The sequence below is a fragment of the Nerophis ophidion genome, linkage group LG05 (genome assembly GCF_033978795.1).
Source record: "Nerophis ophidion isolate RoL-2023_Sa linkage group LG05, RoL_Noph_v1.0, whole genome shotgun sequence".
NCBI classification, from domain to species: domain Eukaryota; kingdom Metazoa; phylum Chordata; class Actinopteri; order Syngnathiformes; family Syngnathidae; genus Nerophis; species Nerophis ophidion.
Genome location: NC_084615.1, coordinates 35,132,439 through 35,204,527, shown reverse-complemented (window position 1 = coordinate 35,204,527; position 72,089 = coordinate 35,132,439). Strand labels below are relative to the sequence as shown.

The 72,089-nt window shown below is 40.0% G+C and overlaps 2 protein-coding genes and 1 long non-coding RNA gene across 6 annotated transcripts in view; 2 read left to right on the top strand and 1 right to left on the bottom strand.

Moving 5' to 3' along the window:
- Nucleotides 1–6,925, bottom strand: part of myb (v-myb avian myeloblastosis viral oncogene homolog) — a 7,822-nt gene extending 897 nt beyond the window's left edge. Inside the window, exons 1-16 of one of the 2 annotated variants that reach the window (XM_061900689.1) lie at nt 6,769–6,925; nt 4,791–4,908; nt 4,647–4,718; nt 4,478–4,570; nt 3,348–3,568; nt 3,040–3,268; nt 2,903–2,965; nt 2,703–2,807; nt 2,062–2,301; nt 1,770–1,898; nt 1,493–1,611; nt 1,303–1,414; nt 1,122–1,220; nt 890–988; nt 332–415; nt 1–249 (exon numbers count right to left, since the gene is read on the bottom strand). The exon at nt 1–249 is cut by the window's left edge and continues 897 nt beyond it. In XM_061900689.1, the coding sequence (XP_061756673.1) occupies nt 154–249; nt 332–415; nt 890–988; nt 1,122–1,220; nt 1,303–1,414; nt 1,493–1,611; nt 1,770–1,898; nt 2,062–2,301; nt 2,703–2,807; nt 2,903–2,965; nt 3,040–3,268; nt 3,348–3,568; nt 4,478–4,570; nt 4,647–4,718; nt 4,791–4,908; nt 6,769–6,896 (2,007 nt within the window). In that variant the 5' untranslated portion in view covers nt 6,897–6,925 and the 3' untranslated portion in view covers nt 1–153. The remainder of the gene's footprint in view (nt 250–331; nt 416–889; nt 989–1,121; nt 1,221–1,302; nt 1,415–1,492; nt 1,612–1,769; nt 1,899–2,061; nt 2,302–2,702; nt 2,808–2,902; nt 2,966–3,039; nt 3,269–3,347; nt 3,569–4,477; nt 4,571–4,646; nt 4,719–4,790; nt 4,909–6,768) is intronic. The other variant, XM_061900690.1, reaches the window with a different exon arrangement.
- Nucleotides 1,722–6,725, top strand: LOC133552991 (uncharacterized). Its single transcript, XR_009806811.1, has 3 exons — nt 1,722–1,940; nt 2,015–6,462; nt 6,571–6,725. It is a non-coding gene; the product is annotated as an uncharacterized LOC133552991 (long non-coding RNA).
- A 19,008-nt stretch (nt 6,926–25,933) lies between the features above and the next one.
- On the top strand, nt 25,934–61,524 carry hbs1l (HBS1-like translational GTPase). 3 transcript variants are annotated; one of them, XM_061900686.1, is made up of 18 exons: nt 25,939–26,122; nt 29,927–29,992; nt 30,096–30,224; nt 30,300–30,551; nt 47,986–48,094; nt 51,891–52,150; nt 52,810–52,975; nt 53,059–53,176; nt 56,447–56,593; nt 56,891–56,965; nt 57,641–57,758; nt 57,921–57,989; nt 58,052–58,156; nt 58,310–58,400; nt 58,475–58,583; nt 60,035–60,135; nt 60,207–60,351; nt 60,870–61,524. In XM_061900686.1, exons 1-18 carry the CDS (start codon nt 26,080–26,082, stop codon nt 60,879–60,881), a joined length of 2,115 nt encoding a protein of 704 aa, XP_061756670.1. In that variant the 5' UTR covers nt 25,939–26,079; the 3' UTR covers nt 60,882–61,524. The 3 variants fall into 3 exon arrangements, with proteins under 3 accessions (XP_061756672.1, XP_061756671.1, XP_061756670.1); XM_061900687.1 differs by lacking the exon at nt 60,870–61,524 and having other exon boundaries at nt 25,938–26,122; nt 58,503–58,583; XM_061900688.1 differs by lacking the exons at nt 47,986–48,094; nt 51,891–52,150; nt 52,810–52,975; ... (9 more) ...; nt 60,207–60,351; nt 60,870–61,524 and adding an exon at nt 32,595–34,902 and having other exon boundaries at nt 25,934–26,122.
- Nucleotides 61,525–72,089: the final 10,565 nt, after the last annotated feature.

Below are 72,089 nucleotides of genomic sequence, written 5' to 3'. Positions count from 1 at the left end.
TTTACATTGACGACAAGACCAAACATGTAGAAAAACCCAAAGCAATTACCTATAAATAAAAAAATATATAGTCTTTGGTTGGCTGACCCGTAGGACGTGGAGCCTCTCCCAACTTGTATCACAGCAAAAATGACCACCAGTCTCATGTGACGTTTACACGACCAGCGTCCTCGTCGGGAAGGCCTTGATGTACTTGTGGCTCTGCTCGACTGCCAAGACATGCTGCTCCATTTTGACCCAGGGGCTGAGCTACACCCGACCAGAAGATAACATTTAGATTTGTTGTGTTTTTTTAAAACCAAGATGCTGGCCACTATGTTACGATACATACCAGTGGTTGGTTGTCGGTGGCCCTGTGAGGGAGGTGGTAGATCTTGTGTGCATCTTCGCTGAGTGATGGAACTGTGATCAAGTCCTGATTGGATAGAGAAAACATGAACTTAGTCCTTGTACATGGTATGTTTGTTTTGGACATGCCTAATACCATCACATAGTTACATTTGCACAACCCAGCACGTCCGAATAATCTTCCTCCTCCCCTGCCTCTAATCCTGATAATTCCTACACAGCACATCTTTTACATCTAGACACTTACATTAGTTTAACATTTGTCACCATTTTCAAATTAAAGAAAAAGGAATAGAGAATGTGAAACAATTGCTAGCTTATGCCACATAATTTTATGTGGCCGTGGAAACCCCAAAAAAGTGTCAATAAAATACTTATTTTTTTTAACTAAATGCATTCATCATTCAATTTTGACAGAAAAAATGCATATATTTTAAGCTTTAATATTATCTTAATGCGAATATAATTTCATTATATTATACAATGTATTACAATAATATTTTTCGTAAAGATAAAAACAGTTAAATATCTAATTACTTACTGGTACTTCCTGTGCAGGGCCGTTTGGCGAGAAGAGCTGCGTGTGAAGGTCTTGTCCTTCCCACTGCATGTAAGTACTCCTCTCACATGGGGACTCCACCTTGGACAACAGAAACATGTATGTAAATATATATTTTATTTCCGATCCAGGGGGATCCTTATCACAATAAAAAACCCAGACAAAAAGTCACATTCTTTTAGTCGTAAAGAATATTGCGGGTCAGTGTTCATACCTCTTGTTTGATCTTCTTCAGAGGCGGCTGCTCGAGAGCACACTCCATCGAATGCTCCTGCTTGATGGAGTTTACTGACAGCTGGTCCAAAGGAGCATTCTGGAGGGAAAAAAAACAGTAAGGCATCTCAGAGTTTTACGAAAGATACATCAGGACATTTGGTAGGTGATGTATTGCTCACCAGCATTTTATGTGGTCCGTGGTCTTCCTGCAGGTCCACAGTGGACCTGAAAGGCGTGGGCGTGCGAGGGGATGACTCCAGGATGGAACGGCGGATGTTAGGAGTTCTGAACCTAAAAGAGATACATTTTTCAATTAAAAAAAAAAACAACGCAAATCTGTGCACAGAGACCAGAGTCCCCGCCACTCACATGGCATTCTCCTTCTGAGGTCTGGCGGCATCGTCCATGAGAGGCTCGCTGTCCACAGGCGAGCTCAGTGGGAGTTTTTTGCTGTCCGAGTGTTCCGGGCTCATGGACTGGATAAGAAACTGTGAGACCAATAAAAAAGAAGTAAGAAAACAGGAAGATTCATATAAGTAAAGATAAAAATGGAAAGAAGTGGATGTTTGGTTGGACAACGTCTGATGATTGGCTGTGACTGGCAGGCTAGAGATTGATTGGCTTCTGAAGGCCCGCGGCTAACTACCTGCGAGGGCGAAAAGGGAAGCTTTCTGACAGGCGAAGACTTGGGAGTTGAGCGGACAAACAAGTCTGTTCTGAGAGCGCTTTTTTCCAAGAAGTTTCCGGTTCTGGCCTCAGCCACTGAGGCGAGGCTCTGGGGAAAGGTGGGCGGAAGACGTCGGGTCAAGGCCCACCGGTGGGTAAAAATACTTCTAGCTAAGCTAAATGCTAACAGACAGCATTGTACTGTAACATCATGTTCTGTGACAGGTGCCATGTCAAAAGGAGAGCCAGCAAGTGGTGGCGTATATGCTTACCGAGTCAAGGACAGACTCCATGAACTCAGGCATTGCACTGGAGAACGATGCGCTGTTGTCATCGCTGCTGCTGCTGCTGTCATGAACCCGCGAAGCCGAGGCGCTTTCTTCGGGCAGGCAGCTCTGATCTAAAGGTAGGGTCGGGGCGGCGGCCCGGTGATGAGGTAATGACATCGCCACACCCTCTACTGTGTGGGTCAACGGGCTGTGGCTGGCCCAGCTTGGATAAGGCAAGTTGATCTGGTGAGAAAAAAGAAATATTAGTGAAAGACAGTGCAAGGGTAACAAGAAGAGAAGGGGCGTTAAAATTGAAGAAAAGCAGAAAGGGAACTGAAGTTGGCAGGAGGGTGATACTCATTGTGTTGTGTTGCACAAGGGGTCGTGGAGACACACACACACACACACACATACACACACACACACACACACGTGGCAAGACGAGGTCCTGTTTCATCACTCCTGCAGCAACAGGCCCCCCAGATGTTTCCTCCATCGTATTCACACAAAGCTAACCGCTGTCTTTTAAGCCCCCCGGGTCAGGCTATGTGCACATAAATCCTGTTGTCAAAAACACACACACACACACACACACACACACACACACACACACACACACACACACACACACACACACAACTCACTGGTAGTGATGGCTGTCCTCTCAGCTCGTTCTCTGTAGACATGAGCAGCATTTCGATTTCTTTCACCCTCTTCTCTTTCTCAGGGTCCTCCTCACCATAGTGTCTCTGAGTGATGACAAAGAAGCAACATATAGGCTGTAAGGGCTAATTCCTAATATTGCAATCTAATGGTTGTAGTATCATCACAATGTAGTTCTTACCTGTGTAGCAGTGGTTCCATGCTGAGGGATGCTGAGAAAGTGCAAAGCCAAAGGGAAGGACACCTATGTGGCCAATCAGAAGCCAGTTGAGCAAACAATCCATAAATACGTCATACACCAATTTGTGTTCAACTCACTCTTTGCGCGTCCGATATGTACTGGTAGCGGAGCGGTGATGCGGGAGCCAGCTGCGTGTGACTGGACGAGTGGTGTGGGAACGTCATGAGGTGGCCGCTGGGCTTAGTGTAGCCATGGCCGACAGAGAGCGGCGAGCTGGTGCCCTTGGCAGCGCTCTGCAGGTAGCCCTCTTGCTCCACCTTGCGCCTCATGGTGGAGTTCCAATGGTTTTTTATTGCGTTGTCGGTCCTTACGGGTGACACCAGGTTTTAGAAACACAATGTTCACTCTTTTCATGTTTATGGACAAATCCAACAATCAATCTTACCTGCCGGGGAGCAGCTTCGCGATCTCAGCCCAGCGGTTGCCCAGTTTCTCGTGCGCCTGGTAGATTATGTGGTCCTCCTCCTCGGTCCACGAGGTCTTCTTCACCTCCGGGTTAAGGTGGTTATGCCACCGCTCACGGCACTGCTTGCCGATGCGTCCTTTCAGGTGCTTGGCGATGACCGACCAGCGCTTGGCACCATACTTCTGAACCAGCTCTATTACCTGCAGGGGGAAGAGGAGCAGGTAGAAGGATGGATGGGATGCAGATAAAGAAAAAGGTGTGTCACTATGAGATTGACACCTTACAGAAGAAGTAGTTTGCCCCCTTCTTTATCTCTGCGTAGGTGACTGAGAACACCTGCCGAGCGCTTAGGGAGTTTCCCGTTGAACGTTAGCTACCCTGCTAATCATTACAATGGCATCTGCATGGAAATGCAAGCACCCCTCGGACACGTCCAATAAACACACTCAAGTTGGATGGTGTTGTGTAACTTTTGTAGGGGAAGAGGTCTTGCTGGGAAAGAACTGTTCCTTAAATTGTACGAAACACTAATTTTTGGTCTTTTCGATAGCTTGAGGGAAATGATCCCGGTTTTAGTCAGTCGGTGAGTAAGGAGGTCGAGAACAAAAAATAAACACTTTTAAACTATGAATTCAGCTTGTTGATGTACTATCTCTCTGTAGTTTCTTTTGTGCAATTTTATGCGCATCTTTCTCACTAATTGTATTTCTTCATGCTGCTGCACCTGTGTTATATCGCACTCCCTTACATCCAGTATTGGAAGATGTCATTCTAAACTATTCCTTTTCAGTGCTCTTGATTCCCAGGGAATAATTAAGTTTTGTGCATTTTCATTTGTGTGTGTGTGTGCGTGTGTGTGAAACTTCCTGTTTACACTTTCTGGTGTGTCAAACTTGATTTTTTTAAACAATGGATAGGTGTACTTCCGTAAACCGGTAATTATAATCCGGTGCAACTCTAATCTGCAGGAGTTTGCAAAATGTCAATGTCAAACCAAGATAAATCCAGATTTATACATTAACACACAATTTAGCATACATTTTTCTACAAATATTTTGCACTGCAGCTGTGTTAACTTGATGGCCTTTAAGTGTTGTTTTTTTCCTTACCCGCTGGTCTTCTTCTTTGGTCCAGGGTCCTTTGATTAACTCTGGGTTGAGGACCTTTTGCCATCTGTGCTGACAGTGCACATCTGTACGGTTCTGGTGGTCAATCACAAAAAAACAACATTAACCTACAGCGCGTGCCTTATAAGTTCTCACTGTGGTGTGTACTTACGGATAGTAAATTGGCTATTACTTTCCAGTCCTCTGATCCGTGAAGTTCGACAAGTTTCTTCAACTTCTCATCCTGGACAATGAAAGGATGCAATGAGTTAAATGGTCAAAGTGTTGTGTTTTTTTCAAGCAGTGAAAGGCATACCTCTTCTCTTGTCCAGCGCGTTTTACCGAGGTGGCGTTTACCAGGCTTTGCCATCATGCCGTCGTAATCGTGTTCGTACAGCTCAGCCTCTTCCTCATCCTCCTCACTGCTGTAAACACTGAAACACATAGATCAGACATGACCACATACACTTTTAAATAATAACACAGTTACTTCTTGTTTTATCCTTATAAATGAGTGCTGTACTATGAAACACCCACACACGCATGCACGCACGCACGCACGCACGCACGCACACACACACACACACACACACACACACAGAACCAGTCATTCTTGAAGGTTTAGGTGCAGGCATTTAGCCAAGACACCCACAAGATGTGGAGGCAAAGGGGGGTGATTTATGGATGAACAGGTTCTTATGTTTTTGGTTTCTACAGATACTGGGATTGGCACATGCAATCGTAATTTCACAAGCCCGGCATGTTCAGACCTGCAGCCGGATTGTACACTGGGTGCGGGCGCGCGCACACGCACGCACACTTCAGCCAATCAGAATGTAGAGCAAGCTCCATGTGGAGGAGAGGTAAGGTATTGCAGTGTAACAGGTGAACAGGAACTCCACTTCCCGATCAACAGCTATTCAAGTGTTTTTGGACAATCATGATAAGTGTTATGATCAGCATAGTTGACTTGCTGCTCACAAATACCTCCCATTTCTGTCCCAAAATAACTTTTTTCCCTTTACTGCACCTGAGATTTTGAAAAAAAAAAAAAAAACTACCTAGCGAGGCACCTAGAAAATAAGGTTGGTCTTACTCAGCAGGAACTTTTGAGTGGTGATCCTGCTGAAAAGCCCTGTTTGGTGTGATTAAGATTTTTTTTTTCCACCATACTCATTTCTATTATTTAGGGAAAATTGAGCAAAAAAAGATAAATTATTGGATATTCTTTGGGGGTATATATCAGAGAATCTCAATTTTTTAATGTACAGTACCTATCTTACATGTTTTGTATTAGACTCACTTGCACTCGATTAAAAGTCTGACCTAATATAATATGTCAGTCCAAATGGAAGCTGTTAAGTGTAGTGGCAACGCAAAACCACAGAGATGACCAAATACCCTTCATTTAGTTATTAATGATCAAAGTGCATAGAAATCGGAATGATAACAAGACTATTTGCAGGGGAAAATGTGGATTTATTCTACATTTACAGTGTGTAGAAAAGCAAGACTTTGGTGATGCAGAAAAAAGTTGCAGACCTTTGCTAGGAGTAAGACAAGTGTGAAAGTGAAAATGACCTGCATTACTATTACAAATGCTGTTGGTCACACTTGCTTAGTAGAGTGCGTGGACACACACACACACACATACACACACACACACACACACACACACACACACACACACACACACACACACACACACACACACACACAGCAGCCAATCAGAATGTAGAGCAGGCACAATGTGGAGGCAAGTGTAGAAGCCTCAGTGCAACAGGTGAATGAAAGCATATAGCGCTCCTCTTTCATCTACCGAATCAAAGGATACAACCTCATCTTTGAAGGTTTTACAGTCTACTTCGTTAAGTACATTCCTGATTGACCTGCTGCTCTCTCACCCACTTGTATGGGAAACAATTGACAATTGGCGGCAGTCATCTTAGTAAGTGTGAAAGTGAAAACGCGGCTTCCTTTGATTTAAGGTGACTCCTGCAATAAAACTTACAGTATAAGCATGGGTAATGATTTAACGACAACGCGCACGACCACGCACATTCATTCATTCAGGTTTTTTTTTTTTTTTTGGACAGCGGGAGCGCGCACCAGATGACCACCACCTGTCAGCGGCGCGCGGGACCCAAGCCCCTTCCCCCCAAAAAAGCCTCATCAGAACAATATCTCTTCTGGAACGTTATGAAGGAAGCAGCGACGTCGACATGCCATCTTAAAATAAAATTTGAAGAAAAAAAAACGACATGTGTATTTCTGTCCCCGTGAGGTTAGCTAACCTGTTCCTTGGCCGCCGAGTCATGTCAGTCACTTTCCCCGGTGTGCTGCCTCTCACGCTGCTTCTGTTCGCTCGTACTTTCACTATCAGCGCCGGGTTCGTTGTCCCGGTAAGCAAGCAGGTTGACATTAATTTAAACTTCGGCAAGACTCCGCGACAGCAGCTCCTCCTACCACCACAAACACACCGCCCCCAGTCAGCCCCGGTAAAATTGGCGCTCTTATGAGCACGCATGCGCAGTGAAAGTTGTCGCGTTGCACTAATGCACTTGCGGGAGTTGACTAAATTCTTAATAGTGGCGTCGCCATTTAACTTGCTTACTAATAAAGCGATCACTTCAATACAAATGCTACAACGCACCATACGAACGTGCATACACCATCAACTTATCAAGCGGATGGTACTCTAATTTACGAGGCAGTCCAAAAATGCACCACACGCGCTCACTTAAGGCGCGTTAAAGGCAGCTCGTCCGCGCTCTTGACTGATTGAAGCTTTTATTTGTAGATTGCACAGTTCAGTACATATTCCGTACAATTGACCACTAAATGGTAACACCCGAATACGTTTTTCAACTTGTTCAGGTCGGGGTCCACGTTAATCAATTCATGGTAAAACCTTTTTTTTTTTTAAATCACATTTCAAGAGTTACTTCTCTTTTTTGTGAAAGGGGTTAAGGAAGTTAGTAGCACAGGGACGTAGTGAACACGGAATGACCTTTTGGCATGCGAGGGAAAAAAGTTGTTTTTTTTGATTGATTGAAACTGTTATTAGGAGATTGCACAGTACAGTACATATTCCGTACAATTGACCACTAAATGGTAAAACCCGATTACATTTTTCAACTTTTTTTAAATCGGGGTCCACGTTAATCAATTCATGGTAAGTGCAAGCAGTAATGCAGAGTAACAAGAGAAATACAAAAAACCAAAAACAAAACAGAATCTTAATTAGTTTATAACCTCGGAACAAATTACTTCATCTACAACTCTTGCAATGTATAGAAATACAATGTATTAAATAAACATAACAATAATACATATAAAATACAAATATTTGCTTAAGTTATCATTAAGTTTCTGTTTCGCCTTTAAAGTAGCAATAATCATTTAAACGTACAGTGCTGCAAAGTACAATATAGCTGACATTAAAGATAGTTTAAACAAAAGAGAAACAAGTTAGTAGTACAGGAACATAGTAAACACTGAATGACCTTTTGGCATGCGAGGGGAAAAAGTGTATGCAGTAATGCAGAGTAAATAACAAGAGACATGTATTGAAAAAAAGAATCTGAATGAAACGTTTCTTTATCCATAACTCTTGCAATGAATAGAACTAAACTGTATTATACAAACATAACAGCAACTTGAGGGTTGCAGGTTTGATCCCCGCTTCCGCCATCCTAGTCACTGCCGTTGTGTCCTTGGGCAAGACACTTTACCCACCTGCTCCCAGTGCCACCCGCACTGGTTAAAATGTAAAAATTAGATATTAAGTTTAACTATGGAAAGCGCTTTGAGTCACTAGAGAAAAAGCGCTATATAAATATAATTCACTTCACTTCACTTAATACAAAAAAATACATGTGTATATATATATATATATATATATATATATATATATATATATATATATATATATATATATATACATATATATGTATGAACCCCGATTCCATATTAGTAGGGAATTTGTATTAGATGTAAGTATAAACGGGATACAATCATTTGCAAATTCTTTTCAACCCATATTCAGTTGAATATGCTACAAAGACAACATATTTGATGTTCAAACTGATAAACCTTTTTTTTTGTGCAAATAATAATTAACTTTAGAATTTGATGCCAGCAATACGTGACAAAGAAGTTGGGAAAGGTGGCAATAAATACTGATAAAGTTGAGAAATGCTCATCAAACACTTATTTGGAACATCCCACAGGTGTGCAGGCTAATTTGGAACAGTTGGGTGCCATGATTGGGTACAAAAGCAGCTTCCATGAAATGCTAAGTAATTCACAAACAAGGATGGGGCGAGGGTCACCAATTTGTAAGCAAATTGTCGAACAGTTTTAGCGCAACATTGCAAGGAATTTAGGTATTTTACCATCTACGGTCCGTAAAATCATCAAAAGGTTCAGAGAATCTGGAGAAATCATTGCACATAAGCGATGATATTACGGACCTTTGATCCCTCAGGCGGTACTGCATCAAAAATTGACATCAGTGTGTAAATGATATCACCACATGGGCTCAGGAACACTTCATAAAACCACTGTCAGTAACTACAGTTGTGTGCTACATCTGTAAGTGCAAGTTAAAACTCTGCTATGCAAAGCAAAACACATTTATCAACAACACCAAGGAACGCCGCTGGCTTCGCTGGGCCCGAGATCATCTAAGATGGACTGATGCAAAGTGAAAAAGTGTTCTGTGGTCTGACGAGTCCACATTTCAAATTATATTTGGAAACTGTGGACTGGTGTCCTCCGGAACAACGAGGAAAATAATCATCCGGATTGTTATACGCGCAATGTTCAAAAGCCAGCATCTGTGATGGTATGGGGGTGCATTAGTGCCCAAGGCATGGGTAACTTACACATCTGTGAAGGCATCATTAATGCTGAAAGGTCCATACAGGTTTTGGAGCAACATATGTTGTCATCCAAGCAACGTTATCATGGACGCCCCTGCTTATTTCAGCAAGACAATGCCAAGCCACGTGTTACAACAGCATGGTTTTGTAGTAAAAGAGTGCGGGTACTTTCCTGGCCCGCCTGCAGTCCAGACCTGTCTCCCATCGAAAATGTGGGGTGCATTATGAAGCGTAAAATACGACAGCGGAGACCCCGGACTGTTGAACGACTAAAGCTCTACATAAAACAAGAATGAGAAAGAATTCCACTTTCAAAGCTTCAACAATTAGTTTCCTCAGTTCCCAAACGTTTATTGAGTGTTGTTAAAAGAAAAGGTGATGTAACACAGTGGTGAACATGCCCTTTCCCAACTACTTTGGCACATGTTGCAGCCATGAAATTATAAGTTAATTATTACTTGCAAAACAAAATAAAGTTTATGAGTTTGAACATCAAATATCTTGTCTTTGTAGTGCATTCAATTGGATATGGGTTGAAAAGGATTTACAAATAATTGTATTCTGTTTATATTTACATCCAACACAATTTCCCAACTCATATAGAAACGGGGTTTGTACTATAATTGCTTAAGTTATCATGACGTTTCTGTTTTGCCTTTAAAGTAGTAATAATGATTTAAACTTACAGCACTGCAAAGTACATTAAAGATAGTTTAAATAAAAGAGAAACATGTTAATAACTTTGCGAGAAAAAAGAACACAGTTGTTGAGCTATGCATGTACTTTTTACACTACGCGTTGATCAGCATGGGCGCAGTGCAAGTGTTATGATATTTTGTTTTGGTTCCCCCCACCCCCCATCCCTGCACCCTGCACACGGGCTGCTTTCACTCAGCCATTTATGAAGAAGAGGCTGGTGCAGGAGAAGGAGGGGTACATACTTTATTTGTATAAATGTCTCTTCGCATTGTATTAGTTCCTCCATACGCGACCGTATTGTCCTGGTCACTTGTAATTACGTTCACCCCTGATGAGCCTTTTGTCCCAGGGCAGTCATCAAAATAGTGGCCTACACACACACACACACACACACACACACACACAGAGCGCGCACACAGAGCGCGCACACACACACACACACACACACACACTTACACACAGAGCACACACAAGGCAGCGAACTAATGCAATAAGTGGACTGAAGAAAAATAGAGATACTTCAACAACCTAAAGCATTGTGTAAATATGGTGTATCATCTTGCCTGTGATATGTTGGTAAGCTGGTAATGTGTGACATTACTAGCTTGTTTGCCTTGCTTGTAGGTTTCAAACCCCACACCTGTGTACACATGCATTGTGCAACTCATTTTTTTTCCAAAGAGAGAAGTCCTTATAATTGATAATACCGCTCGTGTTCATGCGGTATCATATATACACTTCCATAGTAACCGAGGCAACTTAACATTTAAATGAACAGTGAAATTTGCTCCTATATGCAAATGAAGATACCAACTCTAAAAAGCTTTCAAACCCAAGTATGTCTGCACAAGTTTCCCCCTCAAGGGGATTATTTAAAAACAAAAATTACATCTTGTTATCTGAAACCAAATTGAGAGGAGCGCAGCCAGGTTATGCAAATACATTAGTAGTTGAAGCAGGAAAGCCTGAGGTCCATTGAATTTTAGCCCAGGACATTTGCATGGGCGCGATTGGGCAGGTTAGGAGCAGCCGTTTAGTTGGCTCCTCCCTTCTCCCCTTTGCAAAGCATTGTGTGCACAAGTTGGCTCATTTGAATGTTGTTTCAATGTAATGATGGCCTTTGGGCTAAAGATAGCATCCTAGCTAAACTATCAAATTTAGTGCTGGGAACAGCAAACAAGGTCTGTGATGTCACTGATGCCACAAAACAGTGGTCATTTTGCAGGATCATTATTGGTATACAGGACGCGAGTACAGCCGTCACACAACATCAACAAGTGTTTTCGTATATCTTGTCAAGGGACAATACCTACAAAATGTAACTTGTTTGTTGTTGCAAGTTTGCATCATTAACAAATATATGATCAACAGTACATAACTTTTGTGGTTGGTTTATTGTAAGAGACAAAATAAAACCAATCCAGCAAAACGATTACAAACTAGGAAAGTACTCACAGAGCGCAGACCCCACCTAGGCCTATCTGTCAATAGTAAAGAATCCATCCATTTCTACCGCTTATCCCTCTCTGTGACGCAAGGGTTGCAGCAGCCTACCCCAGCTGCATTAGAGCGGAAGGCGTGGTACACTCTTTTTTTTTAAATTCTGAATCCAGACCCCATTGTTCCTTATCGTATTTAGGACATTTCCTGAAAGCTTTGTCAAAATCCGTCCATAACTTTTTGCGCTAACTATAGAGGTATGAAATATGCAAAGTGAACCCTATTGTCAGGGTATCTTGCATACACACACAAACACAGTCAGCCTTGTTTGAATAATCCGTATTACTCCCAAAACTGAATCACTTGTTCCCTATCCCATTTCTTGAAAGCTTTATCAAAATCTTCCCATAACTTTCTGAGAAGATTGAACTCTCTTGTCAGGGTCGCTTGCATACACACACAAAGACCATCAGCCTCGTAATGTAAACATAAGGTCAAGTAGTTTGAATGATCCGGATCACCCTCAAAATCGAATCACTTGTTCCTTATCCCATTTCGGACATTTCCTGACAGTTTCATCAAAATCCGCCCATAACTCTATGCGCTAACTATAGAGGTATGAAATATACAGAGTAAACACTATTGTCAGGGTAACTTGCATACACAAACAAAGACCATCAGACTCGTAATGTAAATGTAAGGTAAAGTAGTTTGAATGATCCGTATCACCCCCAAATTCGAATCACTTGTTCCTTATCCAATTTTGGAGATTTCCTGAAAGCTTCATCAGAATCCTCCCATAACATTCTGAGCATATTGAACCCTCTTGTCAGGATCGCTTGCATACACACACAAAGACGTTGGGCCAAGTAATGTAAACGTAAGACAAAGTAGTCTAAATCAGTGGTCCCCAACCACCGGGCCGCAGAAGAATTTTTTATTTAAAAAAAAATAAAAATAAATATATATATATATATATATATATATATATATATATATATATAGATATATATATATATATATATATATATATATTTTTTTTTTTATTAAATCAACATAAAAAACACAATATACACTTACAATTAGTGCACCAACCACAAAAACCTCCCTTTTTCATGACAAAAACGTCCCTTTTTTATGACAAAGAAAAAAAAAAAAAAAGGACCACCCCCCCCCGCCATCAGTGTGTGAATGTGTGTGTGAATGGGTGAATGTGGAAATAGTGTCAAAGCGCTTTGTGTACCTTGAAGGTTGCCAATCAACCTATCCCCAGGTGCATGTCTTTGGAAGTGGGAAGAAGCCGGAGTACCCAGAGGGAACCCACGCAGTCACGGGGAGAACATGCAAACTCCACACAGAAAGATCCCGAGCCCGGGATTGAACCCAGGACTACTTAGGACCTTCGTATTGTGAGGCAGACACACTAACCCCTCTTCCACTGTGCTGCCCTAATCTCCCTTTTATTTATTATTATTATAATTATTTATTTATTTATTAATTTAATTTTTTATTAATCATTCTTATTTTTTTATTTATTTTTTTTTTTTGCTCCCTTTCTCTCTCCTTTCAGCCTCTGTCTGTCTCTGGCCTCGTATGGGTGTGTGTGTGAATGTGTCTGTTTTGTCATCTTACTTGTTGTATGTTTATGCCATGTGTCCCTGGTTGGTGTGACCTGAGTGGGGTGGGTGGTTTGGGTTTTAATGGAAAGGGTGTGAAGAATTCACTGACTTTAAAATTGTACTGTTTCGGCTTGCACTTTTTTCTGTCTATTTGAAAAAGTCACTAAAAAGAATTGGATTAAAAATACCACAATATAGAGCAAGGTTTTTTCTAACCTTTTTTTAACCTTAATTGCTATGGTTATTTTGTTTCTGGAAACCTTTAGCGTTGATGAGCATAAGTGCGCATGCTCAGTAGCATTGGACAGCAAATTTCAAAGAGTAGCAAATGTTTCCAGAACACCGGCTCTAACCAGGGATGTAGCAATTAAGGGTAACAATACCACAGTTAAACTCTCGACGGCTAGCATTACCGTTTAAAATTAGGTTAATCTAAAAACCGTGGTTGATAACTGCTCTTTGATCAACTCAAGGACTGAGTGGCGCCAGCTTATATGCTAACATGAATATGTGAGCATTTTGTTTGCAGTGTTGGCAGGTGGCAGCCTAGGACAGAGTCGGCTCTCTTGGAGCTCCGCAGAGGCCACCACGGTGTATGTGGGTGTTAAAATCTGTTTTTGTTTTGTTTTGTTGTTTTTGTATGCATGGTGCAATCGTATGTGCACAATTTGCTATCATGTATTGCTTATTCGTTCATTTTTCGCTGTGTTTTACTCCGTAGCTATATGTAGAACGTGTGCAGCTGAAGTGGCAGCTGATTGCATCAGCTCTGTGCTCTAATAATGTATTGATATTTATGTTCTTTAATGTATCCCTTTTGTTTTTAATATTTTTCACCTTAATTTTTTGTGGACGTTTTTTATCTGCACTACAACCACATCATTTTCCCAATAAAACAAGAGCCAATAACACATTTCCCCATTAAGAAACAACATACCCCAATCTAAAAGTATATAAATACTAGTGTTTGAGCAACTAAGCTATTCTATTGTGCATATTGTACCAACAAGCTGTGCTGTGTCATGGTACAGAATGATCCATCCGATCATCCTACAATTATGAGACAGAGGTGGTTTTTAAGGTGCCTTCAAGTTCCGCTGAGAAGAGTAGGACAACCATAGAGTAGAACGCCTACCAGGAATAATAAATAATGATGAGGTGGCAACTTGTCCAGGGTGTACCCCGCCTTGCGCCCGATGGAAGCTGAGATAGGCGCCAGCGCCCCCCGTGACCTCAAAAGGGAATAAGCGGTAGATAAAATGGATGGATGGATGGATATATTTTATTTGCAACACACTTTTCAATTCAATAAATCTTTAAGTGCAAAAGTACAAACTAATATTTAACACAAATTAAAGCTTGGCCATTAAAACAGATAAAATACCAAGACTAAAATACTATCAGTGAAGCATAAGAAACACAAAACATTCAAAACAGTGGGTTTTTCTATCTCTTTTAGTTATGAAAAAAATCAGACGATTTTAATCCTTGCATAAGTATTTTTTAAGCATATTAATCAATATTGATCTTATAATAACAGTGATAATTTTGGTCACAAACCCCGTGGAATGAAATGTTGATATCATTTCATCCCTCACACTAATACTTGGCCATTACTCCAGCAGCACTGAGAGCGGACTCTGCCAAACTGCCTCTTAGTAATGTTGCCATTTTCAAAGCAACAACGCAATTGGCTCCGAAATGCAATAATAAAACCAGATGGACAGAAGTTATCATAATATGCAAATTTTTTAATGTTCCAATTAAAATTAGATTGTGTTCCCATCCATCTATTTTCTACCGCTTGTCCTTCTTAGGGTTGCAGGGGTGCTGGGGCCTATCCTAACTGTATTCAGGTAGAAGGCAGGGTACACCCTTCACACACTAGGGCCAATTTAGTGTTGTCAATCAACCTATATCCAGGTGCATATCTTTAGGGGTGGGAGGAAGCCGAAGGGAACCTACGCAGTCACAGGGAGAACATACAAACTCCACACAGAAAGAGCCCGAGCCCCAGGATCGAACCCAGAACATTTTTATTGTGAGGCACGCACACTAACCCGTGCACCACCGTACCGCCTAGATTGTATTATTAAAAACAATTCATATTGACAAAAACACACATTTTGGGGACACCAAAGTACCAAAAATTGGTACCATTGAGTACCGGTATTAATGCTCAGATAACTGGAAATGGTACAAATTGGTTCAAATATGAAATGTACCCATCCTCAGTGATAGTACACTTTATGATAGTGAAATGAAGACAACACTCTCCAACAGGTAGCTCACCAAAGGGTCAAATAATAATCGCTTCAACTCTTAGTATTTTTATAATTGTTAAAATGAGACATTATGCTTCTATTTAATGACACATTACCACAACGACCACAAAAAAATCTAATGTTGCCAGTAATGCAAATTGAAGACAAATACTCAACTTTCATGTATTATTGTCAAAGTAGTTTTCATAGTGATAAAAAGTTGGAGATCGCCATAAAGCTGAACACTGAATTGTTATACTTTTCGTAGTTAAGCAGTACAGATGTCTGTAAAGAAATGTGTTTATTTGTATTCTGTTAAGTTAAACAGGAAACACCTTTATTTAAGAAAACATTATTTCTATTCAGTTTATTTTGCACACAATTGTTATTATTGAACAATGTGTTTGCCATATATTTGTATTACCGGTATTCCAAAACCTGCACACCTAAATATTTTGATGAATTCTGGTTTGCGTCTAGATGGTTGGCCATCAGGTCATACAATTAAGGGTTTAATTGATGCAAATGGACTCCTCGGAAACGTCTTCAACAAAAAAAAAAGAATCCAGGTTCAACCATTCAACCTTTGCGGATATTATAAAACTCCTTTCACACAAATAAAAAAGGCGAAAATAGTTGAGTCGTCCGTTATTTTTTTTCATTGAGTTGGCAAACTTATTACCAAACCACTAAAATGTTCCTTAACCTTAATATATCGTCCATATAGTATAAGGATTAAAACTAAATACACTTTGGCTACCGTATTAGTGACACAAATACTAACTTGTTAGTTGTTACTGAGGAAGAAATAGCATGCTAACATAGCTAACACCAGAAACACGGACATAATGTTATGTTTTACTTTAACGCGAAAATAAGGTCACAATTAAGGCAGCAAATTCATCAAAACTCATCAAATACACACTTTAATATCTCCAAAACACTCTTGTTGACAGGTCGTAAGTCCTCAAAACATGTTGAGATTCACTTTTAAGCTACTCTCTATTTTTATTAATTAAAGGGACGGGGGGTATTAGGATGACAGGGGATGCAAAACATTAACAGTGCAATACGTTTTCATAACATGGTCACTACTGCCTACTTTGTCTTGTTATATTCTTATTTTACTGTTAGATTGTTATTCCCTCTGTTTTTATTCTTTTTGTAATATTTCTCTATTTTGTTTCCTTTTAAACCCCCATTATTTACTTTTTTTTAATTTTTTTAAATTGATCTCAACTCTGTACACTGCCACTGGAATTTTAATTTTCCTGAAGGAACTCTCCTGAAGGAATCAATAAAGTACTATCTATCTATCTATCTATCAAATATTGCATTGAACAAAGAGAGAATTGTCTACCAATTCATATTCCTTGTGCGTTAAACATACTTGGCCAATGTATCTGATTCCGATATTGTGATTGTCTTGAGCCACATTTTGATTGCATGTATTTTTTTTTTATTTTTTTTTTACAAAGAAAATATTTATGGTATTGTCACTTGAATTGCGGGTTTAACAACGGTGACTACACGAAGAGTTGTACTTTGTTATTCAAATGGAAATAATTTTGTTGTTTTTTTTGTATTATGTTCTGAATACATAACATATCGTCCACTTCATCATGTACTATTAAAGTATATTGTTTAAAACGGGCTGTACAGCTAAAAAGTTATTTTTCGTTTCAATAAAGATCATTCCAAATAACGCCTCTGATGTGGCAATGTACCCAGCCTCCACCCCGAGAGGAACAAACTATAGAAAACAGATGGATAGAGTTCAAAATTACACATTTTAAAGCTGTATGTATACCTGCCCATGCAACTAACCAACTAACTAACTAACTAACTAACTAACTTACTAACACCAGAGATCACATAACCTTTTCTGGTGGAGGTATATAAAGAATACTAAATTTCTTTGTCTTTTTTTCACACATTTATTTACAAATTAATTCATTATGTAATCATATTTTGCATTTCAGGAAAACACATTTTTATCATGACCACAAAATAAGGCAAAAGAAGTTGATAATTATTTTATGGACAGTTTAATTTGTAATTTAGTTAATATTTTCCTTGTTTAATAAAAATATCTATTTTTATTTCTAAAAAAAAAGTATCAAAGTTTACACAAGCACAAGCCACAACGACAAAAATGAGAGATGAGCACTGTGCTTGGTGGTATTTGCCCTCCACTTACAGCACTGTTTCACGTTATTTTTTTCAACCTGGTTAGAGGCTACTATACTGAAAAAAAGGTTGTGAATCATTGCTTTAGAGAAGTCAGTGTACAGGTTGTGTGGCATTACAGATTCTATAGTATTGGGGAGCTGCGGTTCATTGATGGGAAACATGAATTCTGTTATGCGGAGTCCTTCTCAGAGGCTGCAAGCTGTACACTGACTACTCTAAAGTATATTATTATTATTGTCCCTTGACAAGCGATATTTTTAAGTCTAACATCAACACTTCCAAGAAAATATGGCTGACGACCTCGAGGAGCAACAATAAGACGTATGGTACATCGATTTTACGGAATGTACAACACCTGTTAAAATAAGACAAGTAAATAACCGTTACATTGCATTTCTTTGTCTTGTTTGAACTGCCTGATATTAGGTTTTGCATTTCACTCCAGAAGTGATTTATTGTAAAGCAATAATTAACAATATATCATACCGTCTGCCAATCATTGGGGATAAAGTGCCCATCCCCTTTTTTGGTCTTCTATATTAGTGGTCCCCAACCACCGGGCTCAATTGGTCCTGGGCCGCAAAATATATTTTTCTTAATTTTTTTATTTTATTAGTATTATTATAATATTTTTTTATGAAATCAACATAAAAAACACAAGATACACTTACAATTAGTGAAGATACACTTACAATTAGTGCACCAACCCAAAAAAACCTCCATTTTTCATGACAAAAAATCTCCTCCCGCCGGGCCGCGGGACAAATTATCAAGCAATGACCGGTCCGCAGCTACAAAAAGGTTGGGGACCACTGTTCTATACCACATATTAACTGGCACAGAGATTCAAATACTGTAATTGACAACATGCAGCTGTTCGCTTTCACTTAATTCCATACACTTAATGCCTTCATGTTTAAAATAATATTTACAGAGATTGTATATAGCAGGCAACAGTATTTGTATTTCCATTTATAATCTGATAATCCACCTATTCATGTTGCAATCTGTCCATCCATCTGTTTAATTTATCTAATCAGCCCAGGATACTTTTGGTATGAAAGGCTTAGAGGGCAAAACAATGTTTTTTTTTTCCTGGAAACAAATTCATAAAAACATTTTTATATGGAGGAAGTCAACAGACTTGAGTGCAATGGAAACAAGAATACTCTTTTTAAATGTTTTGTGGCTTTTTTCTACATGATACAATCATATTTCACAATATTTTCCATCTCCGTTGTGTGGCTGTTTGCCACTTTGGAGGTTTGAGATGTCCTAGAAACATTTAGAGGTGCAACAAAATTTTGGGTCCCAAGTCAGTTTTTAATTTTTTTTTTTTATTGGGTTACCGTTAGACTGATAAGCAATTTTGATTCATGTTTGTTGATAATATTTCACTTTATAAATGGACTGAATGATTTTATGACTACAGCATTCATAGCAGATGTCTTTCTTGCTCTAATTGTGCACCAAACCTCATGTTTTATTCCACATATTGCACCGGCTTTTATCAGATTATTGTCTTGAAATTTCCATCCTTTTATCATCACAGGCTACTATCAAGAGCGTCAGCATGCACCCACACAGCAGTATTGTGGTAATTTTTCCAAAATATGTTTTTTTAAAGTGATGCCTAGCTCACACGAGGCAAGTGTGAGAGAATTAGCCCATGCCAGTTTCACACCAAGATTGTTTAAAAGTCAAACATAAAGACATTTCCCACACATTTTTTACATTCCTCTTTGTAAGGGACAAAGTCCAATTTGAAAAATAAAATATGTTGAATGGCTGCCGACCAGCAAGCACCAGACATTGAAACAAATTTGAAAACCTGTTAAATTAGGTCCTGATGTTAAGCAACTCAAACTTAACGTTGGAACATGTTTTTAAAAAGTTAAAGTTTAAGTACCAATGATTGTCACACACACACTAGGTGTGGTAAAATTATACTCTGCATTTGACACATATCCTTTGATCACCCCCTGGGAGGTGAGGGGAGCAGTGGGCAGCAGCTGTGGCCACACCCGAGAATCATTTTTGGTGATTTAACCCCCAATTCCAACCCTTGAATCTGAGTGTCAAACAGGGACATAATCGGTCCCACTTTTATAGTCTTTGGTATGACTCGGCCGGGGTTTGAACTCACAACCTACCGATCTCAGGGCGGACACTCTAACCCAGGGGTCTCCAAACTTTTTGAAACCAAGAGCTACTTCTTGGGTACTGATTGATGCGAAGGGCTACCAGTTTGATACACACTTTAAAAAATTGCCAGAAATAGCCAATTTGCTTAATATACCTTTAATAAATAAATCTATATATGTATAAAAAAAATGGGTATTTCTGTCCGTCATTCCGTCGTACATTTTTTTTTCCTTTTACGGAAGGTTTTTGGTAGGGAATAAATGATGAAAAAAACACTTAATTGATCGGTTTAAAACAGGAGAAAACAGGAACAAAATTCAATTTGGAAACATAGTTTATCTTCAATTTCGACTCTTTAAAATTCAAAATTCTACCGAAAAAAAGAAAAGAAAATCTAGCTAATTCAAATCTTTTTGAAAAAATTAAAAAAAAAATGTATGGAACATCATTAGTAATTTTTCCTGATTAAGATTAATTTTAGAATTTTGATGACATGTTTTAAATAGGTTAAAATCCAATCTGCATTTTGTTAGAATATATAACAAATTGGACCAAGCTATATTTCTAACAAAGACAAATCATTATTTCTTCTAGATTCTCCGGAACAAAAATTTTAAAAGAAATTCAAAAGACTTTGAAATAAGATTTAAATTTGATTCTAAATATTTTCTACATTTGCCAGAATATTTTTTTTTAATTTTAATCATAATAAGTTTGAAGAAGTATTTCACAAATATTCTTCGTTGAAAAAACTGAAACTAAGATGAAGAATTAAATTAAAATGTATTTATTATTCTTTACAATAAAACAATAAATTTACTTGAACATTGATTTAAATTGTCAGGAAAGTAGAGGAAGGAATTTAAAAGGTAAAAAGGTGTATGAGTTTAAAAATCCTAAAATAATTTTTAAGGTTGTATTTTTTCTCTAAAATTGTCTTTCTGAAAGTTATAAGAAGCAAAGTAAAAAAATAAATGAATTTATTTAAACAAGTGAAGACCAAGTCTTTAAAATATTTTCTTGGATTTTCAAATTCTATGTGAGTTTTGTCTCTCTGAGAATTAAAAATGTCGAGCAAAGAGAGACCAGCTTGCTAGTAAATAAATAAAATTCAAAAAATAGAGGCAGCTCACTGGTAAGTGCTGCTATTTCAACTATTTTTAGAACAGGCCAGCGGGCTACTCATCTGGTCATTACGTGCTACATGGTGCCCGCAGGCACCGCGTTGGTGACCCCTGCTCTAACCACTAGGCCACTTTTGACGACGTTTAACCAATGTTGTGTCCTGACTTTAGTTTGACCATGAGATTTTAGTAATTTCCCAAACAATGTTGTAAAACACAAATACAGCGTTGAAACAACATGCTTTTTGACAACTTTTATTCAATGTCAGGTTGTGACGCGGATTTGACCATTGAAATTTGGTCATTTCCCAACCAATAACGTGGATCAAACGTTAGACATCAAAGTTATCACAAATACAACTATTTTACAATGTTGTTTTGACGTCAGTTTTAAATAACAGATACAGACAGCAGTGACGTGCGGTGAACTATACACCGGATGAGGCATTGATACTTTTGGATTTTTTTTTTCTTCTTTTTGTTACTTAAATTCATATGTGCCGCTTTTATCCTTGTTGATTTAGGTTGCACATTAGATTAACAGGAAAAAGAAGGGAGCAATTCACTTTCATAAAAACGTTATCATAATGATTTTATGATATGATAAATGTGTCCAAAAATTATTTGATAAAGGTATTAAATACTTTTTGGTCCTATTTGCTTTTAACAAAATATATCAAGTATTGTGAGTGTATCTTACCTTTCTTTGCAAATATATTTTATAGAATTTTACAGTTAAAATCACATTTGACAATCGTACTTTGCTCACTTAGACCAGAGGTCGGCAACCTAAAATGTTGAAAGAGCCAAATTGGACCAAAAATACAAAAACAATTATGTCTGGAGCCATAAAAAAATAAAAGCCATATTACATACCGATAGTGTGTCATGAGATATACATTTAATTAAGAGGACTTAAAGGAAACCAAATGAGCTCAAATGTAGCTACAAATAAGGCATAATGATGCAATATCTACATATAGCTAGCCTAAATAGCATGTTAGCATCGATTAGCTTGCAGTCATGAGACAGAAAAAGAAATGGCGTAAAACACGTCTTAGAAAGTCGGAGAAAGTTATACATGTACACAAACTACGGTGAGTTCAAGGACCGCCAAAATTAGTAGGACAAAACGGCGCTCGCCAAATACTCGAATCAGTGAACCATATTTAATACAAACAGTGTGCTTTATAACAATTAGGGAGGTTTGTGTCATGTTTGTCCTCCTACAGAAACTATATCAAACCAAAAAATATATTTTTTTCCTCTCATCTTTTTCCATTTTTCATACAGTTTTGAAAAAGCTACAGAGAGCCACTAGGGCGGCGCTAAAGACATGCGGCGCTAGAGCAACTCAAGGTTTACAATATAGACATTATTAAAAAAAGTACCCAGATATTGTGTATATCCATCCATCCTGCACTGGCTCAGGATTAGCAGACGATCCAGACCATAGCAAGATGGATGAATATTCCTTGGCATCAAGAATTCTCAGGAAGTGATCACTAGATCACCTTTCGGGGACCTCTCCACTGTCCATCCATCCATTCTCTACCTTTTGGGGTCGCGGGGGGTGCTGGAGCCTATCTCAGCTGCATTCGGGCTGAAGGCGGCGTACACCCTGGACAAGTCGCCACCTCATCGCAGGGCCAACACAGATAGACAGACAACATTCACACCACCGTTCACACTTAAAAAAAGAAGAAGAAAGTCACATTTTTGTGGCTTGATCAGATGCAAATAAATAAAAATACAAATAAAAAAAATACCAAAAAAGTCTGAAAAAAAAACCCAACTAAACCATGACAAAACCATATCAAAAGTGACACAAAAAACCATTGGTAATGTGGTAACAATACAAAAAACAATAACAATAACAAAAATTGAATTTACAACAATTTTTTTGTCTTTCTTCCCCCCCCTTTTTCTTTCCTTTCTTTCCCTCCTTTTCCCGAGGAAAACATTTTTTTCTAGGTTAGTTCCCATTTATTCCTATTTGTAGAGTTTATAAATCTTATTTTTTTAAGAGTCATTACGTTCAGAAGTTAATTTATCTTACGTCATTAATCATACCTTTCTGTATTTGTATCTGAAGCAGCAATAGCTATCCTCCATGAAAACCTACTTTGTATGATCACATTCATTTTGTCTTAAAATCCAGTTTAGAGACATATTTAATCTTGGATACAGTATATAATCCTCCGTATTGGCAGACAGATTAATTTAATTCAATTTCATTCCAAGCAATAAAACAATATTTTTGCATCTGACAAAAAACACCCACAAACTTGGGGTTACTCTAATAAAAATGCCATGTTTGTTATAAATACAGTAAACAAAAAGGGCATACTTCCACTGGAAAGACATGTGTCTGCTAGTTTGAGCGCCCTCACTTCTCCCATTGTGGCGAGTCAGAGTACTGCAAGTTCACAATATATCCCCCCCTACCTTGAGGCAGAGGTACTTGCTGCCTCATGGCCTGCCTTTTTCCCCGTGGCAACAAGCACGCGCCCCATCGCACGCACGCGCGCAATACATTTTGTTGTGTCGCCGTCGAGGCACTTTCGGTGGCTGCCTCACTTCTCCTCTGCCTTGTCATTTTTAACAGGAAACACGGAATTTCCGCCATTTTGAAAATTATCTAAATATACAGGAACATGGGGTATCGGACTGTCTTATTGTGGCGGTCCGTTCCCTGTACGATAAGTGCCAGAGCTTGGTCCGCATTGCCGGCAGTAAGTCGAACACATTTCCAGTGAGGGTTGGACTCCGCCAAGGCTGTCCTTTGTCACCGATTCTGTTCATAACTTTTATGGACAGAATTTCTAGGCGCAGTCAAGGCGTTGAGGGGTTCCGGTTTGGTAACCGCAGGATTAGGTCTCTGCTTTTTGCAGATGATGTGGTCCTGATGGCTTCATCTGACCGGGATCTTCAGCTCTCACTGGATCGGTTCGCAGCCGAGTGTGAAGCGACCGGAATGAGAATCAGCACCTCCAAGTCCGAGTCCATGGTTCTCGCCCGGAAAAGGGTGGAGTGCCATCTCCGGGTTGGGGAGGAGACCCTGCCCCAAGTGGAGGAGTTCAAGTACCTAGGAGTCTTGTTCACGAGTGAGGGAAGAGTGGATCGTGAGATCGACAGGCGGATCGGTGCGGCGTCTTCAGTAATGCGGATGTTGTACCGATCCGTTGTGGTGAAGAAGGAGCTGAGCCGGAAGGCAAAGCTCTCAATTTACCGGTCGATCTACGTTCCCATCCTCACCTATGGTCATGAGCTTTGGGTCACGGGTACAAGCGGCCGAAATGAGTTTCCTCCGCCGTGTGGCGGGGCTCTCCCTTAGAGATAGGGTGAGAAGCTCTGCCATCCGGGAGGGACTCAAAGTAAAGCCGCTGCTCCTTCACATCGAGAGGAGCCAGATGAGGTGGTTCGGGCATCTGGTCAGGATGCCACCCGAACGCCTCCCTAGGGAGGTGTTTAGGGCACGTCCAACCGGTAGGAGGCCACGGGGAAGACCCAGGACACGTTGGGAAGACTATGTCTCCCGGCTGGCCTGGGAACGCCTCGGGATCCCCCGGGAAGAGCTAGACGAAGTGGCTGGGGAGAGGGAAGTCTGGGTTTCCCTGCTTAGGCTGTTGCCCCCGCGACCCGACCTCGGATAAGCGGAAGATGATGGATGGATGGATATACAGGAACCGTGAGGTGGAGACTGGTCCAGGGTGTACCCTGCCTACCGCCCGAATGCAGCTGAGATAGGCGCCAGCGACCCCCCTCAACCCCAAAAAGGGACAAACGGTGGTAAATGGATGGATGGATAAAGGAACTACACCAAAATCATATAGAAAGCATAGACCTAAAGAGAACTATTAAATCGTATTTTATTTTATTACTTTGTTTTCTAACATCTCATGGTTAAGCCTTTTACTCCCACTCCCCTCCTTTGACATTACGTCACTGATGTACAATCAACTTCGCATCGATGTCTTGTACCTGCTGGGCTTAGCATGTGCACCTGTCCTACTTTTGGCTCGCCACAACAAATCATGTGTCTCCATCTGGTCCACATCTGTAGAATCCTTTCACTTGTGCACCTTCACCCCATCCATCCATCCATCCATCCAGCATCCATCCATATATCCATCCATCCATCCATCTATCCATCCATCCATCCATCCATCCCATCATCCATCCATCTATCCCATCCATCGATCCATCCATCATCCATCCATATATCCATCGATCCATCCACCCCATCATCCATCCATCTATCCCATCCATCCATCCATCATCTATCCATCTATCCATCTATCCATCCATCCATCCATCCATCATCTATCCATCCATCCCATTCATCCATCCATCCATCCATCCAGCCAGCCATCTATCTATCCATCCATCCATCCAATCATCCATCCATTTATCCATCCATCCCACCCATTTATCCATCCATCCATCCATTTCCTACCCCCCCACAACACAAATATATGCCTCTTCATCCCTGCCTCTTCCTGCTGTTGGTCATGGCTGACCATCCCCAAACCATTCCTTAGGACTGCTCCCACCAACTTCGAATAAACTTCCTCTAAACTTTCCTTAGGCTTAACACTCAAGAAATGCATCAATCATAAATAAAAATCGATACACATTTATGCATGTTTGATATGTATGTGACCTTTGTCAGAAGTTTTCAGTTGGCAGTTGGCCACTTCAAACGTCCACATTTTCAGACAGCTAGTTTAAAAAATGTGGCTAAAAAACTACATGTAGGGTAAAAAAAAAAAAAAAGGCATGTACTCACCGGCTCTATCTTCAGGCAAAGCAATAATGATTACACTTCAGCGAGAGAGGACAAGAGGTAGAAAAAGGATGGATAGATGATGGATTGAGAGCTCCAGAGTCACCTGTTGCTTGTCATTCACCAACGTTTTTAAACGTTTGAATTATGTAACAAATCTTGAAGACCTAACCTTCTCAAAATTTGAATTGATTCATTGAAATTAAAAAATTGTAGGAAATGTAATGACTAATTTATTTATTTATGATAAATATATAAATAAACTGTCGTGGTTAGTATTTTATTTTGATTTGTAAAACGGATTTCCTGCAGGGTGAGCTGTTGGCGCATGCGCTTTAGCAAAACAGTGATGGCTTCCGCACTCTGACACATGCCACAATAACAATTTGGGAAACACAACCTAAAACTCTATTCGCTGAGGCGGACAGACGACAGATGAGCCAAAAATGTCTCGGCACCGCAATGTCCGAGGCTACAACTACAACGAAGGTACCTAAAGCAAATAAGGCTAGTCTTTATTGTTTCGAAAAGCCGACCTCATGGCAAGGCCGCAGCCTGCTAAGATAGATGGCAGCAAAAAAGCTTCCCATGTTGTCCAATGGCGCTAACGTTAGCTCGGAGTTATGTTGTCGTGTCAATTGGCAGCCACCACATGACACACATTAAGTTTCGACTGATAAGTTACAAAGTGGCAAAATGTTACGAAATTGGATATGTAGCTATCTAAAACAATTCCCATCAGTTTGCCAAACTGGCTTGCTAAATTTTGTTTTGGTTCAGAAATTGCGGTGTCTTCACGAAAAATATTCACCTTTTATCTAACTATAATTTACAATTCATCCGTCCTCAAGCGATATTAAAAGTGTATTTGTACTGTTGTCAGGGTAACCAAATAATTGTTTTTAGCCTCCGTCAGTACACTATATTTGGATGCCCTGTAGCAGTGGTTCTCAAATGGGGGTACGCGTACTCCTTGGGGTACTTGAAGGGATACCCAGGGGTACGTAAGATTTTTTAAAAATATTTTAAAAATAGAAACAATTAAAAAATCATCTATACATATATTTATATGCAACAAAATATGAATGTAAGTTCATAAACTGTGAAAAAAAATACAACAACGCAATATTCAGTGTTGATAGCTAGATTTTTTGTGGACGTATTCCATAAATATTGATGTTAAAGATTTATTTTTTGTGAACAAATGTTTTAAATTAAGTTAATGAATCTAGATGGATCTCTATTGCAATCCCCAAAGAGGGCGCTTTAAGTTATGTGTAGAAATCTTTATTTATAATTGAATCACTTGTTTATTTTTCAACAAGTTTTTGGTTATTTTTATGTATTTTTTTCCAAATAGTTCAAGAAAGACCACAATATTTTGCACTGTTATACAATAAATAAATCAGAAACTGATGACATAGTGCTGTATTTTACTTCATTATCTCTTTCTTCCAACCAAAAATGCTTTGCTCTGATCATTGGGTACTTGAACTAAAAAAAATGTTCACAGGGGGGTACATCACTGAAAAATGGTTGAGAACCACTGACCGATAGGGCCTTTTTTAAATATCTCGATATTTTTAGGCCATATTGCGATTAACAATATATATCTCGATATTTTGCCTTTTTCTTGAATTAACACTTGACACATATAATCACAGCAGTATGAAGATTCTATGTGTCTACATTATAACATTCTTCTTCATACTGCATTCATATATACTAGGGATTAGGGCTGGGCGATATTCCCTTTTTTTAATACTGCAATATTTTTAGGCCATATCGTGATATATGATATATATTACGATATTTTGCCTTAGCCTTGAATGAACACTTAATGCATATAATCACAGCAGTATGATGATTCTATGTGTCTACATTAAAACATTCTTGTTCATACTGCACTAATATATGCTACTTTTAAACTTTCATGCAGAAAAAGAAATCACAACTAAGTCAATTTACCAAAACTGTATTTATTAAAGTTATTAGCAGGTGACTTTTCAAATGATGCTACATATCAGCAGTAATGCTACTTTTGGTAGCAACGCTTGTGCCCCACAAATGACAAATTAAAGTTGTCTATTCGACATATTCCCACTTTAAGCCGAACCACCGCCAGACGATGGACCCCCTGCTGTTTTTCTTGGGAATAAGTTCTTCCTTCATTTGTTACGAAATCCGCACCTTCTTTCTCCGCAACAACCCGCTAGCATCACAGCTAACGGTAGCCACACCGCGACCTCTCCGCTGGGCGAGGGTGTTTACGTATGACGTGACAGTAAGTGACGTATGAATGTGCGCCTCCTTGTCTGTGAGGAGACACAGGAAAGAGGAGGAGAGTGTAATGCCCGCAGCTGCGTGAGAACGTCAACTCGAAAATTATGATATAGTCATTTTCTATATCGCACAGAGACAAACCCGTGATATATTTGGTATATCGATATATCGCTCAGCCCTACTAGGGATGTAACGGTACACAAACATTTCGGTTCAGTACGTACCTCGGTTTAGAGATCACGGTTCGGTTCATTTTAGGTAAGAAAACAACAAAATATTAATTTTTTGGTTATTTATTTACCAAATTTGTAAACAATGGAATAACATACATATACACACAGTGTCCATTGCCAGGGTTAATGTGGTCAACATATATAAAATAAAAATTAAATAAGATAAGGCTCAGAATGGTTTCTTAACAAAACCTTTCTACATATAAAGTGCTTTTTTTGATTGATTGAAACTTTTATGAGTAGATTGCACACAGTACAGTACATATTCCGTACAATTGACCACTAAATGGTAACACCCGAAAAAGTTTTTCAACTTTTTTAAGTCGGGGTCCACGTTAATCAACATTAAACTACCTCAGGTTGTAAATAGAATAACAATTTTTTTTTCTACATATAAAAAGTGCAACATTAAAGTTTCAAGTCAGCTCGGCCTCAGATTACTGGTAACTTTTCTTTTCCCCCCCAGCCTGGCTAACGTTGCATTTTCCACCATAGAAGTGGGTCAAAATCTAGTTTTTAATGCAATATGGACTTAAATTTGTTGCTATAAAAACATCTGTTATTGCTTTAGCCCTGCCTGACTCGCCGAGGAGAGGCTGCTTGAAAGCGGTGGTGACTCATCAAATGGGTTAACATGCGTTATGAGAGTAGCGTATGTGTGTGTGACAGCATGTGACTTCAGTGAGTGTGTGGGCGAGAGAGGTGAGGGAGCGGTAGTGAGTACAGGGACTGGCTAGTGTTTTGTTGGATTGACTGTGTAAAAAACCTCAATAAAGCCACGATTTGCAACTAATCGCCGGACTCTTCATTTACCCTGGAGTCTGGAGCTGTGGAGACCCACTGCCGGGTAGAGTGAATGTTGTTGCCCCCGAGAATACATCAGCCCTGGAGGAGTGTCTCCACTGCGCGTGTTGTCACAAGTAGCTGCTAAACAATGTCGGCAAACCTCCGTCCTCCATTGTTGTATCGCGCAGCCAAAGTGTTCCCAAACGGTAGATCTTAACGAGGCAGGAGGGTCTTCCAGCTCTGGCTTTTACATGTTGTCCTAACCCAGTCGCTGCTAGCATGTGTACTCGTTCGGTACACCCCTGAACCGAAACCCCCGTACCGAAACGGTACAATACAAATACATGTACTGCTAATATATACTAATTTTAAACTTTCATGAAGAGAAGGAAATCACAACTAAGTCAATTGACCAAAACTGTATTTATTAAACAGTTATTGGCGGGTGACTTTTCAAATGATGCTACATATTAGCAATAATGCTACTTCTGGTAGCAACGCTTGTGCCCCACACTTGAAAAATTAAAGTTGTCTATTCGACATCTTCCCGCTTGAAGCCAAACCACTGCCAGACGATGGACCCCCTGCTGTTTTTCTTGGGAATTAATTCTTCCTTCATTTGTTACCAGATTCGCACATTCTTTCTCTCGTATTACCACTCGTACAGTATCACTAGCATCACAGCTAACGTTACCCATGCTGCTACCTCTCTGCTCGGGGAGGGCGTGTGACATTGCACGCGTGACGTATGTAAGAAGGTGCACTTGTTTTTAAGTCTCTGTGAGAAGGAGAAACAAGAAAGAGGGAGAGATGCATGCAGGGTAATGCCCGCAGCTAAAAACTACTGTGTGAGAACGTATAATCGAATATCACGATATAGTCATTTTCTATAACGTACAGAGACAAACCCGCCATATATCATTATATCGCCCAGCCCTAATGCCCTAAGTTAATTTTGAAAGGCTTTTACACTTGTGTTACATTGCTTTAGATTTTGAAGATGATGACGTGTATGGACAGTCTATGGAGGATGACTACTGTATATCACCAGCAACAGGTGAGTATCACGCATGTTCAATTGCGATGACCAATTTTAATATCTAATCTCATCGGCATCGGTTAGGTGTTTCTAAATGTACTGTTTTTGGGGGTTTGTACAGCCAATCAGTTTATCTACTCCCGTCGAGAGAAGCAAGCGCCCAAGGAGGAGCCGCTGGAGGAGGAAGAATATGAAGAGGATGTACCTGTGTCCCTGACCGTCAACCAAAACCTAGATCCTCACGATCAAGGTAACAGCACAGCATTTCTCTAGGTGCGCCCTCAGATTAATAGTTGACATCCTATCTGTCTGTTTCCCCCTCCAGCCAAGTTGTACTCTTGTCTGGATCACATGAGGGCCGTGCTGGGAGATTCAATGCCGGACTCTGTCTTAAACCAAGTCGCCATAAAGTGTGAATTCGATGCACACCGTGCGCTGGATGCCATACTCTCCGAAGACCCTAAAACGGACCTGGTTAGCAAAACCACCACAGATGTCTCGCCATCTGTCCAGAGGGATAACAAGGAAAAAGCATCGCTTCCGCAAAGAAGCAGGCAGGCGGCCGTGATTGAGAAAGGTAGTTGTAGTTGCTTTCAACATGACCACATTAACAGTGTAAGGGTTGTTATTGAAGTCATGCCACTTTGAGTAATACAACATTTTCTGGAACAGTTAGTGCGTGTGCCCCAAAATAAGAAGGTCCGGGTGTGGAGTTTGGTTGTAGGCCCCTCAACTGCGTGGGTTTCCTCCGGGAACTCCGGCTTCATCCCACCTCCAAAGACATGCACCTTTTAGATAGGCTTATTGGCTACATTAAATGGTCCCTAGTGTGTGAATGTGAGTGTGACTGTTGTCTGTCTATCTGTGTTAGCCCTGTGATGAGGTGGCAACTTGTCCAGGGTGCACCCCGCCTTCCACCTGAATGCAGCTGGGATACGCTCCAGCCGCTCCCGCAACCCTGAAAGAGACTAGCAGTAGAAAATGGATGGATGGAAGCTTGTGTGGATTTTAACATATTTTCCACAGGATACTATAAAAAATAAGTCTGTTAAAGGATCAAACAATCACTCTGATAAACCAGTGTTATGCAACGTTAGAGGCTTTTTCTCCCCTAATTTAAATAAGTGTCGGAAGTCCCACAAGTGGGTTGGTTGTAAGTGTGTTCTAGCTAGGGCTCCAGATATTGATTATTTTAGTTATCAAATAATCCATTTATTATTTTTTTTTAGATTAATCGAGCAATTAGATAACAGAGTTTATAGCTTCAATGCGCATGTTTGGGAAAATTGTTGAAATAAAAAAACATTTTTTTTGCTTGCCATAAACCTCATTATTTTTTTTAAATAAACACACAACATTAAAATTTTACTTTTAACGTCTGCATTTAATAAAATGAATAAATAAATGGAAGTAACAATGTAAATCCATTTTTTTTTCTAAATGATTAATCGTTGCAGCCCTTGTTCTAACCTTGAAGCTCGAGTCACGCTTTTTAAAAGTGCTGTTTTGTCCCTTTTAATGCCGATGTGCTGCATTTGTACATACCTGTGTACAGACAGAGTGTGTCTCCATGATGCACTACTCTGCACTTAATCCACGTTTTGCATGTACATCAACTGCACTTGTCCAAAATGATAAATGCCATGTATAACTTAGAAAAACGTAATATTAGGGCGTGGGACAGGAGAACACAAATAAAAGCAACACGGGCATAGTGGCGTGTGCTAACATTACCCACATTTAAACAGTCACGCTCGAGTGGTTAAGTCGCTGAAGAACAACAAATTGATTAAACTTGTAAATCCCATGCTTTTAGTTGACTGACATGAAGTTGAAGTTCCAGCCTCTATTTTTTAGATGTGTAGCAAAGCCTAAAAATAGTTTTCCCCCCCGCTTCATGGTGTTGTATATTCACAGACTTTTAGAAACCAACTTCTTGAGCGTCTTTTAAAAGTGTAACAAGAGGTCGTAATCCTTGGGCAGCTCACGATTTGATTACGATTACAATTCAGGAGCTACAATTTAATTAAAAATCGATTTTTTTATACATCTTTAATTTATATATATTGATGCAGTTTTACATTTCGTTTCACTAAATAAGCGGTTATAACTTGCAACTTTAAAAATGTTGCATTTGTCATAAAAATGTGTGAATAACTGGAACATTAGAGCCCTAAAATAAAGAAGCTGGTCGGACCTTTCTGTGAGGTAGCTCGCTGCAGTCAGCCAAATTTTAGAACTGTCTGCATTGCTTTATGTACAATAAATCGATTATTGATGTTTACTAATCGATTTTATAATCGTCAATGTCCGACTAAAAATCAATTGTCCCCTCTCCTCTCCTAGCAAATGAGGGGGATGATTTTTCTAACATTTCTTTTGTTGGATGCTAATAAACAGGCTTTAGGGACACATTACGTCAGCACAACGTTATAAAATCACTGTTGTACAAGTGGGGACTTTTTGAATTGGAAATTGTGGCTTTTTGCTTTTTTTTTTGCCACATTTAAGATCAACGTTTAACAAAGTGCCTTGTTGTTTTTCTCTTCTTTTCTCCTGATTGATTGATTCATCCTTCTGCCTCCTCCTTGCCAACTGCAATTGGCTTCTGTAAGGTAAGGAGCCGACTTGTTTGCATCACCCTCAGACACATCATCAGAGACCCATCAATCTGACAAATACACACAAGCGTTACACACTGCATCACTTGGGATTTCATCCCCGTTTGCGTTGTTCTGTGACGGCCGAAGTCCGTGTTTTGTGGGACCGGGCCTTAGCGGTGGTGCTAGCCTAGCACAGCTCATCTCCGAGCACGAGCAGAACAATACGTTGAAAGGATCGGGTGATAAAGGGCAAAGTCTGGGCCCGCTGCGGACTACATCTTTATCTCCCCTTTTTAATAATTGTTCCTTAGACAAACTATCATCTTTGAACAATTACGCTCCTTCGCTACTTTCCGCTTCTCTGAGTAGTCTTACTATAGCGCAACCCAGTGTAAAAACTGTGACTTCTCCCCCTGGATTTGAATGTCTCGGCTCTCGCCCGCACAATCAATTCTCAACAATGGCTAACCCCAAGGGAAGTCCATCGTTGGCGGATTTAATCCAGGAGCATTCCAACCAGAGTCCCACTTTTAGCGACTCACAAAGGTTGCATATGGTGGTTCCAGCACCAATGCTCTCGCTTTCTGAGCTTGCTTTGCAGCACCAAAACGTTCCTTGTCAAACGGCAACAAACATTTCGAACTTGGACACCAGTGAGACAATGTTGCTAACTGAGTTAGCGCTGCAGCAACACAACAAGAGCTCATTAGCGTCCTCCTCTTCAGAAATAGAAGGTGGTTTTAAAAGACCACCTGGCCTCTCTGACATGCTCCTCACCTCGCATTTGACCCGCGAACTTACAGGCAAAACCTCAGTCGCCTCAAATGGGTCACAGTGCTTCCTTACCTCAGCGAAACCAGCGAGGGTTGAGGTGCTGGCAGAAAGTATTCACGAGGGCGTCAACCAATGCAAGCTCAGCCACAAGCTGCCTCGTGAGAACTCTGGATTAACAAAGCCGCACCAGAGAATCGATTTGAGCACTTTAATAGCCAACGATGACAGCGATCTCCCCTCGCCGTCCTCTCCTGGATTTATCAGTGTGGATACTTCGGTTTTCGCACAACCGTCAGTGTTCGCGATCACTTTGTCGTTTAGGAGTTGCAGGAGGCACAGGAGAGCAAGTAAGCTAAGGAGGGGGAAAGGTCTTAATGCAGGGAATGGTCGCCTGGCTTTTCTCCTCACGTCAAAAGAGCAGCACAGCCTACTTGCGCGGATTGTACCATTCACCTTTGACACTCCTTCGCCCGACGACATCGTACGAGCAAATCAGAAAAAAGCTTTCACAAGGTAGACCGGTCAATGCGCAACTTTTTAAGTGGAAATAAATCACTACTTGGACCAAATAACTGTTATCACACTTAATATGCCTTTTGGCTTTTAAAATTCACACTACACAAGAACTAAGATAAATTAACATCTTTAAAGTGTGGCCTCTTTTTTAGTTTTGCGCTCACCACCCTAAAAAACACCCCAAAAAGCAAGAAATAGGTTGATGTTGCTTGCAGGTGCAGCACAGCTATTGGATTTGGATCAGTTAACCATGCTGCTTGGGTTTGACATCACGGAGGGGGAAGACGTTGTTTTTTTGTTTTTTTTGGTGTTGAAATGACACCTGGAGTTTTTCCCATGAGCAAACGTGTCACGCACCAAAACACGTTTTTACTGTAATAAAACCTGCATTTATTCATCAGATGGAATAGTGACTGATATGGTAAGCGGTCCTCAAACCCTAAGGATTCTTTTAACATACAGTACATCCGGAAAGTATTAACAGCGCTTCACTTTTTCCACACTTTTGTTATGTTACAGCCTTATTCCAAATTCATTTTTGTCCTCAAAATTCTACACACAGTACCCCATAATGACAGGGAGAAAAGTTTTTTTTTTAATTTGCAAATTAAAAAAGAAAAAAAATCATATTCACATTTGTTCAATTAGTTGATGCACCTTTAGCAGCAATTATAGCCTCAAATCTGTTTGAACACAATGCCACAAGCTTGGCACACCTATCTTTGGGCAGTTTTGCCCATTCCTCTTTGCAGCACCTTTCAAGCTCCCCTTGGGTTGGATGTGATTTTTTTATTTTGTTTTTTTTATTTGTAATATGTTTGCAGACATTTAAAAAATTAACTTATTTACATTGTCATTGTCGAATTCTGAGGATAAAAATGGACATATTCCATTTAGAAATAAGGCTTTAACATAATAAACTGTGGAAAAAGTGAAGCGCTATAAGTATTTTCCAGGTGCACTATAAGTGTGTTCATCACAAACATCATCAGTTAATGTAAAATTTGAAATAAAGACCAATGGATCTGTTATGAATGTGCCTCTGTTTGAGCTTTTTTTTTTGCTTGTGTTGTTGTCAAACCTCTATAAAATCTAAAAGTGATGTTGTATGTACCATTTTAAACATTTGTTATAAAAGTGTAAAATGAAGTTAACCACGCTATTATCAAACTAAAATAACAGACTGTCACCTTGTGTAGCTTTTCAAATATTGTTTGAGGTAATTTAATTGCAACAATGATAATTGTATTTATTTTTTCCTACATTTGGAAAAAAAAAGCCTTTTGAACATAATTACATGTACATAGTAAATTTTGGACCACATGATTAAGGAGGGTTGGTTGCAATAATTTCCCCTTTCCTTTATTTTCATACGGAGCCCGTAAAGGGACATGAGGAAAAAAAAAAGTGGGGGGGGCATTTTAAAAACATTTTTTTTTAGATATGTATCTCGTGCGCACGAGAAACCATGTCGTGCCCACGCGAAAGTTTCTCATGCGCACGCAAAAGTTATATATGTATATATATATATATATATATATATATATATATATATACACACACAGTGGGGCAAAAAAGTATTTAGTCAGCCACCGATTGTGCAAGTTCTCCCACTTAAAGGCCAACTACTACCCACCGCGCAGTCTGATAGTTTATACATCAATGATGAAATATTAACATTGCAACACATGCCAATACGGCTTTTTTAGTTTACTAAATTACAATTTTAAATTTCCCTGGAGTTTCGTCTTGGAAACGCTGTGTAATGATGACGTGTACACAGGACATCACGCGTTTTTAGGAAGTATGAGCGCTACGCACACACACAGGTTAAAGTCGTCTGCTTTAACGGCATAATTACACAGTATTTTGGAGATCTGTGTTGCTGAATCTTTTGCAATTTGTTCAATTAATATTGGAGAAGTCACAGTAGAAAGATGGAGTTGGGAAGCTTTAGCCTTTAGCCACACAAACACACGGTGATTCCTTGTTTAAAATTCCCGGAGCTGAAACTTTCCTATGGATCACAGCGCGGTCAAGCGAACGTGGATCCCAACCGAATGTCAACCAGCAGGTTTCGGTGAGAAAATTGTGGTTAAAAAGTCGCCACTTACCGGATATCAGCTGAGCTTGTGTCGTCCGTACAGCTGCTGTTGACACCCGTGGACAAACCCCTCTGACTATCAGGTAATATTAAACTCACTAAAACACTATCAACACAATAGAAATAAAAGGGATTTCCCAGAATTATCCTAGAAAATGTGTTTAAAAACATCAGAATACGTCCCAATGCTATCAAGTTTTTTTTTTTTAACTTTTTAAAAAAATTTTTTTTTTTTTTTCTAGTCCGTCGCTATCAATATCCTCAAACACAAATCTTTCATTCTGGCTCAAATTAATAGGGGAATTGTCTTTTTCTCTGTCCGAATAATGTTTTTGTTGGAGGCTCCCATTAAAATCAATGTGAATATGTGAGGAGCCCGCACACTTGCGACGTCATCGTCTGCGGCTTCCGGTAAAGGCGAGGCTTTTTCAGGAAGTACCAAATGTGGTGAACTTTATCGTCGAATTTCTCTACTAAATCATTTCAGCAAAAATTTGGCAATATCGCGAAATTATCAAGTATGACACATAGAATGGACCTGCTATTCCCGTTTAAATGAGAAAATCTAATTTCAGTAGGCCTTTAAAATGATGACAGAGGTCTGTAATTTTCATCATGTGTACACTTCAAATGTGAGGGACAGAATGTGAAAAAAAATTCCAGGATTTCACATTGTAGGAATTTTATAGAATTTATTTGTAAATTATGGTGGAAAATAAGTAATTGGTCAACCATTCAAAGCTCTCACTGATGGAAGGAGGTTTCGGCTCAAAATCTCACGATACATGGCGTCATTTATTCTTTCCTTAACACGGATCAATCGTCCTGTTCCCTTAGCAGAAAAACAGCCCCAAAACATGATGTTTCCTCCCCAATGCTTCACAGTAGGTATGGTGTTCTTGGGCTGCAACTCAGTATTCTTCTTCCTCCAAACATGACGAGTTGAGTTTATACCAAAATGGATACATGGATGATACAGCAGAGGATTGGGAGAGTGTCATGTGGTCAGATGAAACCAAAATAGTACTTTTTGGTATAAACTCAACTCGTCGTCTTTGGAGGAAGAAGAATAGAGTTGCATCCCATGAACACCATACCTACTGTGAAGCATGGGGGTGAAAACATCATGCTTTGGGGCTGTTTTTCTGCTAAGGGGACAGGACGATTGTTCCGTGTTGAGGAAAGAATGAATGGGGCCATGTATCTTGAGATTTTGAGCCAAAACCTCCTTCCATCAGTGAGAGCTTTGAATGGTTGACCAAATACTTATTTTCCACTATAATTTACAAATAAATTCTTGAAAATTCCTACAGTGTGAATTCCTGGATTTTTTTTCACATTCTGTCTCTCACAGTTGAAGTGTACATTTGATGAAAATTACAGAGCTCTGTCATCATTTTAAGTGGGAGAACTTGCACAATCGGTGGCTGACTAAATACTTTTTTGCCCCACTGTTTATATATATATATATATATATATACAGTGGGGCAAAAAAGTATTTAGTTTATATATATATATATATATATATATAAACTTTACACAAATATAACACTTTTTTTCCTCTCAGAACAAGCATGGAACTAATGTACCATTTTTCTGTCACAGAATGACATCACATTAAGACATTCAGTGGCAGTTTTCCAGTGTTTTATACAAAGTGTTTGCAAGTGAAAATTTTCTGAAATTTGTAGGTATATTCTTGCTATCGTTTACATTTTCAGAATGCATAATATTGTTTTTTTAGAGAAATGCTTTGACATTTTGTTTTTATTAATGTTATCTGGAATCAATTTTTGACAGCAACAAAGTGGCCATTTTGGTAGTTTTTAGCTGTAAAAAGGGTATTTTAACCAGTAAACAGTACAGTAGGTACTTGATTTTGATATATGTAATGCTCATAAGGGTATTCTAGTAAAATATGCAGATATGAGATCTGTCAATATAAAAATGCTACTTTAAATACTTTTTTGGCAGCAGCAAAGTGGTCGTTTTGGTAGTTTTTAGCTTTGTAAAGGGTATTTCAACAAGTAAACAGTGCAGTAGTTACTTGATTTATATATATATATGTAATGCCCATTAGGGTATTCTAGTAGAATATGCAGAGATAAGATGTCAATATCAAAATATTACTTGAAACATTTTTTTGGCAGCAACAAAGTGGCCATTTGTTTGGATATATGCACTAAAAAGGGTATTTCAAAAAGTAAACAGTACAGTATGTACTTGATATATACAGTATATATGTAATGCCCATAAGGGTATTCTAGTAGAATATGCAGAGATAAGATGTGTCAAGGGCTTCACGGTGGCAGAGGGTTTAGTGCGTCTGCCTCACAATACGAAGGTCCTGAGTAGTCAGGGTTTAATCCTGGGCTCGGGATCTTTCTGTGTGGAGTTTCCATGTCCTCCCCGTGACTGCGTGGGTCCCCTCCGGGTACTCCGGCTTCCTCCCACTTCCAAATAAATGCACCTGGGGATAGGTTGATTGGCAACACTAAATTGGCCCTAGTGTGTGAATGTTGTCTGTCTATTTGTGTTGGCCCTGCGATGAGGTGGCGACTTGTCCAGTTTGTACGCCACCTTCTGCTCGATTGTAGCTGTGATAGGCAACAGCGCCGCCCGCGACCCCAAAGGGAATAAGCGGTCGAAAATGGATGGATGAATGGAAGATGTGTCAATATCAAAATATTACTTGAAACATTTTTTGGGCAGCAACAAAGTGGCCATCTGGATTAATATTTGCTCTAAAAAGGGTATTTAAATAAGTAAACAATACAGTAGGTACTTGATTTTGATGTATGTAATGCCCATTAGGGTATTCTAGTAACATATGCAGGTAGATGGACTGCGTACGAGAAACTTTTGCATGCGCACAAGATACATACCTAAAAAAAAAATAATAATAATAATACAAAAAAAATTCCCCCCAAAACATTTTTTTCTCCCATGTCGCTTTAGGGGCTCCGTATTTTTTAGGTTTCCCATATTTTCAGATGCCAATGTTGACGGTTATAATGTTTTTTTTGTTTGTATTCTATGGTTTATTTTGAACACGCATACAGTTACAATATGATGCATCACATGGTTTCAAGTTTTTCATTACATGTCTGAAAATAAGTAGGACTAAGCAACACTTATTTAATCCTACTCCTTTTCCATTTCATAGCAATTACTAACACATTTCTTACTTCATGTTTTCAATTTGTAACACAATTTGAATCCATAAATAATAATGTTGTATAAAAATAGTTAAATAAATTGTAATACACATACAAGAAATAACTTTCATGACGTTTAAAATGTTAATTATGATTTTTCCATTTAATAATTTCTTTGATAACTGTATTTACGTTATGTTAAATTGATGTATTGCTCATAATATACTAAACTTCCAGGATCCTTTCTTATGTTCCTTTCCTGGTTTTTACTCCATTGCTACTTTTTATTCTTTGACATCCTTATTTGCTTCACGGTGAGAGAGGGGTTAGTGCGTCTGCCTCACAATACGAAGGTCCTGAGTAGTCAGGGTTCAATCCCGGGCTCGGGATCTTTCTGTGTGTAGTTTGCATGTTCTCCCCGTGACTGCGTGGGTTCCCTCCGGGTACTCCAGCTTCCTCCCACTTCCAAAGACATGCACCTGGGGATAGGTTGATTGGCAACACTAAATTGGTCTTAGTGTGTGAATGTGAGTGCAAATGTTGCCTTTTTTCTGTGTTGGCCCTGCGATGAGGTGGCGACTTGTCCAGGGTGTACGCCGCCTTCCCCCCGATTGTCGCTGAGATAGGCACCAGCGCCCCCCGCAACCCCAAAAGGGAATAAGCGGTAGAAAATGGATGGATGGATGGATCCTTATTTGCTTCTGTGGCATTGCAAAAGAATGTGTAAAAATAGCCAAAGTAAAAAGGCTTTAAATCAGGGGTCCTAAAGTCCTTTCAACAGGGGGCTACAGGAGTTAAGGGTTGAGAATGAGTATGGATCTTACCAAGTATTCACCTCATGTTTAAACCACATGACAAAATGTGTTAACTATTTCTATTTAGTATAGCAGGTTGGCCTTATGTTATTATAAATGTAACATTTAATGTAGAAATTGTATATTTTGGCACTTGTGTGTTGCCCAATATGTATTTGTTGAGCTGTAATTTTTGTGTGTTAAGCGTTATTGTGGTCAGTGTCTAGTGGGATTTAAGATTGTCTTGATACATTTTAACTACGGGTATAAGTCGCACAGGGTGCGCGGCCCGCAACTACACTAAACCGCAAAATTATACAGAGGACCACAAAGTATGGGTCTGCGGGCCATGAGTTTAAGACCCCTGCTTTAGATGCGCACTAAGTTGAAATTTCAATGAGGTTCCAAACTTTTGAGGCATTTTCTGTTTTTGTATAAAGGCTGAAGAAGAGCTCATCTTGTACGACTTGGCACAAAATTATAATACAAATCATTAGAATTTATACACTGTTCAATTAGTATTCAGTAAATAAATTGAATGAATTCAATGTAATTGAATAAAAAGTGTATGAACTATGATTATTTTTATCATAGTTTTGTACTCAGTTGTACAAGATGAGCCCTTCACTTTTAAACTTTTGCAGTGTGATTCAAGTGTCAGTTTTGGTTTGAATCATCTTTGAATGAATGACGACTGTGGACTGTTCATCTTAGGCTGTAAAAATATGGGCTGATGTCAAAGATAGCTGTTGGTCGACTCTTTTTCCCCCCTCCTGTCATTCTGCTGTTTTGTTTAAACGTGGTGAGAGCGTTCGTAGTGAGTGTTTGAATTGATCGGTGTCAACTTCAAGCAGGTGCACAAAGCTGAACAGGACCCCCAAGGCCATCAAACAGATGAGCAAGCCTGGGGAAAGTGATTGATAATAGGACAGATATTAGCAAGACCAGTCTAACTGGTTTCTCGTTTGGTGGAGATGGGATATAATCGTATAAGGAATGCTGCAATGTGTGTGTTTTGCTCATCTACCTCTTTGTCCCTTTTTTGTTTTAAAAGACAAGTTTGTGGGTTCGAGCAGGAAGTTTCACTTTAAGAAGAAAATGTCACCAAGAGCACAAATCGACTTGCTACAGCGGCCAGCCCTCTTGAGCGCTATCTCAAATCATACGCCACCTACGTTGGAAAATCTGATCACGTCTCTGAGCGTTCACAGCTTTGTTTAACAATGCCTTCAACAGATCAAATCACTTGGGGTGCTTACAAGCATCACATATGTGCTTGCGGCGCAATGTGCAGTACACCTACAAATGCATTTTTGGCTTTCACTGATTGTCCCTCAAGCATGCATTCTGAAAACTGAAATATGAATGTTAAAAATAGTTTGAGGTTATTAATTTCCGGCGGAACCTCTTAAGTGAAATGATCAATAACTGGAAATTTTTTTGCCTGGTTACCAAGGAAAAAGTGGGAATACAAATGATCAAACTGTTCCCATCAAAACGGCATGCAACAAAATAAAGTAACTAACAAGCTTAACCGTCATACAAGTGTAAAAATAAGTTAACCACTGCTATGTCCTTCTGAGAAACCAGCGTCTTCTGCTGTGGACGTTTGCATAACGCGGTATTTTTTTTCAACATTTGTAACTCTAACAAAATAAAAGGACCAAAACAAAATGTCCACTGCTGACGACGCTGGTTCTAGTTTCAAATGTATAAAACAACAAAAGAAACTAATTTAACGGAAACTTCTGTAATTACTTGCAAAAATAACATGTTTATGTGCACCTGGCATATAAACTAAGCTGTCAGGTCCATAGAATTATCATTTTAAAGATTGGTTGAAAGGTAAATTTATGTAAAGGTTTCCTGGCAAGACATGCATAAAATAAACTTATTCCGCTCCCTTTAGCCATATCAAGTATTTGCAGAAAATGATTATACCTTGAAATTATTCTTAGCAGGGTTGAAAGAACTCAGTCTGACAAAGCTTTGGTTAGCTTAATATTTGTAGAAAATTCAAATACCTTGAAATTATTCTAAGCAGAGTTGAAATAACTCAGACTGACAAAGTTTTGGTTAGCTTAATAACTCATGCCTTTAGGGCCTGTGTACGTGGATGATATCAAATATAATGACTACAAGTAGTCGTCTTGGAACCCTCTGGGCCAGGCGTGTCCAAACTTTTTGACTCGAGGGCCGCATTGGGGAAACACTTTTTTTGCCCGAAAGCCGACTGCATGGAAAGCATATCTATCTATCTATCTATCTATCTATCTATCTATCTATCTATCTATCTATCTATCTATCTATCTATCTATATATACACACACACACATTATTTTTTATATTATTTATTACAACTATGTGCTGTGTCAGAGTGATATGTGACCTTATTTACACAGCTATTTTTACATCTAACCCAACAATGTGATTACGTTAGCCTTTTGGGCAATTAATTTGACCTAAAGGGTGCATTTAGGCTGCTTTTTGGTTCCATACTGGTGTAAACAGCAAGCATTTTTTTGGTTCCCGAAACGCTACATATTATGTTCTTTGAATGTTACCGAACGGTCTCCATGGTAATGCTATAAGTCTGCATACTAATTTCATACCAAATTGTAGAGGGAAGTTCGCCACACATGTAAAAATATTGTACAAACTGCGATATAGCCATATTTTAGAGGGTCATCGCCAATAATCTGTTAAATGGATGCACGCGCTCACACAGACACACATAGACACAAATACACATATTACGATTCTTTTTTTTTTTTTGCCGAACAGCAGAGTGAAGATTGTGGCGTAACAACAGTCTTTTGTACCAAAATAACACTTCACTTCTTATTGATTAAAGTAAGCTTTAACAGACTGAACAACACATAACTTCAACTACTTACATTTTAACCATGCCCTCCCTCCCAGAGAACACAATATGAAGTATAAAGGATAAAACATTGTATACTAAGAGTATGTGAAAGTCCCTGACACTTTCCTTTAAAGCTTTGTAATCTATCAGAAATGTCAAGCACCTAAAATGCGACAAACATGTAAACGTGTGGAGTGTTTTACATATGTTACCCATCATGCACTCTAATGGATTTATGTATGTTTAATTTTAAATTATATAAACATGTTTTATAATATCCACAAAGTTCAATGAGTAGTAGGTGCGTTTCGTGCGATCGTGTGTTGACTTTTTTTGTTGGTTATAGTTCATTTACACCACGAGTGGAAAAGTTGTTCGGATTGGGTCATATATTGATGTTGTGCTGGTGGCACTTGAATAAAAACATGTTGTCGTTATCTAGTGGTTTCATCAACCTTCACATTCTTGCAGCAAAAGTTTTCCCAAGTCAAACTAATTAGCAGTGGGACCCATTTATGCTGAATTACTCCGCGAGCCAATCTTCTTGTTAAACTTGTGATGTCTCGCGGGCCGCACTGAGGACTTAGACGGGCTACAGTTTGGACATCCCTGCTTTAGGGCCATGTGGGTGTCAATTACCACCATCACCCATTTGACTTGAGCCTGCATGCTCAGTGTGTGTTGTGACAGGAGAAGGGGTTGATATTTGCATATCCTGGGCGGACTCGTTGTATCCTGTGCTCAGTTAGGCCCTGGGGGCCCAGTAGTAATGATGACTGGCTCCCTGCAAGGATGCTCTATGTCGAGGAATTCTGGATGGATGACTGACGACTGTTTACCTGCGAGTGCTCACTCTGCAAACAGATCTTGCTCCAAAGCCTCAGAATCTGATTGGAGTTTGTAGTTGAGCTTATGTCGGGGCTGCCCTCGGGGAAGCACACAAAAGAAACAGGAGTACCCTGAGAGCGTAGACCTCCACCAAGGCCAAACAATGATGCCAGATAGTGGAGTCATATGGTAATCAAATGTTATTTTTTGTTTGTGGAGTGTTTGTTTAATGGTGCCAAATTATTCCACTTTTCACCAATTTGAATAAGTCTTGAGAGGTGCCTCAGTAGTGTATTGGAAAATCTAGGCTTAATGCTGGGATTCAGACCGTATGAAAGTGCTTTAATGCTAATAAGCTGTTTGTTATACAATTTGTGTCTCCAAGAAGTGCTATTATGCACTTTGTCCACTTTTTACTTGAACCCTCTAACTCTGCACTTGTCCAACGTAATGAATGGCATTTACAGTAGTTAGTTATTATCGAACACACACATATATACGTATATGTGTGTATGCATGTACATATATATATATATATATATATATATATATATATATATATATATATATATATATATATATATATATATATATATATATAAATGTGTGTGTTTTTCAGTAAGGTCGATAAATATTTGGACATTGACACAATTTTCAGTATTCCAGCTCTGTACAACAAACCACAATGGATTTCAAATGAAACAATCCAGGTGTGCTTTAAGTGCAGACTTTGAGCTTTAATTTTAGGGTATTTACATCCAAATCAGGTGAACTGTGTAGGAATTAAACACATTTTATGTGCCTTCCACCTTTTAAGGGACAAGTAACAATCATAAATCAAATTTTCACTTTTTAATACTTTGTTGAAAATCCTTTGCATTCAATGACGGCCTGAAGTGTGGAACCCATTGACCTCACCAGACGCTGGGTTTCGTCCCTGGTGATGCTCTGCCAGGCCTCTGCTGCAGCTGTCTTCACTTCCTGCTTGTTCTTTGGGCATTTTCCCTTCAGTTTCGTCTTCAGCAAGTGAAATGCATGATCGGATTCAGGTCAGGTGATTGACTTGGCCATTGTAGAACATTCCACTTCTTTGCCCTAAAAAACTCTTTGGTTGCTTTTGCAGTTGTGAAGCGCCGTCTAATGAGTTTTGAAGCATTTGGTTGAATATCAGCAGATAATATTGCCCGAAACACTTCAGAATACATTCTGCTGCTTTTGTCAGCTGTCACATCATCACTAAATACAAGAGATCCAATTCCACTGGCAGCCATGCATGCCCACACCATTACACTACCACCACCATGCTTCACTGATGAGGTGGTATGCTTTGGATCTTGAGTATTTCCTTCCCTTGTCCATATTCCTCTCTTTCCATAATTCTGGTACAAGTTGATCTTTGTCTCATCTGTCCATAAGATGTTGTTCCAGAACTACACAGGCTCTTTTAGGTGTTCCTTGGCAAACTCTAATCTAGCCTTCTTGTTTTTGAGGCTCACCAATGGTTTTCACCTTGTTACGAAACCTCTGTATTTCCTCTGGTGAAGTCTTCTCTTAATTTTTGACTTGGACACAGATACACCTACTTCCTGGAGAGTTTTCTTCATCTGGCCAACTGTTGTGAAGGGCTTTTTCTTGACACGAGAAAGGATTTGTCTGTCATCCACCACACTTGTTTTTAAGTGGGCTTCCAGGTCTTTTGGTGTTACTGAACTCACCAGTGCGGTCTCTCTTTTTAAGAATCTACCACACCTAATGTTTTTTCTATCTCTCTGATAGGTTTGTTTTGATTTTTTTATCCTAATGATTGCTTGCTTCACTGATAGTGACAGCTCTTTGGACTTCATATTGAGAGTTGACCTCCCCAGATTCCAAATGAATATACCACACTTGAAATGAACTCTAGGCTTTTTATTTGCTCCATGTAAATGGAGGAATAACACACACCTGGCCGTGGAACAGCTGAGTAGTCAATTGTCCAATTACATTTGGTCCATTAAAAGGTGGAAGGCACGTATAAAATGTGTTGCAATTCCTACACCGTTCACCTGATTTGGATGTAAATACATTCAAATTAAAGCTCAAAGTCTGCACTTAAACCACATCTTGATCGTTTCATTTCAAATCCATTGTGGTGTTGTACAGAGCTGGAATACTGAAAATTGTCTGTCCAAATATTTATGGACCTAACTGTATAGTGTGTATATATATATATATAAATAAATATATATATATATATATATATATATATATATATATATGTGTATATATATATATATATATATATACACATACATTCATACAAGCCTCCCCATTGCAAATTAGCTTAGCAAAGGCAGCAGCGATCCCCATAAGAATGAACCAAAACATCCAGAGTCTCACACGCTAGCTTTAGCTTATAGTTGGAGACCGACATAACTTTGTTTTTTCAACCATGGGAACAAAGAATTTATTGACCATTAACAGTTAGCTTCTACAGCTGGGGTGCCTAAAGTACGTTACAGGCATCTGTGGCCCTTGACTCGTTTTTTCTTGTGCGGCCCGGTACCAATCGATCCACGGCCCTGTGGTTTGGGACCACTGATAAATGATAACAAATAAAGGCTTGACATATCTCACTTTTCATGTAATGAGTTTATGTCACCTCATCTGGCTCCTCTCAGTGTAGAGGAGCAGCGGCTTTACTTTGTGCTCCTCCTGGATGACAGAGCCTCTCACCCTGTCTCTATACGGGAGTGACCCGAGACCCGGTGGAGGAAACTCATTTCGGCCGCTTGTACCCGTGATCGTGTCCTTTCGGTCATAACCCAAAGCTCATGACCATATGAGGTTGTTTGGGCGTCTGGTCAGGATGCCACCCGAACGCCTCCCTAGGGAGGTGTTTAGGGCATGTCTGACCGGCAGGAGGCCACGGGGAATACCCAGGCCACGTTGGGAAGACTATGTCTCCCGGCTGGCCTGGGAACGCACCGGGATCCCCCAGGAGGAGCTGGACAAAGTAGCTGGGGAGAGGGAAGTCTGAGCTTCTCTGCTTAGGCTGCTGCCCCCGCGACCCGACCTCGGATAAGCAAAGGAAAATGGATGGATTTTTATATCACATTGATTTCACATTTGGAGTTGAATTGCTGAAAAGAATGGATTTTTGCACGATACTTACTCAGTTTCACCCGTAGCTGGCAGAGCTGCAGTGAAAATAGATTGTCTAGAATTTTATTCAATTATTTTGTATTTTATCAAATTCAAATACATGTTTGCATAATGGAGGACTTTTTTTAAACATTGGCATGAATTGGGTGACTATTTGGTATCTCTTCCAAACACGCCAGCTTTTTTTCCTTCTGAGTCGATAGCATATGAGATGGGTTTAAATATAAAAAGGCAACAGAATCCTCAAGTACTAAAAGTTCACAAATAAATCCTATCCATTGGCAACGCTTTTGGTTCTTCACTAGAAGAGAAAATCAACAAAATGACCTGGTGGAATTTCCTTTGTCTGTTCATGTTCTTTTGACTATCAGGTACTTTCCAATACATCACTTTTTTTCTTCTTTTTTAATTTTGGCTCACATGCTTTGTCATAGACTGGACCACTATCTCTACTCACCTGCAAATGTCCTAGTTGGCATCTATCCGAATGTAATCAGCCCATCATTACCAAGACCACATTTAAAAGTTAGTTGTCTGCTTTGTGTAATTCAACAACCAGAGGAGGGACTTTTTGTGTCTTGCGCTGAGTCAGCCATTTATATAATTTTTCTGAGTCATAGCTTGTCTTGATTAGAGCCTATTTTCACATGTTTTTATCCAAGCATTAACACTCAACTATTTTTAATATACAGGATATAGTAGGAGAAAAGGAGTAATCAATACTGTTTTTCAAATCTCTGCAAATTGTACAGTCATGCGTCTGCTTACGACCAGGCGGGATATACAACGGCCGCTTCCGAGATTAACCCCTTCTGAGCTAGGAAGTCACTTGCAGCGTCAAGCCCTGCAATCTTAAATGAATCAGTCAAGGCTTGATATGAGTAGCACGCCTGACCAGTCAAGACTGGGATGACAAAGCAACACATTTTGTTGGTGCGCAAGCTGCTGTATATGAACAATAATTTATATGTGTTTTAACTGGAAGGCCCTTGTGAATATGACCACAGAAATGGTGACCTGTAGTCACTCACATCCTGGGCAGTTCATCACTTTAGTAGTACTGATCAACTGATTTACATATTTCATACTGGCAGAGAATAACGGGGAAACCCTGTAAAAAGAAAAAAGAAGTGATTTTCTTGTTGCATGATAATACACAAAATGGTGCTTATTATCTTGGTTGGAAGTTTACATAGTAAAGTTCCTGTGTTGTCTCCTGTGTAGCTAAAAGCAGGGACATGTCTCACGATAAGATGGACTTGGAAGTCTTACCCAAAGTGGCCCGCATGACCGTTTCAGGCAAGAAGCAGACTATGGGCTTTGATGTTCCCAGGTACCTAACACACATCTGCACAGAATGACTGAAAATCGTATTTGTTTGATATTTTAAAACTATTCCCTCCTCCTCCATGCAAATTAATATGAATTGAAATAGTCTATTCCAGGGCCAAACTGCCGGTGTCACAAAGTGTCCTTTATGTGTATAAACAGCATTTAACATGAACTGTCACCCGAGTGTAAAAAGAAGTTGAACACAGTAATGTAATACAGTTGCCCTCAAACATTTTATATGCAAACTAAATATTCCTGCAGTAGCTTGCCAACAAAATAGCTCAATACGTCTAATTTTGCAAACATTTTTCAATCAGCAATCTGTTGGAAAATTAAAAAAATTATGAAAAATGATTAACTTACAATTGGCATTGTAGCAGTTTTGTGTTGCATACGTTTTTCCTAATTATGAGCGTGATTGCTGCATTTTTTTAGCATTTTGCATACAGTATTACATTGACACTATCGAAGCAAATGTCCCTATTTATCACAATAAATCCACAAAGGGTGCCGACATGCTTGCTGTAAGCATTGTTAGCATTGACATTTTGTTGGGAGTCTCCCACAACTTAGAGTAGGGCAAAAAAGTATTTAGTCAGCCACCGATTGTGCAAGTTCTCCCACTTAAAATGATGACAGAGGTCTGTAATTTTCCTCAAAGGTACACTTCAACTGTGAGAGACAGAATGTGAAAAAAAAATCCAGCAATTCACATTGTAGGAATTTTAAAGAATTTATTTGTAAATTATGGTGGAAAATAAGTATTTGGTCACTTCAAACAAGGAAGATCTCTGGCTCTCACAGACCTGTAACTTCTTCTTTAAGAAGCTCTTCTGTCCTCCACTCGTTACCTGTATTAATGGAACCTGTTTGAACTAGTTATCTGTATAAAAGACACATGTCCACAGCTTCAAACAGTCGGACTCCAAACTCCACTATGGCCAAGACCAAAGAGCTGTCGAAGGACACCAGGAAAAGAATTGTAGACCTGCGCCAGACTGGGAAGAGTGAATCTACAATAGGCAAGCAGCTTGGTGTGAAAAAAGCAACTGTGGGAGCAATCATCAGAAAATGGAAGACATACAAGACCACTGATAATCTCCCTCGATCTGGGGCTCCACGCAAGATCTCATCCCGTGGGGTCAAAATGATCCTGAGAACGGTGAGCAAAAATCCCAGAACCACACGCGGGGACCTGGTGGATGAACTGCAGAGAGCTGGGACCAAAGTCACAAAGGTTACCATCAGTAACACACTACGCCGACAGGGAATCAAATCCTGCAGTGCCAGACGTGTCCCCCTGCTTAAGCCAGTGCATGTCCAGGCCTGTCTGAGGTTTGCCAGAGAGCACATGGATGATACAGCAGAGGATTGGGAGAATGTCATGTGGTCAGATGAAACCAAAATAGAACTTTTTGGTATAAACTCAACTCGTCGTGTTTGGAGGAAGAAAAATTCAGAGTTGCATCCCAAGAACACCATACCTACTGTGAAGCATTGGGGTGGAAACATCATGCTTTGGGGCTGTTTTTCTGCTAAGGGGACAGGACGACTGATCCGTGTTAAGGAAAGAATGAATGGGGCCATGTATCGTGAGATTTTGAGCTAAAACCTCCTTCAATAAGTGAGAGCTTTGAAGACGAAACGTGGCTGGGTCTTCCAGCATGACAATGATCCCAAACAGACCGCCCTGGCAACGAAAGAGTGGCTCCGTAAAAAGCATTTCAAAGTCCTGGTGTGGCCTAGCCAGTCTCCAGACCTCAACCCCATAGAACAGGGGTGTCAAACTCAAATACAGAGTGGGCCAAAATTTAAAACTGAACAAAGTCGCGGGCCAATGTTGAACAAATGAACCTATTAATAGGGGACCCAAACAAGTTTTGCATTGAATATTGAACAATCAAGGCTTATATACCTTTAAAGTAACATGCAAAATCAAGTTTCCAATAATAATAATAATAATAATAAAATATCAATGGCATATCAAACAAAATTGAAATAAAAATTCAATGCCTCTTTTGTATTTGCAGCCATCTGAGGTAATTATCAAAATAAACTTTTTCAACAGGCTAATAATACATTTGAAAATAAAATAATAAGGAATGAATCAAACATTCAAGCCTTGAAGTGGCATGAGAAAGTGCATGGGGGGTTGAGGTGGGCGTGGTTGGAGGTGAGGGGGTGTATATTGTTGCGTCCCGGAAGAGTTAGTGCTGCAAGGGGTTATGGTTATTTGTTCTGTTGTGTTTATCTTGTGTTTCGGATGTTCTCCTGAAATGTTTGTCATTCTTGTTTGGTGTGGGTTCACAGTGTGGTGCATATTTGTAACAGTGTTAAAGTTGTTTATACGGCCACCCTCGGCTGTTGACCAAGTATGCCTTGCATTTACTTGTGTTTGTGTGTAAAAAACGCATATATTATGTGACTGGGCCGGCACGCTGTTTGCATGGAGGAAAAGCGGACGTGGACGACAGGTTGTGGAGGATGCTAAAGGAAGTGCCTTTAAGGCCCACCCCCAATATTGTTGTCCGGGTCGAAATCGGGAGAAATCAGGGAAAATGAATGGCTCGGGAGATTTTCAGGAGGGGCACTGAACTTCGGGAGTCTCCCGGGAAAAAGGGGAGGGTTGGCAAGTATGAGAATTTGCGGTGTTACAGCGGGGGTGTGTATAATACCGGCGGGCCAGCTCGAATGTTAAATTGATATTGCCTCAAGGGCCAAATGAAATTACACAGAGGGCCAAATTTGGCCCACGGGCCAGAGTTTGACACCCATGCCATAGAACATCTGTGGAGGGACTTGAAAGTTTGTGTTGCTCGGCGACAGCCCCAAAACATCACTGCTCTCGAGAAGATCTGCATAGAGGAATGGGCCAAAAAAACAGCTACTGCAGGGACGGCGTGGCGCAATGGGAGAGTGGCCGTGCGCAACCCGAGTGTCCCTGGTTCAAATCCCACCTAGTACCAACCTCGTCACGTCCGTTGTGTCCTGAGCAAGACACTTCACCCTTGCTCCTGATGGCTCCTCCTTGGCGCCTTGCATGGCAGCTCCCTCCATCAGTGTGTGAATGTGTGTGTGAATGGGTAAATGTGGAAGTAGTGTCAAAGCGCTTTGAGTACCTTGAAGGTAGAAAAGCGCTATACAAGTACAACCCATTTATCATTTATTTACTGTATGTGCAAACCTGGTAAAGACCTAATGTAATCGTTTGACCTCTGTTATTGCCAACAAAGGTTATATTACAAAGTATTGAGTTGAATTTTGGTAATTGACCAAATACTTATTTTCCACCATAATTTGCAAATAAATTCTTTAAAATTCTCACATTCTGTCTCTCTCACTTGAAGTGTACCTATGATGAAAATTACAGACCTCTGTCATCATTTTAAGTGGGAGAACTTACACAATCGGTGGCTGACTAAATACTTTTTTGCCCCACTGTAAATAGGTGGAATCTAGGCCTGTACATTTGTAGTATCTGACTTTTGCATGTCAGTATTTTGCATAACGCATTAAAATTGAGCACTTTAGGAACTGTCTATAGAAGCAACATGTACCCATGTTATTACAACATAGCCACACAGGTTGTTAGTGTGCTAACTGTTAGCTTTATTAGCATTTAAATACCAAAAGCCATTATGTTTGCCTCAAACACTGGGCCAGACTTTAGCAGCATCATTTCTGTGAAAATGTTTCCAGTTCTAAATGTTATTGTAGCTTTAGCCATGTTGCCCTGAGCAGCCAGGACCGGTTAACACTTGGTTTCATTCATAGTTCTGTGATCTCTCGCTCTTTAGCAGTGGAGACAACGACATCATTGCAGCAGCCGTGGCGCGGCAAGCCAACAGCCCAGAAAACACTACCACGACGACACCCGCCAGCGGCGAGGGCAACTCCAGGCGATCCGAGACGCCCTCCAAAGGTTCATACGAGGACGAGATCGCCAGTGTTTCCACACCCGGACGCTCCTCCGGAAAGACACGGCAGACAATCGATGTGAAGGCCGAACTGGTGAAGAGACAAGGAGGCAAACCACTGTTGAATCTAGTAGTTATAGGTAAGATGTACTTTAAGAAGTGCTATTGTTTCTATCTCTGCACTTGTTCAGTGTAATGGATGTCAGATTACATAAAAAATGTGACCTTGAGGAGTAGGACAGGAGGACATAAACGTTAGTGACACTAGCATGTTAGCTACATTAAAGTCACATTTTAACCGTAACATCTTGTTACTTTAGTCTATTCATTGAAGGGAAATATCTAACTACTATTTATGTAGCAGGCAGATCTCTGTTTTTATATATTTTGTAGTAGGAATGCATGTTGTAACTGATTGGTTACAGACCTCAAGGTTTCTCAGTTGTCAGTCTTGAGACATGCACTAGACAAGTGGTAAGCACCAGTCTCTTAATGTCATTTGTAATGTCTCTTTTTCGTGTTTCCCTCGAAAAAAGTGAGTCGGTAGTTTCACATTGTATGTGAAACCTGCATCAATACATTTGTCTGGCCCCCGTCCCCTTGTGCAAACACATGTGGCTTCCTTTTGGCAGTGTATCTTATCTTCTATCCCCCCCCCTTTTCCTTCTACCTGCTTTATCGTGCCGCTCGCAGTCTTCCTCTTCTCCATCTTTCTCAGTTTCTCTTTAACATCCTCCACCCACCCCCAAGCTTTCGCTGTGTCTGCTGTACTAACAAGATTTTTTCGCTTATCTTGTAGGTCATGTGGACGCAGGGAAGAGCACGCTAATGGGCCACCTGCTGTATCTGCTGGGCAATGTCAACAAGCGCACCATGCACAAGTATGAAACCGAGTCCAAGAAAGCGGGCAAGGCATCTTTTGCCTATGCTTGGGTTCTGGATGAAACTGGCGAGGAGAGGGACAGGTAAGACAAACACTATAGATTTATGCATTTATTACATTTTAGTATTGTCATATTATTACAACGAAAGCTCTGTGTGACTGCAGAGGCGTGACGATGGACGTCGGCATGACCAAGTTTGAGACCAACTCCAAGGTGGTGACGCTGATGGATGCACCGGGACACAAAGACTTCATCCCCAACATGATCACAGGAGCTGCCCAGGTAGCCTCAGTAGGCCACACCCCAGTTTACGTTGTGGTTTTGGGTGTTGCTGTTTCTTCAGCATGGGTGTGCTTTGACAGCATATTTTGTCATTTCTCTTTTCACCGTATGACTATCCTTACCGTCATGTTCTGACTGAAGAACATGTCCAAAACTAGAATGCCGCTGAACAATCCTAATTTTGGTTAAGGTTAAGGAGTATTTTGTCATCAACATTTATAAGTTATTAGCTAAGATGTACAAAATAAATCTCCCAATTAGTAACCACTTAACAGTCACCAAAACCTAGACAAATCACCAAAAAAGTTAAGGGATTCCTTGTCAGCCAATGACTACAAAGTTTCAGAGAAGACAGTTATTAATTGTGCAATTCTGTCAACAAATAAATGGGATTGTGGTACCTTTTTGGAAAATCTTCTTTGAATTTGAACAATGTTCTGGATCTGCACTTTTATCCTGATTTTTACCAGAAAAGTTTTTCTTTGATCCATGCCATCCATTACCCAGACTTACACCAAAATGCATGTGTCAATGTTTTTTTCATTACCTGTTATATTCTAAATATTTATTTATATATTTTTTTAAGTACAACAGAGACCTGTAGAGATATGAATCAAAAAACGTTTTTTGTTCAGAACCGGTTCAAATTTTATTCATTCCTTGAAATTGCTTACCATTTTGTCAAGTGATTTTCTTAACGGTTCTTCTGAACGCAGATGATGTAATTAAGCAACGAGCGTAGTGACGTCAGATCGCAAAATGGCGGTGCTTGGTCTGAACAAATATTTTACAAGACAAGATTGCAACAACGCTCCTTGTTATAATTATAGGGCTGCGATTTTATCAAGAGGAGGAGATGCGAACAACATGCTGAATTATTTGAACACATGGCATCTAACAATTATAAATGAAATTCGCGTTTTTGAACCGCTCCAATCTCATCTCAGGCAGCAGTAACACAAGCACGTTATCTGAATAAAACGGGTACTAACTCACCTCCTATTATGTTAGCGCTATTTGTAAAATTTAAATTAATGCCTTCTCATTTAGATGAGCATGACGAGAAACCAATTCTGACTGGCACTGAGACGGGCAGTACTCGTCTCAGTTCACGTCTGTCGCTAGACCTATGTCTCCGAGCAAAGACTACGTGTGTGGTCAAAAGCTTGCATGTATTTGCTACAGTAGACACTCCTAATTTTTGATGGGTGAATGTTCAATTGTAGTGAGAGAAATGTTGCATGTTTTCCCCCCACCGGATTTTCTCTCAGTCATCATATTATACAGGTGAAACAAAAAAAAATTGAATATTGCGTACAAGTCCATTCATGTCAGCAATGTGAATGAACTTAAAATGTGAAACTAAAATGTGATATTAACTCATTACATGCAAAGTGAGGCATGTCAAATTTTTTTTATCATTTTGATCTTGGCTTATACTTTTTGAAACCCCACATTGTCGGAGATTTTCAATTCAAAGTTTTCATAAACTGTAAGCCACAATCTTCAAAATTATGTAATAAGTTAATGTCACATGTTACCAAATGTTACATTCTTGTGTAATTTCCACATGAATTATTTGGTAAATTCTACAGAAGAATATTTACCGTATTTTTCGGACTATCAGTCACAGTTTTTTTCATAGTTTGGCCGGTGCGACTTATACTCACGAGCGACTTATGTGTGAAATTATTAACACATTACCGTAAAATATCAAATAACATTTTTTAGCTCATTCACGTAAGAGTCTAAACGTATAAGATTTCATCGGATTTAGCAATTAAGAGTGACAGATTGTTTGGTAAACGTATAGCATGTTCTCTATGTTATAGTTATTTAAATGACTCTTACCATAATACGTTATGTTAACAAACCAGGCACCTTCTCAGTTGGTTTTTTATGCGTCATATAACGTACACTTATTCAGCCTGTTGTTCGCTATTCTTTATTTATTCTAAATTGCCTTTCAAATGTCTATTCTTGGTGTTGGCTTTTATCAAATACGTTTCCCCCAAAATGCGGCTTATACTCCAGTGCGACTTATATATGTTTTTTTCCGTCTTTATTGTGCATTTTCGGCAGGTGCGATTTATACTCCGGAGCAACTTATACTCCAAAAAATACGGTACTTATTACATTTAAAAATAAAAATAATTCTTCAATGCTACGTATTTGACCTCGGTTTAGGCTTTGTAAGGTCATGTTACCTCCAAACTCAACAAATTTGAGGCTAATCCACCTTTTTTTCCTCTTTTTTTTCAAATAAGAATCGATAAGAGAACAGTTGAGGAACCGAATCGTTAAACAGAATCAAAAGTGGAATCGGATCAGGAAGAATCTTATCAATTCCCATCCATTTAACAATAGTTGTCATACTGTATCAATATTAATCAAACCTTTTTTCACTTTACACATTTTTTTAGTAGAGGTGGTTCTCAGTTTACGACGTCCTGTGTTGATACGTTTCTCTACGACGCCTTGAATTAATTATAATTACATTTTTGATCTGTAGACACACATTTCTCTCAGGGTTGAGTGCAGTACAGTACAAGGAACACATACACACTTTGTGAACCTTTTGCACTTAATTATGTTACACAAACTTGAAGGATTAATATTACTTATGGCATTAGGTAATTTTTTTATAATTTGCATATCTTTAACTATTATTGTGTAGCTGCATGTGGGGATGACAAAGCAGCAAATTTCCTAATGTTTTGGTTGCAATGTATAACAGATTAAATTAAGGAATCTTTAATATAATTTCTTATTAGTATTGTATATTATGTTGTCTGGTTACAGTGTGAGATGATGAAACGTATGATTCCTGATATTTACAATGCGTTGTAGGAACAGATTTGGTTCATATCCTGTGGATCTTATTAGCCTTACTCACAATTGTGCTTTTATCTAATTGGAATGCATGAGAAAAAAATGTAAAATGTTCAGCGAGAATATGTTGTAATCTTCAACCCTATTTTTGTACTTTTTTATTTATTCGCACAATATAAACAGTACAAAAGGTAATATTGTAAAAAAAATACAGAGACAAGAAATGAGTAATGATAAATACGTAGTAAGAATTAAGTACAGGTGAGAAAAGAAACCCAAAAAGGGCTTATGCAAGGTTCTCACCTACTTAAGGCTGAGGAACCCCTCAAAACCAAGATGCTGCATCTCAAGGGGCAATCCTTAATAAATTGAAATGCTCATTGCTATATGCTCATATAGATGCTGGAGGGTTGAATATAAAACTTTGTTTCTTCTTAGGCAGAGGTGGCCGTGCTGGTGGTGGACGCCAGCCGGGGAGAATTCGAGGCGGGCTTTGAGGCGGGCGGCCAGACCAGAGAGCACGCCCTGTTGGTGCGCTCGCTCGGTGTTACTCAGCTGGCGGTGGCAGTCAACAAGATGGACCAGGTCATAACTCCTAACCTGAATTAGATTATAATGTCGAGAAATGAAAAGACACTGAGTGAAACCACACCCCCTTTTCTTTTTTGTTCTGCTAGCCGGTCCGGCTGCTTGCATGCTGCTACTTGTTTGTCCCTCCCATTGATGATATAATGCCAAAATGCACCCTAGCACTTTAAAAAGCATTTAACTTTTCCTCTGTGACGCATACCTAATGTTTCCTTGTTTATAGGTTTTAATAAGTGGTATGCTGTTTGTTGGCACCACTACTGAGCCTAAACCATGGGAACTGTGTGCCCACAGGTTAATTGGCAGCAGGAACGTTTCCAGGAAATCACATCGAAGCTTGGACATTTTCTCAAGCAAGCAGGCTTCAAGGTTTGTAAATGAGTGGACATGTCAACAGGTTTAAAAGCATGTTAAGCGCACAGTGGATACGAGCAGTTTCACTAGGCTGGTTGACTTCAAAGTTCTTAATGTGTTTTTCAATATCAATATTAGATTGCCTTTTTGACTTGCGCAAGATGAGAAAGAAACAATGCGCAGATAACGGGGCACGGATTTCCTCAACTATTTTTACAATTGTACTGTAGAGAAGTCTTTAATGACGCAAAACCTGTCAATGACTAAAAATAGACAAATGCGACGGTCATAAAAAGCTGAAACACAAAGTACTCAAGCTGTGTAGCGCAACTCGTATAGAGTAAAGCTGCTTAACGTTTGAAGACAACTAAAAGACAAGGAATGGGTTGCTAGAGAAATATCAAGTCAGAGTAGCGATGAATTAAAATGAAAAATGTATTTATGTCTGTAATTGGTAATTTAACTTCATTGTACTGCTCATATATATTGATGAACCTTCGTAATTTGCCGTCAGTCCCATTTCTGTTTTTTATGTCTATAATCATATACCTCTTTGCCATTAATGGTACCCTTCTTTGGTGCTATTATATTTATAATGCATGTTGTTAGTTTGAACTACATACTTTTCCAAATATGTAGGTTGATCTTCGTATTGATTGGTTCATATATTGTTAAATTTTTCCCTCTCAGGACTCTGATGTTTTCTTCATCCCCACCAGTGGCCTCTCAGGAGAGAACCTCATTGTCAGAAGTTCAGTTTCTGAGCTCACCTCTTGGTATTCTGGCCTCAGCCTGCTGGAACAGATTGGTAATGTGATGAGATGGTTCAATTAGTTTGAAATAAAACCATAAATAAGCCAGTGCTGTGTTGCACCTGTAGGGTCACATGTTTGTGTAAATTATGAATACAGATTAATTATCCAATTGCAGCAAATAATCAAACTTGACTCTTTTCTCCCCTTCCTATAAGATGCCTTCCGGGCTCCTCAGCGCTGTGTGGACAAACCTTTCAGATTATGTGTCTCAGACGTATTCAAAGGTAAAGTAACAGGTCCACCTCACCTCTTTTCTCTCGTCTCACCTCAGTATTCATGTCCCCAGACCAGGGCTCGGGATTCTGCATCACAGGCAAGATTGAGGCTGGCTATATTCAGACCGGAGACAAGCTGCTGGCTATGCCCCCCAATGAGACGTGCATTGTCAAAGGTATGTTTGCTGTTAGATAGCAAAAAGACATTTCTTGGGATAATCATGAAATGTTGTAAACAAAGACCAAAGTAGTGGTGATTCTTGGCTGTCTAGGAATAAACAATGCCATCTGGTGGTTGCTCAGTGACTTTCATCTCTTTCCATCTTTAGGAATCACTCTACATGACGCTCCCTTAGATTGGGCGGCAGCTGGAGATCACGTCAGCCTCACGGTCACTGGCATGGACATCATCAAGATCAAGTAAGCCTGAACTTCTTTGGCGATGACCGTGTTTATGTGCCCATGTTTAATGGCATCACCTTACATCCTGACAGTGTGGGTTGTGTATTCTGCAATCCCAAGGAGCCCATTCGAGTGTGCACCCGATTCAGAGCGCGCCTGTTGCTCTTCAATTTTGAGATTCCCATCACGAAAGGCTTCCCGGTAAGTTGACAGACAAAAATAACCACTTTTTGGCATCCTTTTTGGGGCGGTAACCTACTGTAGATAGAGTTGTAGTTGGATAAAATGCAGCACCAAAACAGTCACCTCTGCATGGCAATCAGTTATTGTCTTTTTAGTAATAAACTGCAACAAGTATTCCGTTCAATGTTCCTTGGTTATTGTGTGGCTTTCCTCTACTATTCAATTTACGGTTTGACAGCTGCTCCTTTGCGTATTTGTGGATCTTTTCGCTGCTTTAAACTGTACTTTGGTCTTTTTTAGGGAAACTGCAGTGGTTTGAAGTGGTTTGCTTGATTGCGCGATGTGCAGAGAAAAAAAAGACCATTAAACCATCCGTAAATTATGTAAAAAACTGTTTAAACATTATAAATTCAGTCAGTCATTTTGAATATCCCGCTCCTAATACCTTTGGCTATTTCTGGTGATTGATTTCACTGGAGGAACACCATCGTATCAGATCAGTCATACTGGTAATATGCAACAATTTGACAGGATTTGCGGTCTGTCCTTCGCAATCCCTATAAAAGACATTAACTCATGTTTTTCTTTTTGTATGCAGTCTAAATAGTAAATAAATACATAAAAAGTTTAACAACGTAGTCCCTCTATTTCGCCCACACAACCCTCTAAATAGCCATCCATAACCCGCCAACAATACTCTTTATACTAGGGTTGTACGGTATACCGGTATTAGTATAGCGCCGCGATACTAATGAATCATATTTGGTACAATACCGCCTCTAAAAAGTCCAATCAACAGAAGAATAAGTGATTATTACATTTTAACAGAAGTGTAGATAGAACATGTTAATAGAGAAAATAAACAGATATTAACAGTAAATGAACAATTATAATAATACATTTTCTACCACTTTTCCTTAATAATTTTGACAACATAATAGAATGGAAAATGACACGATATGTTACTGTGTGTGTCAGCAGCTAAATGAGGAGCCTTTGGTTGCTTATTTACTAATAAAAGACAAGTTGTCTTGTATGTTCACTATTTTTTTAGGACAAACTTGCAATAAGAAACATATGTTTAATGTACTTTCAGATTTTTTGTTAAAATAAAGCCAATAATGCAATTTTTTGTGGTACCCTTTATTTATAAAAAAGTATCGTAAAGTGTTGAAATACATTTTGGTACTGGTACCAAGTTATTGGTATCGGGACAACACCACTTTATATATACACATTAGTTTAGCCTTTTTAAGGAAACTACATGCATCATTGCATCAAAATTAAAACAAAAAATATTTTCACATTGTCATAATGAAGTATTGTCCATAGAATTTTGAGGACAAAATGAATGTATTCCATTTTGGAATAAGGCTGTAACATAACAAAAAGTAAAAAAAAGTTAATACTTTTCGGATGCGCTGAACTCGCACCAAGCTATACTGTGTTTTTTGATTGTGCGTTTACAGGTATTGTTACATTATGGAACGGTCAGTGAACCGGCCACTATTACAAAACTGATCAGCGTTCTACATAAGAGCAGCGGCGAGGTCCTCAAGAAGAAACCAAAGTGAGTGATTGTACTTCTGCAATTTGATTCAGGATTTGATCCTCTAGGAAAATATGATTTTGTGCGTCCAGGTGTTTGGGTAAAGGTATGAACGCCATTGTGGAGATCCAGACGCAGAGGCCGGTAGCACTGGAGCTCTACAAAGACTACAAGGAGCTAGGTCGCTTCATGCTCCGCTATGTGGGCTCCACCATCGCTGCAGGCGTAGTCACTGAGGTAACACATGGCTACACATATCGTATGATGTCATGCAATAGTTCTCTGCTTTGTCGTACTATATAATATCAGACACATTTATTCAAGTGGAAATATCACAGAATATATATTACCAAACATCTTTGACAATCAAAACATGAGCTTAACAATTAACATTTTGTGCTGTTGATGCGTGAAACTGGTATCTAAACATAATACTGCTATTTCTCTGAATGCAAGTGCTTCTAAAACAAGAATACAAATTCTGTATTTCTACAAAATACAAAATCTGGCAAGACCCCAACACACAGCAAACATTTTTTTTTAGTTGTCATTAAATTGTGTTTTTTGTTTTTGTGTTCATATTTGGCCTTTAGCCCAATACAGCCCCCAATTCAAAATGTTTTTACACCTCTGTACTTGATGGAATATTCTAGGGACAGGCTGCACTGACTTAGGTCGCAGTTTTTTATGCAAAGAACATGGTCGTTTTTTTTCCGATTGCAATTGATGTATTTAATATCCTTTCTTTTTCCTAGATCAAAGAATGAACTGTCCGTCACCGTTTGTCCTCAAAGCCAGATAATTACAAGGTTTATGTCACTGCAATGCGAGCGCATACCTCTTCCATCCCTCATGCGCAGTTGCTGCTTCACCAGTTTGGCCAGATCAACTCTAATGCTGCACCGTTACCCAACATCAGGTGGCACCAAACAAGCTGACAGTGATGCTGAGCCTCCACCTCCTAAAAGACTTGAGTGATGTCCAATGCTTTAGATGATCTTATTGTGCTCAAATTCGACTTGTCGTTTGAGTTCTAATCATCATGGCGGAAATATTGTCATACAACCAATTGAAGCATTGAAGGTTGATGAAAACAAAAAAAAAAACTGCAACACAGGATATTCTTCTCTAGTACTGGTGGAGCCCCAACAGAACAAGTAATTCCTCAACTTATTATTTATATTATTTTGAGCATAAATTGATATCTTTTTTAATTTTAGGCAGCAGATACCTGATTCAGGAGAAAACGGTTTGCTATTGTTTTCATCAGACATTTGCATCTCACGCAATGCTTAAACTTTTTAATAATTTAATGAGTGTTTGTGTGCGAGCTGCATCAAGTTGGACTGATTCCATGTGTGACTGTATAATAATGCAGATGAAATGAAGATAAAAAGTCACTCAACTGTGTTTTGTTTGTGAGTCTTTAGTTTCAAACCAGCAAAAAGCTTTTTTGCCCCTTTTAGCTGTATATTGCAGATAGTCAACAAGAGCTTAATCAAACTGTTTCAAATGCAAAATAGGCTTTTTCATTTATGTTTTAACAGTCAAATGTGACTCCTTGAGCCTGCCAATGAGCGCCAGGCGTGACAATAAAATGCACGTTCACTACTTGTCTTAAAATAAAGCTCTTAAAAATGGTTGAAAAATAGCATTTCAAATCATGTAAGATAATTATAAATCTGTTAACAGAGTGCGTGCCATATAAAAAAATCTATTTATATAATTTTAAAAGCTTTATTAACAGGCTGAAAAAAACTTAAACAGTTGTTTTTTTCTTGGTTTGTCGGTTGAGGATAAAAAATGGGAGGAACTAAGTCAACACATTAACGAGTGTATTTTACTAGTTATGATAATTTATATTTAATAAAATCTTTAAAGTCGTGCCAGACAGAGGAGCTTTCTTATGTTAATGTTGCTACTCCTGTGTTTTTGGATAATTGCATGCAAACTTTGATGGACTATTTCTTTTTTGATCACAGACCAATTTGGGGAACTACTACTGTCTCACATCAACTTATTGATGTGAGACATTTTTCTTAATATCTCATTGACAAAATGATTCAACCCCCTAGTTACATGAATCTTTAGTACTTAGTAGAACACCCTTTGGCAGTAATTACATCCTTCAAACGTCATACATAACCGGACACAAGCTTCTTGCAACGATCTACAGGTATTTTAGCCCATTCCTCTTGGGCAAATGCCTCCAGTTCATTCATATTCTTGGGCTTGCGTGCTGCAACTGCCTTCTTCAAGTCCCACCACAGGTTTTCTATAGGATTTAGGTCTGGCGACTGTGACGGCCACTCCAGAGTCTTCCAGCCCTTCTTCTGCAACCACTCTGATGTTGATTTGGAGGTATGCTTGGGATCGTTGTCCTGTTGGAAGGTCCAACGTCTCCCAAGCCTCAGCTTTGTCACTGACTTCATGACATTTGCAGCTAATATATCCTGGTGGGAAATAGAATTCATAATGCCTTGAACGCGCTGGAGATTCCCGGTACCTGAGGCAGAGAAACAGCCCCAGAGCATGATTGAACCCCCACCATGCTTAACAGTAGGCAAGGTGTTCTTCTCTTTGTAAGCTTCATTTTTTCTCCTCCAGACATAACGTTGATTCATAGGCCCAAAGAGTTCCACTTTTGTCTCATCACTCCATAGAACAGTTTCCCAAAACCTTTGGGGTTTGTCCAGATGATTTTTGGCATACAGGAGTCTATTTTCTTGTGCCTGGTAGTCAGAAGTGAAGTGAATTATATTTATATAGCGCTTTTTCTCTAGTGACTCAAAGCGCTTTACATAGTGAAACCCAATATCTAAGTTACATTCAAACCAGTGTGGGTGGCACTGGGAGCAGGTGGGTAAAGTGTCTTGCCCAAGGACACAACGGCAGTGACTAGGATGGCAGAAGCGGGAATCGAACCTGCAACCCTCAAGTTGCTGGCACGGCCGCTCTGCCAACCGAGCTAAACCGAGTGGGGTGCGCCTGGGAGTCCTGGCATGGAGGCCTTCATCTCGTAGTGCGCGCCTTATTGTCTGGGACGAAACCTGCATTCCCCCCTCTGCAATGTCCTGTTGTAGTTCCTCAGCTGTTACCCAGGGGGTTTTCACCACTGTACGCTTCAAATACCGGACAGCAGTTGCACACAGCATCCTCTTTCTACCACGCCCAGGTAGTGTTTTCACTGTACCTTTAGCTTCAAACTTGCGAATTATGCTCCCAACTGTGTCTCTTGGAATGTGTAATGTCTTTGCTATTTTCTTATATCCATATCCTTTCTTATGAAGAGAAATTACCTCCTCTCTTGACTTCTTTGACCACTCCCTGGACTTCACCATGTTGCAAATACACTATTGACCATCTACAAGAAGCTGAGCGTCACAGTCTTTTCCAATCAGTTCAATTGTTGCTCGTTATGGTTCTAATCACATCTACAGGTGTTTTTAACACCTGATTGAAAAGACCTTATTCAAATTCTGTTCTTAAGAGTTATGATCTTCAAGGGGTTGAATAATTTTGTCAATGAGATATTAAGAGAAATGACACTGTTTGGTATGTTACAAAATATACTGTTGTAATTCAAGTTGCATTTGTCTATTTAATGCATCTTTATTTGATATGACTATAAACAAAATACGGAATAAATGTCCTACTGGCTAAAACACCAAAATTGTGTGGGGGTTGAATAATTTTGATCACAACTGTATAGCAGTTCTTATCAAACAGGTACATTACTTACTATGTAGTAAATAGCAGTTTAACATGTGCATTACTTGATTATACTATGCAGTATATAGCAGTTACCGAACATTTACATTACTCGGTCATACTATGCAGTACATAGCAGTTCTTATCAAACAATTACATTGCTTGCTTATACTATGGAGTAAATATAAGTTAAACATGTACATTATTTTATTATGCTATGTAGTATGTACCAGGGGCGTCACTAGACCGAATACTGTACTGGGGCACAAGTAATTCATGTGAGCGTGGAAAGCGCGCAAGCAAAAACATTTTTAGCACTTATTTATCGTAAAAAATACATAAATAGTGCTTTAAACTATGAAATCATATCAGATTATGTTGTCAATCAATCAATCAATGTTTACTTATATAGCCCTAAATCACTAGTGTCTCAAAGGGCTGCACAAACCACTACGACATCCTCAGTAGGCCCACATAAGGGCAAGGAAAACTCACACCCAGTGGGACATCGGTGACAATAATGACCCAGTGGGACGTCGGTGACAATGATGACTATGAGAACATGATACTGTGATACTGATGATACTGATGACTATGAGAACATATGAGAACATGATACTGTGAAAGATCAATCCATAATGGATCCAACACAGTCGCGAGAGTCCAGTCCAAAGCGGATCCAACACAGCAGCGAGAGTCCCGTTCACAGCGGAGCCAGTAGGAAACCATCCCAAGCGGAGGCTGATCAGCAGCGCAGAGATGTCCCCAGCCGATACACAGGCGAGCAGTACATGGACACCGGATCGGACCGGACTCCCTCCACAAAGGAGAGTGGGACATAGAAGAAAAAGAAGAGAAACGGCAGATCAACTGGTCTAAAAAGGGAGTCTATTTAAAGGCTAGAGTATACAAATGAGTTTTAAGGTGAGACTTAAATGCTTCTACTGAGGTGGCATCTCGAACTGTTACCGGGAGGGCATTCCAGAGTACTGGAGCCCGAAATGAAAAAGCTCTACAGCCCGCAGACTTTTTTTGGGCTTTGGGGATCACTAATAAGCCGGAGTCCTTTGAACGCAGATTTCTTGCCGGGACATATGGTACAATACAATCGGCAAGATAGGATGGAGCTAGACCGTGTAGTATTTTATACGTAAGTAGTAAAACCTTAAAGTCACATCTTAAGTGCACAGGAAGCCAGTGCAGGTGAGCCAGTACAGGCGTAATGTGATCAAACTTTCTTGTTCTTGTCAAAAGTCTAGCAGCCGCATTTTGTACCAACTGTAATCTTTTAATGCTAGACATGGGGAGACCCGAAAATAATACGTTACAGTAGTCGAGGCGAGACGTAACAAACGCATGGATAATGATCTCAGCGTCTTTAGTGGACAGAATGGAGCGAATTTTAGCGATATTGCGGAGATGAAAGAAGGCCGTTTTAGTAACGCTTTTAATGTGTGCCTCAAAGGAGAGAGTTGGGTCGAAGATAATACCCAGATTCTTTACCGTGTCGCCTTGTTTAATTGTTTGGTTGTCAAATGTTAGAGTTGTATTATTAAATAGAGTTCGGTGTCTAGCAGGACCGATAATCAGCATTTCCGTTTTTTTGGCGTTGAGTTGCAAAAAGTTAGCGGACATCCATTGTTTAATTTCATTAAGACACGCCTCCAGCTGACTACAATCCGGCATGTTGGTCAGCTTTAGGGGCATGTTGAGTTGGGTGTCATCAGCATAACAGTGAAAGCTAACACCATATTTGCGTATGATGTCACCTAGCGGCAGCATGTAGATGCTGAAGAGTGCAGGGCCAAGGACCGAACCCTGGGGAACTCCACACGTTACCTTAACGTAGTCCGAGGTCACATTGTTATGGGAGACACACTGCATCCTATCAGTAAGATAAGAGTTAAACCAAGACAGGGCTAAGTCTGACATACCAATTCGTGTTTTGATACGTTCTAATAAAATATTATGATCGACAGTATCGAAAGCAGCGCTAAGATCGAGGAGCAGCAACGTAGATGACGCATCAGAATCCATCGTTAGCAATAGATCATTAGTCATTTTTGCGAGGGCTGTCTCCGTGGAGTGATTTGCCCTGAAACCGGATTGAAAGGTTTCACATAGATTGTTAGACGCTAAGTGTTCATTTAACTGCTCCGCAACAATTTTTTCGAGGATTTTTGAAATAAAGGGAAGGTGAGACACCGGTCGGTAGTTTACCATGAGGTCAGGATCGAGGTTAGGTCTTTTAAGAAGTCTATGTTATGTAGACTTAAAACTCTGAAGCGTTCTTTTTTTATTGGTGAAATTTTTACTGGGGCACTGCAGATCAACAGTGGGGCACGTGCCCCAGTGAAATATGTCTGGCGACGCCCCTGGTATGTACAGTAGAAGTTATCGAACATGTACATTACCTTGATTATTCCATGTAATATATAGCAGTCCTCTAACATGTACTGTGTGTTTCTTGGTTATACTATGCAGTATATAGCAGTTTTATCTGAGAAGCACATTATTTGGTTATACTAAGCAGTATGTAGCAGTTAGCTAACATGTACATTATTTGATTATAATGTTTGTTGTGAGTGCAGGTGAAGTCACCTGCAGAGCATGTCTGCATTAATTGATGGAAAAGTGAATTGGTAGGACCAAACCATTTGGTCTAGCTTCTTAAGGCCTTCTGATAGTTGTGTAGTTATGGTGGCAATCATCACTTTGTCTGAGAGGTCTGCTGTATAAAGTCTTCTTACACTTTTGATTGGTTGGTCAACTAATTGTGGGATCTCTTCGCCACCTACTGAGAAGGTGATGTTGTCCTTCCTGGTCCCTTTCCGAAATGATAGGCTGCGGGACTTGTCTGGCTTGATCTCCAACCGTGCCCATGACCGCACCTCTTTGAGCCGTTTTAGCAGCCTGTTACAGGCTGTAGTCTGAAAAATAGTGGTTATGTGTTCCAAGAAGCTCTGAAGCGCTGGTACCTGCTGCCCTAATGGGGACCTTACTCTTCTGACCATTTGCCTGCTGCCAGTTAAGATGACTTTGAAATGGAGCAGCCCATTGCTATAATTTTCTGTAGCTGATTCCAACCAGTTGTGGTATCGATGGAAGAGCAGCAGACTTGGAGGCTGTCGAAATGATCAGTTGTGAGGCTGACTTTGTGTGCTAGGTGTAATGTGAAAATAATTTAGCGCAAAACTGATGAGTTGGTGGGGTACAGATCCGTTTGCATTTTCAAGATCCAGTCAGACCACATGGAGGTCTGATTTCCTGTGCTTGGCTGTCTGGATCTTTTCCAAGAGTGCCATGGATTGCTTCACACAGCCCTGAAAACCCAGAGCCTCTGCCTTTTGGCAGCTCGTGTTGCTGTACCTGTTTGCTAGGAGGTAGCTGTTCATGCGCCTTGCCATCACAAAGAAGAACATTTTCCCTTCAACTTTGAAGAGAGCAATGCCTCTTATTTGGCCCGTGGCGCAAAACTTTCTCTCAGGGGAATGGATTTTGATTTTCAGGGTACACATCAGCTTTTACAGTCGCTTCATAACCATTTAACATTTCTTATAAACCGTAGAAGGTATGTCGTTTGGTATAGCTGTTGAGGCAGATCTCGCACGCTCTATGGCTTGGCGGATTTCAGACCATTTCGGAGGGGTGGTGTCGAATTGGAAGGATGGCTCTGTTGGGACAGGGATGTAACCAGGTGGGCCAAGAGGACTGTCTCGAATATTGTCGCGAGTCAGAGCTTTGGGCTGGTATTGGTGGTATGAAGCGTTCCGCTCTTCTTCTCTTCCACTAGGCCACGGACATACTTACATTGGTCCTGTCGGAACCTTAGCCTTGCCGATGCCTTGCGACTTCTGTTTCCCATTCCTCTCTGCTCTCGGTAAATGTGAGTTTGGCTCTAAAAAATGTTTCGCAAGTTCTTCAGCCCTTGTTTTTCGTGGTCTTATGCCTTCTTTCATGCTTTCTTGAGAAGACAGTTGTTGTTAACTACCTGCTGGATCTCCTTTTCCCTTTCTGAAACCATATCTGGGAGAGGGTTTCCTGTGCTGCATTTTCCCGAATCTGCCAAAGCCTTTCTTTTACAGTATACTGTATGATGTCCCCAATTAGTTCATTTTGGAGTTGTTGCTGCTACTGAGGTTGTACCGAAGGATCTTATGCACCCTCTAATCAAAGTTTCTTCTTTTTTTCATTGGTCTTTCTTGTATGCTTTTGGCCAGTTGGCTTTAGTTTTTTGGCATGGATTGTGAATCGTGTCTCTTGGCGGTTCTTTGCTTGATGTGTCGCAGAGAGATGTTTCAACTGTTGGGTTTGCGTAGGACACTGCAAAGTCTTTTGGTTGGAATGACAGTACTCCATTCTTCCCAATTCAATGCTGGGCACCACTCTGGTCCACAACCTGGCTACGGTTCCTCACTGTCTGACCTCCTGACGCAGTGCAAGGTTGCACCTAGGTGGAACTGGCACATTTTGCCTTCCATCGGTGGATTAGTAAAGCCCAGTAAGTTGTACCTTTTTATATCACCTGCTGCTGCATTGTCGTGTTTTCTCAAGTTGTTACCGTGTTGTACGTCCTGGTTGGTCCCTCTTCCGTCCCTCGTCTTGGTGGACCATTGGGCTGTTTTCTTCAGTTTCTGCTCATAGTTTGTTAGTAGTATAGCAGTTTGGTTGTACAAACCCCGTTTCCATATGAGTTGGGAAATTGTGTTAGATGTAAAAACAAACGGAATACAATGATTGACAAATCCTTTTCAACCCATAATAAATTGAATGCACTACAAAGACAAGATATTTGATGTTCAAACTCATAAACTTTATTTTTTTTTTTGCAAATAATAATTAAATTAGAATTTCATGGATGCAACACGTGCCAAGTCGATGGGAAAGGACATGTTCACCACTGTGTTACATCACCTTTTCTTTTAACAACACTTAATAACAAATAAAAAAAACTCCTCCCACTTAACACCTCACCCTCAGAATGATGACTCCCCACTCCCCAAACCACCTGAGACCCCCCCAGTGTGTCTGTCTGCAGAACAGGTGAATGCACAACTAAATAGGTTACCCACAGGCAAGGCCACCGGTCCTGATGGTGTGAGCCCCAAGGTGCTCAAAGCCTGCGCCCCACAGCTGTGTGGTGTGCTCCAACACATCTTCAACATGAGCCTTAGGCTGCAGAAAGTCCCCACACTGTGGAAAACCTCATGCGTGGTCCCCATCCCCAAGTGCACGCGACCCAGCACGTCAAAGGACTACAGGCCAGTGGCGCTAACCTCCCATATCATGAAGACCATGGAGAGGTTGGTCCTGGAACAACTCTGCCCTACAGACAAGCCACATCTGGACCAACTCCAATTCGCCTACCAGCCACGACTGGGAGTGAAGGACGCAGTCATATACCCGCTGAACCGAGCCCACACCCACCTGGACAAGCCTGCAAGCAGTGTGAGGGTCTTGTTTTTTGACTTCTCCAGTGCTTTCGATACTATACGGCCTGGGCTACTGGGTGTGAAGTTGGAGAAGATGCAGGTGGAGGGCCCCATGGTGTCCTGGGTTGTAGATTACCTGACTGACAGACGACAGTACGTTCGACTGCAGGACTGTGTGTCTGACAGGCTGGTCATCAACACCGGGGCCCCCAGGGTACAGTCGTCTCTCCCTTCCTCTTCACCATTTACACCACCGATTTCCACTATCAATAAGAGTCCTGCCACCTTCAGAAGTTTCCTGATGACTCTGTGATAGTGGGGTGTATTGAGGATGGTGATTATGAGGAATACAGGGTACTGGTGGAGGACTTTGTCACATGGTGTGGAAAGAACCTTCTCCAGCTCAATGTGACAAAGACCAAGGAGCTGGTTGTGGACTTGGGAAGGAGGAGTACACCGGCGACCCCTGTTTCCATCAGGGGGGTCGATGTGGACATGGTTGAGGATGATAAATTCCTCGGAGTACACATCGACAACAAGCTGAATGGGTCAAAACACGCTGAGGCCCTCTACAAGAAGGGACAAAGGCGCCTCTACTTCCTCAAGAGGCTAAGATCCTTTAACGTCTGTACAAAGATGTTGAAGATGTTCTACTAGTCGGTGGTGGCGAGTGCCTTCTTGTACGCCGTGGCTTGCTGGGGCAGTGGGCTGAGAGTGAGGGACGCAAACAGACTGGACAAGTTGGTAGAGAAGGCCAGTAACGTGGTGGGAGTGGAGCTAGACTCTCTGGCGGTGGTGTGAGAGAGGAGAAGTCTAGCAAAACTCCCAGCCATTATAGACAACACCTCCCACCTACTACACTCGGACCTTGGGTAGAGAATGAGCACGTTCAGTGGAAGGCTCAGACTCCCAAAATGTAACACGGAATGACACAGGAGGTCCTTCATACCGACAGCCATCAGACTGTATAATGCATATGTTCCTTCTTGACTGCACTTAAATATAGAATATATGTAGAATATATTTATATTATTCATATATTATATATATGTCATATATATTATTTATTATTATTATTGTTTATTGTGAGCGAACTGTGGTGCTGAATTTCCCCCAGGGATCAATAAAGTACTTTCTATTCTATTCTAATAAACTTTTGGGAACTGAGGAAACTAATTGTTGAAGCTTTGAAAGTGGAAATCTTTCCCATTGTTGTTTTATGTAGAGCTTCAGTCCTTCAACAGTCCGGGGTCTCCGCTGTCGTATTTTATGCTTCATAATGCGCCACACATTTTTGATGGGAGACAGGTCTGGACTGCAGGCGGGCCAGAAAAGTACCCACGCTCTTTTTTTACGAAACCACGCTGTTGTAATACTTGTTTTGCTGAAATAAGCAGGGGCGTCCATGATAATGTTGCTTGGATGACAACATTTGTTGTTCCAAAACCTGTATGGACCTTTCAGGATTAATGGTGGCTTCACAGATGTGTACATTACCCATGCCTTGGGCACTACTAGACCCCCAAACCATCACAGATGCTGGCTTTTGAACTTTGCACCTATAATAATCCGAATGGTTATTTTCCTCTTTGTTCTGGAGGACACCACTCCCTCTGTTTCCAAATATAATTTGAAATGTGGACTTGTCAGACCACAGAACACCTTTCCACTTTGACTCAATCCATTTCAGGTGAGCTCGGGCCCAGCCAAGCCGGCGGCGTTTCAGGATATTGTTGATGAATGGGTTTGGCTTTGCATCGTAGAGTTTTAACTTGCACTTACAGATGTAGTGACCAACTGTAGTTACTGACAGTGGTTTTATGAAGTGTTCCTGAGCCCATGTGATGATATCCTTTACACTATGATGTCAGTTGTTGATGCAGTACCACCTGAGGGATCAAAAGTCCGTAATATCATCTCTTACGTGCAGTGATTTCTCCAGATTCTCTGAACTTTTTGATGATTTTACGGACCGTAGATGGTAAAATCCCTAAATTCCTTGCAATAGCTCGTTGAGAAATGTTTTTCTAAAACTGTTCGACAATTTGCTTACTAATTGGTGACCCTCACACCATCCTTGTTTGTGAATTACTTAACATTTCATGGAAGCTGCTTTTATACCCAATCATGGCACCCAACTGTTCCCAATTAGCCTGCACACCCGTGGGATGTTCCAAATAAGTGTTTGATGAGCATTCCTCAATTTTATCAGTATTTATTGCCACCTTTTCCAACTTCATTGTCACGTGTTGCTGGCATCAAATTCTAAAGTTGATTATTCGCAAAAAAATGTTTTATTAGTTTGAACATCAAATATGTTGTTTTTGTAGTATATTCAACTGAATATGGGTTGAAAAGGATTTGCAAATCATTGTATTCTGTTTATATTTACATCTAACACAATTTTCCAACTCGTATACAGCAAATAATTTGACATGTACATTACTTGTTTATATATGTAGTATATAGCAGTTTTATCTGACATGCACATTGCTTGGTAATGATATGCAGTGGGGTTGCATGGTATACCAGTATTAGTATAGTATTGTGGTACTAATGTATCAAACACTGTACTATACTCTGAAAAGTACCGGTTCCCCAATTTGTTTTTTTCTAAACGGGCATGGCAATGGGTCATCATGCCATCACATTGCTGGTTTTACAAGCAGAGCATCATGCTCGGCAGCGCACAATCGCGGAGTACATAACAACTTACCCCATTGATGTACGTATCGCAAAGCCTTTAATATGACCACTATGCTGAACAATATCCCTTTACTATCTGAAGTCCTGAATAAACGAATGATAACTAAACAGTGGGTTGCTTACTTG

Bases quoted from the DNA above. Each gene is read 5' to 3' on its own strand.
- hbs1l (XM_061900686.1), top strand. From the start codon at position 26,080: ATGTCTCGGCACCGCAATGTCCGAGGCTACAACTACAACGAAG. The intron at 29,993-30,095 runs GTGAGTATCACG...GGGTTTGTACAG, and splicing joins CTGTATATCACCAGCAACAG to CCAATCAGTTTATCTACTCC. The intron at 30,225-30,299 runs GTAACAGCACAG...TTCCCCCTCCAG, and splicing joins CCTAGATCCTCACGATCAAG to CCAAGTTGTACTCTTGTCTG.